The sequence below is a fragment of the Schistocerca cancellata genome, chromosome 12, assembly GCF_023864275.1.
Source record: "Schistocerca cancellata isolate TAMUIC-IGC-003103 chromosome 12, iqSchCanc2.1, whole genome shotgun sequence".
Lineage (NCBI taxonomy): Eukaryota > Metazoa > Arthropoda > Insecta > Orthoptera > Acrididae > Schistocerca > Schistocerca cancellata.
The window spans coordinates 63,713,630-63,785,718 of NC_064637.1; the positions used below are offsets into that span (position 1 = coordinate 63,713,630).

The 72,089-nt window shown below is 44.6% G+C and overlaps 1 protein-coding gene across 1 annotated transcript; it reads left to right on the plus strand.

Moving 5' to 3' along the window:
- Nucleotides 1-5,724: 5,724 nt before the first annotated feature.
- LOC126109844 (uncharacterized) lies at nt 5,725-35,431 on the plus strand. Its single transcript, XM_049914902.1, has 4 exons — nt 5,725-5,789; nt 15,914-16,266; nt 28,565-28,771; nt 35,185-35,431. The coding sequence occupies exons 1-4, from the start codon at nt 5,735-5,737 to the stop codon at nt 35,365-35,367; spliced, it is 798 nt and encodes a 265-aa protein (XP_049770859.1). The 5' UTR covers nt 5,725-5,734; the 3' UTR covers nt 35,368-35,431.
- Nucleotides 35,432-72,089: the final 36,658 nt, after the last annotated feature.

Genomic DNA, 72,089 nt, shown 5'->3' on the forward strand with positions numbered 1-72,089 from the left:
AGCTACACACATGGAAATTCCATTTTGAAAATCGTTAGGGAATTCAATAATTTGCGATCCACGTGTCAAGAGTGTGCCGACAACAACAAACTTCGGGCATTAGGTCTCACCACGGCCAACGTAGTGGCCGAAGGCCTTCACTTAACGACTGTGAGCAGCGGCGTTTACATAGAGTTGTCGGTGCTGACAAACAACACTACGTAAAATAACCGCAGAAATCAATGTGTGACGTACGATGAATGCATCCGTTAGGACAGTGTGGCAAAATTTGATGTTAAACTGCTATGTCAGCAGATGACCGATGCGAGTTCTTTGCTAACAGCACGACATCGTCTTCTGCGCCTTTCCTTGGCTTGTGACCATATCAGTTGGCCCTAGACAACTGGAAAACAGTGGCCTGGTCAGATGAGTCCACATTTCAGTTGGTACGAGCTGATTGTAGGATTCGAGTGTGACTCAGACCTCACAAAGCCATGGACGCAATTTGCCAACAAGACACTGTGCAAGCTGGTGGTGACTTCATAATGGTGTGGGCTGTGTTTACATGAATTGGGGTGGAGTCATCTGGTCCAACTGAACTGATCATTGACAGGAAATGGTTAGGTTCGGCTACTTGGAGACCATCTGCAGTCATTCATGGACTTCATGTTATGGCTGTGTTTATATGGATTGGAGTGCGTCACCTGGTCCAGCTGAACTGATCATTGACAGGAAATGGTTATGTTCGGCTGCTTGGAGACCATCTGCAGTCATTCATGGATTTAATGTTATGGCTGTGTTTACATGAATTGGAGTGGGTCACCTGGTCCAACTGAACTGATCATTGACAGGAAATGGTTATGTTCGGCTACTTGGAGACCATCTGCAGCCATTTATGGACTTCATGTCGCGGTTGTGTTTACATGAATTGGAGTGGGTCCTCTGGTCCAACAGAACTGATCATTGACGGGAAATGTTTGTTCGGCTACATGGAGACCATCCGAAGCCATTCCTGTACCTCATGTCGTGGCTGTGTTTACATGAATTGGTTTGGGTCCTATGGTCCAACAGAACTGATCATTGACCGGAAATTATGTTCGGCTATTTGGAGACCATCTGCAGCCAATCATGGACTGCATGACACAAACAACGACGGAATTTTTATTGATGACAGTGTGTCATGTCATCAGGCCACAGTTGTTCTTGATTGATTCGAAGAACATTCTGGACAGTTCGAGCGTATGATTTGGTCACCCAGATCACCTGACTTGAATCCCATAGAAGATTGATGGAGTATAATGGAGAGGTCAATTGGTGCACAAAATCCTGTACTGGCAATACTTTCGCGATTATGAGTTGTTGGGTCCATCCCATGTGGAGCTGTTCCACTACGCTGGGCAAAATGATTTCCAACACGATAGTAGAAGGTATCCTGCGACTTCTGCCACCCCGGTATATGGTCAATAGAGAAAGGAGATTCGTTACAAAACATCTGCACGTTCCATGTTATGATGTTGATCAAGTTTGTGGGACTGACACCAAATGGGACTCTCTCTTTCCCAGCATTTATCCCGACTGGCGGGATCTGCTGTTATGGTTAACCGGATCTGGCGTGTTCATGTTAAGGGCTGGCCGGATGACCTTCCTGTCGCCACCCAGTAACCCCGCCCCCCCCTCCCCGGGATGGAATGTGTCTACCCCAACTGTCTGCGTCCAGTGTAATCCATGTAATAGTGCAAACGTGTTTCAGATGTCTGTGAGGGGTGTAACTGAGGCGGAACGTGGGGACCAGCCCGGTATTCACCTAATCGTGATTAAATTGACCACTTCAGCGCAGCGGGAACGCTAGATGGAAAGCGTTGTCAGTGTACTGTTTTAATTCAGAGTGACCATCTCATGTTATTGCCTGTGGATTAGCTTTCCAGCCCACAAAGAAAACGAACCACTAATAGTGTATTTAAAATAATTAATTTTAAATTTATTTCGTACGGTGTAGCATGCCTGAAATTGGAAAAACAGTGAAAATCGCGTCGGTAAGTGACGAAAATGTCGAATTTGATGTCGATGGCGGCAGTGACGCCGAGCCGAGAATGCCGAACCTAAATCCACATGTTTCTGAGATGGAGTCCAATTTACAGCCTCAATCTGCGTGGAAGGTTTCACAAGTAGCTCAAAATTTGCCGAACTGCTTAACAAAATCTCGGCCATTTAAGTGCACGTGATTAAGACTTATAGTAGTCGCGCAATGAAATGTCACCCTCGCTGACAGATATAAAGAACTTGTAAGAGGTTCATGATTAAGGAATTTGTTGCTAGCGCACTCGAGCATATGTAATTTCGATGGATTGCTCACGCGCTGCCTGTGATATGTAAGCCATAAGAGAATCTCAGACCAGAGAGCAGTGTTGGCTGGAGTAGGAACTGTGTGGCAGTAGGAGTTGGTTGTAGCTTGCAGTCGTGTGTATCGAGTTGGCTGGGCCAGTCGTGGGGAACGATGGCGGTGCCTGAGCGATGTAGTGTAAGGTAAAAGCAGCCTCGCGCAGATGTAGTATTGTTATATCAAGTCCCATGTAAATGTTTTTTTTAATCTCTTAATAATAATCTTTCTTATAAAAATTAACTTTTGACAATCATTCATCTCAGTTAAAGAATTTACTGATTTCTCCAATCCATGGTCATACCGATTATTGTAAAGAAAAATCAGTTGTTTCTTTTTATACATGACAAATCTATCGGCCAGCATTGCACTGGGCTGTGCCAGAAAAATTTCTTATAGGAGCAGATATATACGCGTTATCCGGCGACCTTATTGAGGTAAGAATTTTCAATTTATTCAGTATGATCTTTCAGGGCCATGACGCAGCACTGCTGATGTACAAATTTATCAGTTTAAATTCACAGTCAATTATTGAAAGGTTGTAAGTGAGCCACAATTTTTATTACGAGGTTAGTCACATTATTTACTGGTAGGTTACGGAATTTATCTGTTCGTGGGTTATTATATTTTATATATTGGGAGGTTATTAAATTTTAACTGTTGGGAGGTTATTATATTTTAACTGTTGGGAGGTTAAACTAAATGTCAATGCTTTACATATTTTTATTATTGGTAGGTTATGAAATTTATCTGTTGGGATGTTACACCGAATGTGAATGCTACACTCCTGGAAATGGAAAAAAGAACACATTGACACCGGTGTGTCAGACCCACCATACTTGCTCCGGACACTGCGAGAGGGCTGTACAAGCAATGATCACACGCACGGCACAGCGGACACACCAGGAACCGCGGTGTTGGCCGTCGAATGGCGCTAGCTGCGCACCATTTGTGCACCGCTGCCGTCAGTGTCAGCCAGTTTGCCGTGGCATACGGAGCTCCATCGCAGTCTTTAACACTGGTAGCATGCCGCGACAGCGTGGACGTGAACCGTATGTGCAGTTGACGGACTTTGAGCGAGGGCGTATAGTGGGCATGCGGGAGGCCGGGTGGACGTACCGCCGAATTGCTCAACACGTGGGGCGTGAGGTCTCCACAGTACATCGATGTTGTCGCCAGTGGTCGGCGGAAGGTGCACGTGCCCGTCGACCTGGGACCGGACCGCAGCGACGCACGGATGCACGCCAAGACCGTAGGATCCTACGCAGTGCCGTAGGGGACCGCACCGCCACTTCCCAGCAAATTAGGGACACTGTTGCTCCTGGGGTATCGGCGAGGACCATTCGCAACCGTCTCCATGAAGCTGGGCTACGGTCCCGCACACCGTTAGGCCGTCTTCCGCTCACGCCCCAACATCGTGCAGCCCGCCTCCAGTGGTGTCGCGACAGGCGTGAATGGAGGGACGAATGGAGACGTGTCGTCTTCAGCGATGAGAGTCGCTTCTGCCTTGGTGCCAATGATGGTCGTATGCGTGTTTGGCGCCGTGCAGGTGAGCGCCACAATCAGGACTGCATACGACCGAGGCACACAGGGCCAACACCCGGCATCGTGGTGTGGAGAGCGATCTCCTACACTGGCCGTACACCACTGGTGATCGTCGAGGGGACACTGAATAGTGCACGGTACATCCAAACCGTCATCGAACCCATCGTTCTACCATTCCTAGACCGGCAAGGGAACTTGCTGTTCCAACAGGACAATGCACGTCCGCATGTATCCCGTGCCACCCAACGTGCTCTAGAAGGTGTAAGTCAACTACCCTGGCCAGCAAGATCTCCGGATCTGTCCCCCATTGAGCATGTTTGGGACTGGATGAAGCGTCGTCTCACGCGGTCTGCACGTCCAGCACGAACGCTGGTCCAACTGAGGCGCCAGGTGGAAATGGCATGGCAAGCCGTTCCACAGGACTACATCCAGCATCTCTACGATCGTCTCCATGGGAGAATAGCAGCCTGCATTGCTGCGAAAGGTGGATATACACTGTACTAGTGCCGACATTGTGCATGCTCTGTTGCCTGTGTCTATGTGCCTGTGGTTCTGTCAGTGTGATCATGTGATGTATCTGACCCCAGGAATGTGTCAATAAAGTTTCCTCTTCCTGGGACAATGAATTCACGGTGTTCTTATTTCAATTTCCAGGAGTGTATATGTAATTATATTTTTTACTGTTGGTAGGTTACACTTTTAGGAGGTTACAAGCTATCCTCGCAAATTTCAGCACAGGTAAATATCACACTAGTTAAAGAATTAACTGTCACTATGCGACGTTTATAACAGTAATTATAATAAGTCTTATCGACAACGACGTGTTTTCGTAAATCTCCGATGAGCGTGCACGCAGTCTTGTGAGAGGCTCGTATCGAACGCTAACGAAAGTCGTTTCTTTGGTCGTCGATATTGTGTGTGACGTGAAAATGACATCACGTTTTCATAAAGTCTGTAGCGCCATTTCCCCTTGTTTTACACCTCCTTGGAAGACACAAAAAGAGCAAAAGTGTATTTCCTGTACAATTAATATCTCTGTAAGTCGCACGACATTTTATCTGTGTTTGGGACGTTCTGTTATCACTTGGGGGGGGGGGGGGGGTTGGGGTTGGGGTTGGGTTCTTTGGGGAAAGAGACCAAACAGCGAGGTCTCATCGGATTAGGGAAGGACGGGGAAGGAAGTCGGCCTTGCCCTTTCAAAGGAACCATCCCGGCATTTGCCTGGAGCGATTTGGGGAAATGACGGAAAACCTAAATCAGGATGGCCGGACGCGGGGTTGAACCGTCGTCCTCCCGAATGCGAGTCCAGTGTGCTAACCAATACACCTATCACTTGACGATGGTCTAAGAAGCCGGAATTGGTTCATAAGCAAATATACGTTAAAATTAGGAAAATACTTCGTATTTAGTATTACTGTCATGTTCTGTGAAAGAATACCGAATCTACCGGCGTACACATTCAGTGCCACTGGACAAGGAAGTTGGCGGTGATGAAGCAGATGTGGGCACTTCAGGTCCTGCCGCCGGCTGATATCATCACACTGCCGGTGATTCCCTCTTGCCCGAGAGGCTCTGATCTTTAGACCCTATACAGATTCTGAGGTACAGGTAAATGATAATTCTCCAATTAACGATTTGATTTTTGTTGATCAGAGGTAACAACTCGTAACTCTCAAGTGGTATAATTCCACATTTAGTAACGTTATTCTCGTCCTCAGGCGTAATCAGAGGAGACTTCGAACTCATCCCGTTTGACAGGCCTGCTGGCAAATACGTATATATGGGGGATGCGAAGTCCGGTGGATGTCACAGTTGCAAGCTCGCAGCCTCAGCATGGAAACCGCGGTGCCAGTCTTGGTGGCGCTCGCCTGCTTCATCGCTTCCCCAGGTACGTCTGACAGATCGCAGCTGGGCTGCATTTTTAGGGTTCTGTACCTCCTTCACTAAAAACAAGATTACTCTATTATTGTCTGCCGGTCGGTCCGGTTGTTCGGAAACCTTTTTCGCAGGCACGAGTAGACGTCTCAAGTTGACATTTGTGTCACGTATTGAAGCCTACGGTCCGTTGCAATGCAGGCATTTACGCCTCATACTTTGATACTCGCACACTCACTGACCACAACATGTAGGGTACTTCCTCCGACGTAGAATCGTGACATTTGGCAAGAAGAAAGGTTTCACTGTACAAGTAAAGGAAAAACCTCTTAATTTGTAATTACACTACTGGCCATTAAAATTGCTACACCAAGAAGAAATGCAGATGATAAACGGGTATTCATTGGACAAATATATTATACTACAACTGACATGTGATTACATTTTCACACAATTTGGGTGCATAGATCCTGAGAAATCAGTACCCAGAACAACCACCTCTGGCCGTAGTAACGGCCTTGATACGCCTGGGCATTGAGTCAAACAGAGCTGGGATAGCGTGTACAAGTACAGCTGCCCATGCAGCTTCAACACGATACCACAGTTTATCAAGAATAGTGACTGGCGTATTGTCACGAGCCAGTTGCTCGGCCACCATTGACCAGACGTTTTCAATTGGTGAGAGATCTGGAGAATGTACTGGCCAGGGCAGCAGTCGAACATTTTCTGTATCCAGAAAGGCCCGTACAGGACCTACAACATGCGGTAGTGCATTATCCTGCTGACATGTAGGGTTTCGCAGGGATCGAATGAAGGGTAGAGCCACGGGTCGTAACACATCTGAAATGTAACGTCCACTGTTCAAAGTGCCGTCAATGCCAACAAGAGGTGACCGAGACGTGTAACCAATGGCACCCCATCCCATCACGCCGGGTGATACGCCAGTATGGCGATGACGAATACACGCTTCCAATGTGCGTTCACAGCGATGTCGCCAAACACGGATGCGACCATCATGACGCTGTAAACAGAACCTCGGTTCGTCCGAAAAAATGCCGTTTTGCCATTCGTGCGCCCAGGTTCGTCGTCGAGTACACCATCGCAGGTGCTCCTGTCTGTGACGCAGCGTCAAGGGTAACCGCAGCCACGGTCTCCGAGCTGATAGTCCGTGCTGCTGCAAACGTCGTCGAACTGTTCGTGCAGATGGTTATTGTCTTTCAAACGTCCCCATTTGTTGACTCAGGGATCGAGATGTGGCTGCACGATCCGTTACAGCCATGCGGATAAGATGCCTGTCATGTCGACTGCTAGTGATACGAGGCCGTTGGGATCCAGCACGGCGTTCCGTATTACCCTCCTGAACCCACCGATTCCATATTCCGCTAACAGTCATTGGATCTCACCAACGCTACATGCAATGTCGCGATACGATAAACTGCAATCGCGATAGGCTACAATCCGACCTTTATCAAAGTCGGAAACGTGATGGTACGCATTTCTCCTCCTTACACGAGGCATCACAACAACGTTTCACGAGGCAACGCCGGTCAACTGCTGTTTGTATATGAGAAATCGGTTGGAAACTTTCCTCATGTCAGCACGCCAACATTGTATGAATGCTCTGAAAAGCTAATCATTTGCATATCACAGCATCTTCTTCCTGTCGGTTAAATTTCGCGTCTGTGGCACGTTATCTCCGTGATGTAGCAATTTTAATGGCCAGTAGTGTATATCACACGAAAAAAGATATTTATCTTGTCATTTGTTATTCGACTTGTAAGTAGAATGTAAAACATGTTAGAAAGTCTCGGAATCCCCAGGACTGATATCTGGCCAGTGTCAGTGTCGATAACAGGCAAAGCTAGTCTTTTCCCGGAATGTATGACCTGTCTCTATTCGTAGTTAAGTTTGTACAGAGGCCTCAGTGCGCGAGTCATAAACTCAAGTGGTCAATTTTTGTGTCATGGAGTGGGAGGAACAAACATCCACATCTACGCGTTACATACACAGTCTGCATACCACTGCATATCAGACCGAACTTCACACCTCGCCTCGTAAAAGGATTCCTTCCAGGTCCATTCGCGTTTATAGCGCCGGAAGAATGTCTGTTTGAATGCCTCAGTACGTCCTGTAAGTATCTCACCCCCTCGTAGAGAGCTGTTGTGTATTCCTCATTTAATATTGGTTCTTGCAACTCTGTTCAGTAATGGATTTTATACTACACACACCAGAAAAAGTTTTCGGGAACCTGTACAGAAAATTTGGAATAGACATCAACGTAATAATTATTTCCGCTCTTTTTATTGCTCATGAAAACCACACATTACATGTTTTACCACAACCTTCAGATGTGGTGGTCCATATTGCTGTACACACCGGTACTTCTAATACCCAGTAGCACGTCCTCTTGCATTGATGCATGCCTGTATTCGTCGTGGCATACTATCCACAAGTTCATCAATCTATTGTTGGTGCAGATTGTGCCACTCCTCAACGGCGATTTTGCGTAGATCCCTCAGAGTGGTTGGTGGTTCACTTCGTCCATAAACAGCCCTTTTCAATCAATCCCAGGCATCTTCGATAGGGTGCATGTCTGGAGAATGTGCAGGCCACTCTAGTCGAGCGTTGTCGTTATCCTGTAGCGAGTCATTCACAAGACGTGCACGGTGGGGGGCGAGAATTGTCGTCCGTGAAGAAGAATGACTCGCCAGTATGCTGCCAATGTGGATGGCATTCACGTATCGTACAGCCGTTTGTTGTTGTTGTTGTTGTTGTGGTCTTCAGTCCTGAGACTGGTTTGATGCAGCTCTCCATGCTACTCTATCCTGTGCAAGCTTCTTCATCTCCCAGTACCTACTGCAACCTACATCCTTCTGAATCTGCTTAGTGTATTCATCTCTTGGTCTCCCTCTACGATTTTTACCCTCCACGCTGCCCTCCAATGCTAAATTGGTGATCCCTTGATGCCTCAGAACATGTCCTACCAACCGATCCCTTCTTCTGGTCAAGTTGTGCCACAAACTTCTCTTCTCCCCAATCCTATTCAATACTTCCTCATTAGTTATGTGATCTACCCATCTAATCTTCAGCATTCTTCTGTAGCACCAAATTTCAAAAGCTTCTATTCTCTTCTTGTCCAAACTATTTACCGTCCATGTTTCACTTCCATACATGGCTACACTCCATACAAATACTTTCAGAAATGACTTCCTGACACTTAAATCTATACTCGATGTTAACAAATTTCTCTTCTTCAGAAACGCTTTCCTTGCCATTGCCAGTCTACATTTTATATCCTCTCTACTTCGTCCATCATCAGTTATTTTGCTCCCCAAATAGCAAAACTCCTTTACTACTTTAAGTGTCTCATTTCCTAATCTAATACCCTCAGCATCACCCGACTTAATTCGACTACATTCCATTATCCTCGTTTTGCTTTTGTTGATGTTCATCTTATATCCTCCCTTCAAGACACCATCCATTCCGTTCAACTGCTCTTCCAAGTCCTTAGGGCGCCTTAAATAACCACTAGCAGCGTACGTCGGCCCCACATAATGCCACCCCAAAACATCAGGGAACCTCCACCTTGCTGCACTTGCTGGACTGGGTCTAAGGCGTTCAGCCTGACTGGGTTGCCTCCAAATGCGTCTCCGACGATTGTCTGCTTGAAGGCGTATGCGACACTCATCGGTGAAAACGTGATGCCAATCCTGAGCGGTCCATTCGGCATGTTGTTTGGCCCATCTATACCGCGCTGCATGGTGTCGGCGTTGCAAAGATGGACCTCGCCGTGGAAGTAGGGAATGAAGCTGCGGATCATGCAGCCTATGGCGCACAGTTTGAGTCGTAACACGACGTCCTGTGGCTGCACGAAAAGCATTATTCAACATAGTGGCATTGCTGTGACGTTTCCTCCGAGCCATAATCCGTAGGGAGCGGTCATCCACTGCAGTAATAGCCCTTGGGAAGCCTGAGCGAGGCATGTCATCGACCTTGTCTCTCTGTATCTCCTCCATGTCCGAACAGCATCGCTTTGGTTCACTCCGAGAAGCCTGGACGCTTCCCTTGTTGAGAGGCCTTCCTGGCACAAAGTAACAATGCGAAAGCGATCGAACAGCGTTATTTCCCGTCTCGCATGGTTGAACTACAGACAACCGTAGCCCCTTCCTGGTGGAATGACGAACTGATTGGCTGTAGGACTCTCCGTGTAATAGGTGCTGCGTGATTGAACTACAGACTACACCAGCCGTATTCCTCCTTTCTGAATTGGATGAAGATTACACAGAGTCTGTATCATCATCGAAGACGATCTACGTTTGGATTAATGAATTTATACGTGGTCGGACAAGCAGAGAAGCCGAAGTGCGCTCCGGACATCCCATTGAAGTCGTGACACGGGAAGACATTGCCAAACTCCATGATACGGCGATCCAAGATTGCCGAAAAAACTTCGTGGGTTGCCGAGACTGTAGGTATCTCAACGTAGCGAATCCATAATATCCTGCACGGAGAAATGTCTATGAAGAAGCTGTGTGTGAGGTGGGTACCGCGATTGCTCACAGTCGACCAAAAGCACTTGCAGCACAAAATTTCACCACAATTTCTGGCGATGTTTAATCCCAATCCGAAAGACTTTCTGCGCCGATTTTTGACTGCTGGTCAGAACAATGGGCAAAGTCTGTCTAAAGTGCGCCGAAGGAGGTGAAGACCATTTTTTCAGCTAACTTGAAACTTTGATTTGCTGGGAAGAAATATTTATCAAAGGAAGGAGTGCTAATTGCAGTCAATCAGTATTTTGCAGTCTGACAGACCTTATCTTTCCGATTTGTTGAGAATGCTGGAGAATACCTGGACCAAGTGTACACCCCTCGAAGGAGAGTATTTCGAGAAGTTTGGTGAGGTGTCTAAGAAAAAAACATTTTTCCTTCCTTTTTAGCAGGATTACCATACCATCCTCGTGCATGAAATGCTTTTTGATGTACGCAACTTTTTGATCACCATGCATATTTCCAGATTCCTCATTTAATACTGGTTGGACGCTGATGACCACGCTGTTTAGCGCCCGAAAACCTCAAACCACACACACATTTAATACTGGTTACTGAATCTTTGTAACTAGGCTATTGTGGGCTAGTTGGTGCGCTGTCTACACCTTTTGTGTACTCTTTAATCTTAGCCATATTTGGCATGGATCACAGACACTTGGGAATATTAGAGGATGAGACGCCGCAGTCTCTGGCGGATAGAGGCTGCATTTTTTCAGTAACCTGCCAATCTTGACACCTACATTATCAGCTATTGAGCCTACAAAGTGGAGACGAATAGTTCGAGAATCGTGATTCGTCACTCCACACAACGTTTTTCCACTGTTCAATCGTCCAATGTTTACGCTCCTTACACGAAGCGAGACGTCGTTTGGCATTTACCGCCGTGACGTGTGGCTTTTGAGCAGCCGCTCGACCACGAAATCCAAGTTTTCTCACCTCCCGCCTAACTGTCGTAGTACTTGCAGTGGATCGTTATGCAGTTTGGAACTCCTGCGTGATGGTCTGGATAGATATCTGCCTATTGTACATTACGACCTTCTTCAACTGTCGGCGGTCTCTGTCAATCAAGAGACGAGGTCGGCCTGTACGCTTTTGTGCTGTACATTTTTCTTCACGTTTCCACTTCACTATCACATCGGAAGCAGTGGACCTAGGGATGTTTAGGAGCGTGGAAATCTCACGTACAGACGTGTGACACAGGTGACACCCATTCACCTGACCATGTTCGAAGTCTGAGTTCCGCGGAGCGCCCCGTTCTGCTCTCTCACGGTGTCTAGTGACTACTGAGGTCGCTGATACGGAGTGCCTGGCAATAGGTGGCAGCACAATGCACATGATATGAGAAACTTATGTTGTTGGGGGTTTTGTATTATAGCGAAATATGGGAGAAAGTGTCACTGAAATGATACAGGATTTGGGCTGGAAATCATTACAAGAAAGGCGTTTTTTGTTGCGATGGAATCTTCTCACGAAATTCCAATCACCATCTTTCTCCTCCGAATGCGAATGCCTTTGGTTAGCCTTCCTCACAACATTTTCTATGTGTTCTTTCCAATTTAAGTTGTTCGTAATTGTAATACCTAGGTATTTAGTCGAATTTACGGCTTTTAGATTAACTGATTTATCGTGTAACCGAAGTTTATTGAGTTCCTTTTAGCATGTGGATGAGCTCACACTTTTCGTTATTTAGGGTCAACTGCCACTTTTCGCACCATTCAGATATTTTTTCTAAATCGTTTTGCAGTTTGTTTTGATCTTCTGATGGCTCTATTAGTCGATAAAGAACAGCGTCATCCGCAAACAAACGAAGACGGCTGCTCAGATTGTCTGCCAAATCGTTTATATAGATAAGGCACAGCAAAGGGCCTATAACACTACCTATGGGAAGGCCAGAAATCACTTCTGTTATACTCGATGACTTTCCGTCAATTACTACGAACTGTAACCTTTCTGACAGGAAATCGCAAATCCAGTCACATAACTGAGACGATATTCCATAATCACGCATTTTCACTAAGAGCCGCTTGTGTGGTACAGTGTCAAAAGCCTTCCGGAAATCCAGAAATACGGAATCGATCTGAAATCCCTTGTCAATAGCGCTCAGGACTTCATGTGAATAAAGAGCTAGTTGTGTTCCACAAGAACGATGTTTTCTAAACCCATGTTGACTGTGTGTTAATAGACAGTTTGCTTCGAGGTAATTCATAATGTTCGAACACAATATATGTTCTATAATCCTGCTGCATATCGACGTTAACGATATGGGCTTGTAATTTAGTGTATTACTCCTACTACCTTTCTTGAATATTGGTGTGACCTGTGCAACTTTCCAGTCTTTGGGTACGGATCCTTCGTCGAGCGAACAGTGTTGCATGTCTGCACTTTGTGCTCACTGCAGCGCTGGAACGCTCAGTGTTTGACCGGTCAGGGCTCGCCTGTTGACGGGGGGACCGAGCAGCTCGTGTCCGGCCCCACACCACTCGGCTCGGTCACGTACTCGCCCCACGTCTGTTGTCCGGATTCCGGACACGCGGATAACCGAGCATGACCGGTCACCGCTGACGTCTCACCTCCCTGCTCTGTACTGGACAAATCCAACGCCTCTCTCTCTCTCTCTCTCTCTCTCTCTCTCTCTCTCTCTCTCTCTCTCTCTCTCTCTCTCTCTCTTTTAATACAAAAGTAACATTTCCAAGAACGGGTACGTGACACAGCTAACTTCATAAGGCACCTGGAAAGTAAAATGATATTTCAATACAATCGCGGATAGAAGACGAGTCTCATTTCCAGACAAAAGAGATATTTTTCCTTTCATTTATAGGAAACATTAAATAAGTGCTTTCCCTGTAATCTAGAAGACAACCGTCTTCATAAAGAAAGCATACAAAGAACATTAAACATTTACAGACGTAACTTGTCATACGTTTCAATTGTTTGCAAAAGAAACAAAATTATAGTTATTGTTGATCAGCAGTAAATCACTAACGCGTTCCGGATTTAATTGGCTGCGGCAATTTGTTAGTAACATGCCGGCTTTACTAAAGCACCTTTCACTAGGTGTGCTCGTTGCTGGGATACATAAAATACGTCTTGCAACTGCAGCCAAACCTGGCAGATCTGTTTCGTGTCTGCTCCACCACTTTAAGATGTCATCGTCATCTCCGGGGTGCATTAAAATGTACAGATCTACTTCATCTGCCGCGGATGATCTGTTCTTCCTCCGTTCCTTGAAACGAGCTCTCTTTCTGCGTGGCGATGACACAGTACTTGAAGGATCTATGATAATAAACAAAAGAGACAAGTAATACAGAACTGATATGGAAATCATCGAAACATTCCCGTAAGAGAACGATGACCTCGCTGTTTGGTCTCTCCCCGCAAACAACCCGACCCCCGTTCCCATAAAAACGAGATGTTTTGCGTTAATGAAATATTATACGAGTCACAACATTCCCGTTTCTCTATAATACACTTTCCACTAACTATGCAAAAACGATTATGTTATTGATTGAATGTTGTACCTGCGTACGTAGCACACATTTGTCGCACATTGTTAAGAATTTCCTGTTTTTCACTTATTTCAAGCATATTAAGATAACGGAAGGACGGCCAAAGAAACGATCTTTGTGAGGTTTCTTGCAGCTCTGTTTCTTTTGTAACAGTTGTGTTACTAAATGTGACACTTCTGTCACTCAGTGTAACTGGGTTTTCTCTTTTGATGCTGTCAATTGTCAGGATGAGCATTCTAAAGCATTCTGTCAGGGTGAAAATATTAAATAACTTAACTTTTCTCTCTTAACAACATGTGGGCAGGGTGGGTTCTTCCTTGGCTCGGCTATGAGGTCGAATGAAACATCATTTTTACATAAGATAACTTTTATTGAAGATTTGTACAACTGTATCTTACGGGATGTTCTGGTTCGGAGAGCGGCAGCTGTGTCGTTTGTGAAGTCTTCTGCTGCGGCAGCGGCGGCGGCGGCGGCGGCGGCGGCGTCTGATTACGCGTAGCGGTGTGTATCTCGTGTCGCCGTCTCGCCCAGCTGACTGGAGACGCGCAGCGCGAGGTGGCCCGTTTAATTATTGCGAGCGAAGTCGTGCATCGGATGGTGATACCTTGGATGTGGCGTCCCAGTGTTTCTCTTCTCTAAGCGGCCGCGTGTGTTGTGCGTCGGCCAGCGGAGCGGCGCGGCGGGGGAAGGCCAGTGTCCCGAACTCGAACCACGGACTCCCGCTTGCCAGTCTTCGGCTGTCAGGTCTTCATCCCAGCTCACAGGTGACTGCGGAGGTGAGGCCGTCTCCTTCCCGTCCTCACGAGTCACCCGGGTACGTAAAAATCAGGTTTCAAATACCTTTTAACTTCTGTCTTCTGGCGCCGCGGCTGCTGCTTGCTATTCCATTACAGCGGCGGACTTGTTGCGTCTGTGCATGATGCAGTCTCTTCTTGCATGACGGTCTTCAGCACCGAAACTGACTGAAAACTACTGCTACTCTTCTCTTCTTCCTTCGTCTTCTTCGTCTCCGTCTCCGTCTGTCTGGCCCACTGCGTCTCGCGTATTTATTCACTTCAGTTTACTGGAGGTGAACGACTTTACGGTCATTGCCTCTTCTGTCACGTTGAGAAGCTCCTCGAAGAATCTTCTTAACGTCGGTCATTGGCTCTTGGAATGTAGGCGAGGGCCTTTGATCCCATGTGACGACTGAGAAACACGTGAGCCGGTCATTGCCTCTTCTGTCACGTTGAAAAGCTTCTCGAAGAGTCTTCTTAACGTCAGTCATTGGCTCTTGGGATGTAGGCGAGGGCATTTGCTCACATGCGACAACTGAGAAGCACGTGAGCCGGTCGGGCGATGCCCTGACGGCTGAATCGACAGCGTCCGCATATGTGGAACTTGCTGACTTCACGGTCATCGTCTCTTCTGCTCTGCTGTTCTGCCCGCTGTTTGCCAGTATGTAACTCTCTAAACTAAACCAAGTCTTTCATTTATATTCTAATTTCTAGTTCACTTTGATTTCACTAATTTATTTGGTTAAGTACCACTCAACACTTTAAATGAGTGGTTCCCGACTGAAAAAACAATAAAGTGGAGCAGTTTATGCACGATACGTACCAAGTAGACGCAATGTTTTCATCTACAACCAACAGAAATGTACTCCACACTTGGCTTTTTAGACCTTCCCGTTTCTTTAATGTGTAAACATTGGTTTCAATCTTACGTCTTACTACACTGGCTTCCTCACGCCGCATGATTACAGAGAGAGACACACCACAAATAAGAAGCCCGTACTGGCTGCAGTGTCACACGGATAATGACACGTGTAATGTGTTTGAAGTTATGTGCTACGTATTCGGTCACGGCATCTATGCTCGGTCACAAGAACTAGCGCGGGTGGCCTGTCCAGTCAGGGTGTGCTCGCCCCACCTCGTATTTTGTGCTCGCTTACTCGGTCATGCAGGACACTAGTGCACACCGTTCCTCAGTGGGACAAAACCGATACTCTGTCGATGTGTACTACTTTGCCGTTGCCAAAGGGAGGCTCACCGACCAGCTGATGGCCATACACTGAACAGAGTGTTGTTTGGTTCTCTTCACAGTGCTGGGAGTCTCCTACCTGGACGGGGCATTCTTGAACGCGACGCGGCCCATCCCGCCTCTGGATCAGCTGTACTACTACCCCGTCGCCAATGGGACGGCCACCAAGCAGCTGATTACCGATGGTGTGGTATCTTACTTGGCCACCATGGACGAGGGCACCGGGTACCAGGGAGGAAACTCGGGCAATGGAGTCCTCCTAACCATGGAACACCTGCAGCAGGGCATCGACCGCGCAGCCTGGGAAATAAGCACCGGCGTCAACACCTCGTTCGACTTTGTGCTCCCAGGAATGACTATGTGTTACTGGAACTTCACGAATGCTGTGCTGGCCGGGCTGAATTCCACAGAAGAGGTAAGCTTCCAACCGAGAAACACTTGCCGGTTTCCACAGCTAACAACAACCACAAGAACAACACTGAAAAATAAGGGATAAACATTCAAAATAATCTGTTAATCTTAAAAACGCAATTATGTCACGCAGTGAATTACAAGTAAAAATAGCCTACACAAAAAATATCGACAGAGCAAGGCTGTTAATTCTAATTAGACAATTTACGGTAGAATTTGGCGTGTCGGAGAGTCCCTCGTAATTCTTGTACAGGTTTGACATACTTCGGAATAAATGATGCTGAGACTATTACTATTAAATCTGCTAGGAAGTTTCACTTCTCAAACTGTACCTGTGGTGTCACCGCCAGACACCACACTTGCTAGGTGGTAGCCTTTAAATCGGCCGCGGTCCGTTAGTATACGTCGGACCCGCGTGTCGCCACTATCAGTGATTGCAGACCGAGCGCCGCCACACGGCAGGTCTAGAGAGACTTCCTAGCACTCGCCCAGTTGTACAGACGACTTTGCTAGCGATGGTTCACTGACAAATTACGCTCTCATTTGCCGAGACGATAGCTAGCATAGCCTTCAGCTATGTCATTTGCTACGACCTAGCAAGGCGCCATTACCAGTTACTATTGATGCTGTAAAACATGTACCGTCAAGAGCGATGTTCACCATTTATGGATTAAAGTTAAGTATTCCACAGCTACGTCCTTTTTTGACCTGTTCCAGACCTCACGCCAGCCTGCGTGAGCTAAAACGCGTGCCTTTCGGCTTCCTCTCATAGTGGGTTGGCTCTCTTGCCAATACACAACAGTACCATCACTTATTTTTCTATATTATTACTACGTGTACGGTTAAATAGCTGCTGGCTGAATTCATGTGGCGAGATGCACTCATGAGCCAAAATATTACAACCGGTGGCCACCGCAACACTGAGTGCCATCTGGTGTCGTTGTGGGGGAACTGAAGGCCACAGATGGGGAACCCCACTGACATAATGTGCTTTGTTCAAAATGTTCGAATGTGTGTGAAATCTTATGGTTAACTGCTAAGGTCATCAGTCCCTAAGCTTACACACTACTTAACCTACATTATCCTAAGGACAAACACACACACTCATGCCCGAGGGAGGACTCGAACCTCCGCTGGGACCAGCCGCACAGTCCATGACTGCAGCGCCTCAGACCACTCGGCTAATCCCGCGCGGCTATGTGCTTTGACAAGGGGCAAATTGTTCCGGGCTGACATCTGGGAACGACATTCCCGCAAATGGCGAACCTGGTCAGCTGTTCTCATTCTGCCATCTTGCGACTGTGTGGAAAGCGGGTTATGGATGGGGAAACTGTAGGTGGGCGACAAGGTGTTGAACGTCAACTATCCCTCAAAGAATTTGGGGGTCTGCAGCCTGCCCACAATGTGAAACAGAATAGGAGGCCATCTGTGGCAGATCTGGTGGCAGAGTGCAGTACTGGTGTTGGCGCAGGTGTTTCAACATTGTTGAAAATGGGGATCTGCGAGCAGACAACTCATCTCTTCATCATGAATGTTGGTTCGGCCATTTTTAAACCCAATGCACCATTTCCATTTGGATGTCAGCTTTGATGACGGCGCGGAACTCCAGGTGGGCGTGACCCACTGGCTGAAGTCTCAGGCGACAGAATTTTACGACGAAGGTCTTTCAGAGCTTGTCCACCGCTATGATAAGTGCCTCAATGTGTTTGCTGACTACGTGGAAAAGTAGTATGTCAGTCGCTTTTTGTTCCCAAGTCGACCAAATGGCATTGCCAGTTTACCGAGGGCACGGTATCATTGAGACTGGAATGTAATGTGATCAGTGTAAGTGTTTCATCTGACCGAATGGATCATGTTTCTTGTTAAACCAGGTCGATTTTCTTGTCCGAATTGCTGGCTGACACAAGAACCCATGTCACGGGCGGAGGTTAGTGAGGGCTGTACTATGATGTGTCATCTGTTGTAGTAATCAATGCCACCTTGACAGCTCTGCACTACATGGACATTACTGCACCCTCTACTGCTTGATGTCTTCTTCAATGGTACTGTCTGTGCCAAAATATCAGAGTCGTGCTATGGAGCTCGAGTCGGATGATAGAGAACTCATGTTGATATCTTCATCATCAAATTTCCCTGATCTGAATGTAATAGTACATGTCTGGGATGCTATGGAGTGCCTGTTCTGTGCCCATCAGTCCATAATTTACAGGAACTTTGTGTCCTGCACACTGACAACTGGTGCTACATATTCATATTCCAGAATCCCTACAAGGACTTGTGAAATGTACGTCATGCAGAATGGCTGTAGCATTTTTTTTTTTTTTTTTTTTGTCATCAGTCTACTGACTGGTTTGATGCGGCCCGCCACGAATTCCTTTCCTGTGCTAACCTCTTCATCTCAGAGAAGCACTTGCAACCTACGTCCTCAATTATTTGCTTGACATATTCCAATCTCTGTCTTCCTCTACAGTTTTTGCCCTCTACAGCTCCCTCTAGTACCATGGAAGTCATTCCCTCATGTCTTAGCAGATGTCCTAACATCCTGTCCCTTCTCCTTATCAGTGTTTTCCACATATTCCTTTCCTCTCCGATTCTGCGTAGAACCTCCTCATTCCTTACCTTATCTGTCCACCTAATTTTCAACATTCGTCTACAGCACCACATCTCAAATGCTTCGATTCTCTTCTGTTCCGGTTTTCGCACAGTCCATGTTTCACTACCGTACAATGCTGTACTCCAGACGTACATCCTCAGAAATTTCTTCCTCAAGTTAAGGCCGGTATTTGATATTAGTAGACTTCTCTTGGCCAGAAATGCCTTTTTTGCCATAGCGAGTCTGCTTTTGATGTCCTCCTTGCTCCGTCCGTCATTATTTTACTGCCTAGGTAGCAGAATTCCCTAACTTCATTGACTTCGTGACCATCAATCCTGATGTTAAGTTTCTCGCTGTTCTCATTTCTACTACTTCTCATTACCTTCGTCTTTCTCCGATTTACTCTCAAACCATACTGTGTACTCATTAGACTGTTCATTCCGTTCAGCAGATCATTTAATTCTTCTTCACTTTCACTCACGATAGCAATGTCATCAGCGAATCGTATCATTGATATCCTTTCACCTTGTATTTTAATTCCACTCCTGAACCTTTCTTTTATTTCCATCATTGCTTCCTCGATGTACAGATTGAAGAGTAGGGGCGAAAGGCTACAGCCTTGTCTTACACCCTTCTTAATACGAGCACTTCGTTCTTGACCGTCCACTCTTATTATTCCCTCTTGGTTGTTGTACATATTGTATATGACCCGTCTCTCCCTATAGCTTACCCCTACTTTTTTCAGTATCTCGAACAGCTTGCACCATTTTATATTGTCGAACGCTTTTTCCAGGTCGACAAATCCTATGAAAGTGTCTTGATTTTTCTTTAGCCTTGCTTCCATTATTAGCCGTAACGTCAGAATTGCCTCTCTCGTCCCTTTACTTTTCCTAAAGCCAAACTGATCGTCACCTAGCGCATTCTCAATTTTCTTTTCCATTCTTCTGTATATTATTCTTGTAAGCAGCTTCGATGCATGAGCTGTTAAGCTGATTGTGCGATAATTCTCGCACTTGTCAGCTCTTGCCGTCTTCGGAATTGTGTGGATGATGCTTTTCCGAAAGTCAGATGGTATGTCGCCAGACTCATATATTCTACACGGCAACTTGAATAGTCGTTTTGTTGCCACTTCCCCCAATGATTTTAGAAATTCTGATGGAATGTTATCTATCCCTTCTGCCTTATTTGACCGTAAGTCCTCCAAAGCTCTTTTAAATTCCGATTCTAATACTGGATCCCCTATCTCTTCTAAATCGACTCCTGTTTCTTCTTCTATCACATCAGACAAATCTTCACCCTCATAGAGGCTTTGAATGTATTCATTTCACCTATCTGCTCTCTCCTCTGCATTTAACAGTGGAATTCCCGTTGCACTCTTAATGTTACCACCGTTGCTTTTAATGTCACCAAAGGTTGTTTTGACTTTCCTGTAGTACTGCATGGCAAATGATCAACATAATGTTCCATCTAATCACAGTGTATTAAGTCGAAACGCAAATTATTTAATTACTGTACAGTGTAGAGTTTCTGGCGGTAGGTTATTATCTGGATGGTGACCGATAGTGGCTCAAGAATACATCATTCACAGTCACCCCCTTAATTAGGAAACAAGGTACAGCACTTATAGCTTCATTCTCTAGTAGCAGTGCCTCTTCAACGTGTGATGACAACATCGACATCAGTCATGCTGAGCGGATGGGCAGTCAGCAGCCAGCTGGCGCCTGTGCTGTATTGAGAACGTGTGACGTCTGTTGTGTAACTTGCAGAGAAAAACATCCCCCAGTGGTGGTGTCTGCCCTTGTGAACAGAGGTGTACAATGTCAGCTCGCCTGCACAGTCTCAGGTGCTTGGACCACTGCACCACCTCAAACGGGTGCAGAAGTCCAGTCGTGGCTACGGGAGCCTGAAAGCTGCCCAGCAGCTCGATGACGCTAATTCCAGAGGAGTGGACACAGGACCAAGAGTCATCGATAGTGGAGCTCGATTCTCATGGTCGTTTCTTGCAAATCCATGTCACCCCTGGTATGGACTTCCATACATGGCAGCCGTTTGCAGACTGGAAAGCCTTCGAGTACAGATGATGGGTATTTACACTACTGGCCACTAAAATTGCTACACCAAGAAGAAATGCAGATGATAAACGGGTATTCATTGGAGAAATATATTATACTAGAACTGATATGTATTGCATTTTCACGCAATTTGGGTGCATAGATCCTGAGAAATCAGTACCCAGAACAACCACCTCTGGCCCTAACAACGGCCTTGGTACGCCAGGGCATTGAGTTAAACAGAGCTGGGATAGCGTGTATAGGTACAGCTGCCCATGCAGCTTCAACACGATACCACAGTTCATGAAGAGTAGTGACTGGCGTATTGTGACGAGCCAGTTGCTCGTCCACCATTGACCAGACGTTTTCAGTTCGTAAGAGATCTGGAGAATGTGCTGGCCAGGGCAGCTGTCGAACATTTTCGGTATCCAGAAAGGCACGTACACGACCTGTAACATGCGGTCGTACATTGGCCTGCTGAAATGTAGGGTTTCGCAGGGATCGAATGAAGGGTAGAGCCACGGGTCGTAACACATCTGAAATGTAACGTCCACTGTTCAAAGTGCCGTCAATGCGAACAAGAAGTGACCGAGACGTGTAACCAATGGCACCCCATACCATCACGCCGGGGAATACGTCATTATGACGATGACGAATTCACGCTACCAATGTGCGTTTACCGCGATGTCGACAAACACGGATGCGACCATCACGTTGCTGTAAACAGAACCTGGATTCATCCGAAAAAATGCCGTTTTGCCATTCGTGCACCCAGGTTCGTCGTCGAGTGCACCATCGCAGGCGCTCCTGTCTGTGGTGCAGCGTCAAGGGTAACCGCAGCCACGGTCTCCTAGCTGATAGTCCATGCTGCTGCAAACGTCGTTGAACTGTTCGTGCAGATGGTTGTTGTCTTGCAAACGTCCCCATCTGTTGACGCAGGGTTCGAGACGTGGCTGCACGATCCGTTACAGCCGTGCGGATAAGATGCCTGTCATCTCGACTGCTAGTGATATGAGGCCGTCGGGATCCAGCACGGCGTTCCGTATTATCCTCCTGAACCCACTGATTCCATATTCTGCTAACAGTCATTGGATCTCGACCAACGCGAGCAGCAAGGTCGCGATACGATGAACCGCAGTCGCGATAGGCTACAATCCGACCTTTATCAAAGTCGGAAACGTGATGGTACGCATTTCTCCTCCTTACACGAGGCATCACGACAACGTTTCACCAGGCAACGCAGGTCAACTGCTGTTTGTGTATGAGAAATCGGTTGGAAACTTTCCTCATGTCAGCACGTTGTAGGTGTCACAACCGGCGCCAACCTTGTGTGAATGCTCTGAAAAGCTAATAATTTGCATATCACGGCATCTTCTTCCTGTCGGTTAAATTTCGCGTCTGTAGCACGTCAGCTTCGTGGTGTAGCTATTTTAATGGTCAGTAGTGCTACTTGTGCTCATTCATCACTTCCGACCATGTACGTGATAACAGGTGTGCAGCTGGAAGGTGTAGCAACTGACCTGCTCTTATCGTGTTTGACACACCTTTCTCCTATGTCACTTGTACTGTGAGACCTGGCCTGCAATGCGGAAACATGCTGGTGGATTTGCTGCATCTGGTGCAATGGTGTTTTGGTCAGCTCTGCATTCTCTGGTTTCCACAGCCCTACTGCAGCAGCTGTGGCTACACTGCTTTTTTATTCCGTAGTGCCGAAAAAGGCCAATGTTACACACAGAAAGTTTGAGGCCTTCGTGCAAAAAATGGTTCAAATGGCTCTGAGCATTATGGGACTTAATATCTGAGGTCATCAGTCCCCTAGAACTTAGAACTACTTAAACCTAACCAACCTAAGGACATCACACACATCCATGCCCGAGGCAGGATTCGAACCTGCGACTGTAGCGGTCGCACGGTTCCAGACTGAAGTGCTTAGAACCGCTCATCCACAGCGGCCGGCTGAGGCCTTCGTGGTGAAGCTTGTTTGATGGTCATTGTGCCGAGTACCAAGGAATATTTATGCACGAGGGCTATTCAGAAAGTAGGGAACGTTTCCGTCTGACGCCGCTAGGCGCGCGCCTATCGCGTGTATTTTGGTATGTGCGTGCTCGGCAGCTCAGTCGGCATCCATCCGTGCACCGGAAACGTCTCTGCGCCTGTTTTTTTCCGATATTCGATTTTTAAATGTGTGCTGCAATCGAAAACCTGTCAGTTGTGAGGTGCGGTCTGTGATAAGGTTTTTGTTGGCAAAAAAACCTAAAACCTATAGAAATTTATAGTGAACTGTGCGAAGTGTACGGAGACGAAGTAATGAGTGAATGCTCCGACCGGAAATGGTGGATTAGGTTTAAAAATGGCCGAACCAACATTCATGATGAAGAGAAGAGTGGAGGCCCGAGCATTGTGTCTGACAATCTTGTCGCTAAAGTTGATAAAACGATTCGTGAAAACCGTCGCTTCACAATAACGGAGGTTTCGCTTTCTTTTCCACAAGTTTCACGGACTTTACTGTTTGAAATTGTCACTCAAAAGCTAGGCTACCACAAATTGTGTGCAAGGTGGGTGCCCAAAATGCTTACAGAGCACCATAAAGAACAGTGAATGGGGGTAACGTTGACTTTTCTGCAGGCCTACCACAAACCTGGTGATTCATTACGGGATCGAATCGTAACTGGTGCGAGACTTGTGTGAAACACGTCAACTGCGAGACAGACTTACAGTCCATGGAGTGGGGGCACAAAAGGTGCCCCCCCCCCCCCAAAAACCAAGAAAATGTTTGCAAATCTTGTCAGCAAGGAAGTTGACGGCGACAGTGTTTTGGGATAGGCAAGGGGTGCTTCTTATTGATTTTCTCGAACGTGGAGCAACCATAAATTCTGCCCGGTACTGTCAAACTTTGCACAGACTTAGAAGAGCAGTTCAAAATAAACGCCGAGGAAAGCTGACATCCAAAATTTTGTTTCTCCACGACAATGCCCGACCTCACACGGCAAACCGCACTAAAGAACTCCTTAATTCGTTCAAATGGGAAATTTTCGCTCATCCGCCCTACAGCCCTGATCTTGCACCGCCGGCCGCGGTGGTCTAGCGGTTCAGGAACCGCGCGACTGTTACGGTCGGAGGTTCGAATCCTGCCTCGGGCATGGCTGTGTGTGATGTCCTTAGGTTAGTTAGGTTTAAGTAGTTCTAAGTTCTAGGGGACTGATGACCACAGATGTTAAGTCCCATAGTGCTCAGAACCATTTGAACCATTTCTTTGATCTTGCACCAAGGGACTTCTACTTGTTTCCTGAGATGAAGAATTGGCTTGCAACCCTGCGCTTTGATGACGATGCGGAACTCCAGGTGGGCGTGACCCACTGGCTGAAGTCTCAGGCGGCAGAATTTTACGACGAAGGTCTTTCAGAGCTTGTCCACCGCTGTGATAAGTGCCTCACTGTGTTTTCTGACTATGTGGAAAAGTAGTATGTCAGTCGCTTTTTCAGATGTATATAATAAAATGTACTTCTTGTACTTAGTTTTTTTTAATGTCAACGTTCCCTACTTTCTGAATAGCCCTCGTACCAACATTTCGTGTTTTAATGTTGGAAACATCACACAGACTATAAAAAGTGCAAACCTTGCGTTCCAATAAGGCCTATAGCTAGCACTGTTGTTTATCAGACGTATGAAATCATCGAATACTTGGTCACTCTCCTACAGCTGTTTTCGGCGAAACCGACACTAATATTAAGGGTTCTGATTATTTTGCAGAAAAATTAAAACGCTTCATATTGTGACCACAAGCTGTAATGGTCCATTTATTGTTGCATCGCTGTGTACTATGGTTCCTCTTAATGCTATGTCACATTCGGAGGATATTTTTGCAAAGGATATGCCAGATCTCTGTACTCATTGTGTCACATCAAGTTACTTTCTATGGGCAACAAATGCTTAGACTAAACTAATGGCATGGCTATGGGGATTCCTCTCTTTCTAATTGTAGCAAATGTCTATAGAATACAGTTTGAAGAAACAGCCTTTCAGCATCAAGTGCAAATAATGGGTAGTTAATAGTTGTCACTTAAGTTAATTATTCATATAGATCGATAAAGCAGTCTTACTAATTGCTCATTGCTCATTGAACTCTGTGTAGTTGGAACTTACTCAGAACGCAAGCAAGGGTATTTGAGTTTCTTATTGTTAGCTGAAATATATCCACCTTCTAAATAAACGTGCAAAACGGGGTTTAGCCTAAAGGATAATTAATTTGGGAAGTTTAGTAGTATTAATTAAGTGCACATAGAACAATAAGAACTTAATGACATTTGCAAGTTGATATAAAATTTAAAAGTTTTCACACGCAGTCATAAAATTACTCCAAGTTTCCACTACCTCAAAACTTTACCATGGAAGACCTCAGATGACAGACTGAAGACAAAAGACTTGGGATGAAGAACCAAGGCTTATGCTCTGCTTGCCATGCTTATTTAAAGGCTTGCCCACATAACCCCTTATTGACTCAATATAGTTACTTTCACCATTCAGAATTTATACAATAATTTTGCATAAATATATATGATAAAACATTCAATAACTCGTTGCAGTCAGTTTATGACCTCTCAATAACACATCTATCTAGTGCTCCAGTCAAACCACTAACTATACATGCTTTATAACCCGTATAAACATATGTCAAAAATTGTTGGATTATTAAGAGATACTCACGCAGGTAATATCATTTATCTGTCTGTGAAGAATCTAATAGTTGCGGCACTATTTTCAGAAAATTAACTAAATTGTTTATAGCATTTTCTATATTGATTTAATTAGAAACGGGATGTGTTCACATGAGTGCATTATGCATTTTTATTTGGTGTACCATAAGTGCAAATTATGTAATGGGCTTAGTAGTTACAATTTAGAAAAATAATAATAGTGATGTTGTTGTTGTGGTCTTCAGTCCACAGACTCGTTTGATGCAGCTCTATCCTGCTACTTTACCCTGTGTGAGCCTCTTCGTCTCCAAATAACAACTACAACTTACAAACCTTCTGAATATGCTTACTGTATTCATCTCTTGGTCTCCCTCTATGGCTTTTACCCCCATGCTTCCCTCCAATACTTAACTGGTGATCCCTTAATGTCTCAGAATGCGTCATCCTATCAGTCAATCCCTTCTTTTGGTCAAGTTGTGCCAGAAATTTCTTTTCTCGCTGATTCCGTTCAGTACCTCCTCATCAATTATATGATCTACCCATGTAATCTTCAACATTCTTCTGCAGCACCACATTTCAAAAACTTCTGTTCTCTTCGTGTCTAAACTGTGTATTGTCCATGACTGCACACCATACTAATACTTTCTGAAAAGACTTCCTATGCTTAAATCTATATTTGATGTTAATAAATTTCTCTTCTTCAGACATGCTTTACTTTCCTTTCCGAGTCTACTTTTTATATCCTGGCTAATGCAGCCATCATCAGTTATTTTGCTGCCTAACTAGCAAAACTCATCTACCACTTTAAGTGTCTCATTTTCTAATCTAATTCCCCCAACATCAACAGATGAAAGTTAACTATGTTCCATTATTCTCGTTTTGCTCTTGTTGATGCTCATCTCATATCCTTCTTTCAAGGCAATGCCCATTCCATTCAGCTGCTCTTCCAAGTAATTTGCTATCTCCGACAGAATAAAGAATAACAAGGTCATCTGTAAACATCAAAGTTTTTATTTCTTCTCCCAGAACTTTAATTGCTATTCCAAATTTTTCCTTTGTTTCCTTACTGCTTGTTCAATGTAAAGATTGAATAACATCGGGATAGGCTACAAACCTGTAAAGTAAATACAAACAAGTATCTCATTTCCTTGTGTGTCTCGATGTTGTTTGATTTAATTCGACTACATTCCATTCCACTTGTTTTCCTTTTGTTGATTTCCGTCTTATAACCGTATATCACGACACTGTTGTCTGTTCAGCTCGTCTTCAGAGTCCGACAATGCCTCTGACAGTATTACAAAGCCAATGAGAAACCACAAAGACTTTATTCCTTCTCCTTGAACTTTGTCTCTTCCCAAGCGCAGTTTTGGTTTGCTCTCGTGCTTGTTCAATATACAGATAATATTAATGATAGGCTAAAATCCTGTATTACTCCCTTCTCAGCAACCGTTTCTGAATCATGAAAGTGATGTTTAGTAACTAATCATTGCTCACCATAATTCAGTGAACTGCTATATTCTTCTGTGATTTACAGTTCACATGTCAGCTCCTGTATGCTTATGAATCACTCGCAGAACCGTAACAACGTTAAAGACTTGGAATCACCCTTTCTTAACTCCTCCTTGATAATATCCTTTCCACTGACTGTTGGTCCTTGAATTGTTCAGATCCTCATTTTCATATATTTTGTGTTCAGACAGTCTTACATGTATCCTATTTTTCTTCTCTCTTCCACTGTTTCTGTTCCTCATATTGTATACATTTTAATCTAGTTGTGAATAGCGCCCAGTCTACAGAAAGTATACCTGTGTTTTATAGATACCTTTTCACATGTAACATAATGTAGGTGGTACAAACTCCGGAAAGGCTCAAAATCATGAAAAGTTCAATTTTTACTTTTTTGCGTTTTCTGAATCTGCAGACTATTACCTTTTAATAGAAATATAATTTATTCAATTACGAAGACTACAACTATTTTTAATTTTTTTAAAAATGTGTTCTACATGGGCGTGACCCACTGTGGCGCTGTTAAACTGCTGTCAAATGGTGTTATTATTAACGTCCGTGTTCATCAGGTACATTTTAGTGATGTGAGATAAAGTATGTGTTGTGGCTAATGTGTGATGGTTCAATATATATCGCTGGTGTGATTGTCGGTTGTTTCATGTTTATTTACTCTGTCGTTATCTCGAAAATATTCGTAATTAATTCTGTTTCTTGAGTCTCTGTTTTGTTGAAGTATAATAATGAGTAAAAGTAAAGTTGCTGTTGCGACTTTCAATGATGGCAACATTGTAAGGTGCAAGGTATTTAGAAATATGGGAATGAAAATAGGTTCTAACATGGTACGAGCGATGCTTGCTTTAGACAAGGAACGCCTGCGGGCTGCAGACAGGGCTGTAAAGAGTCTAGAAATACAAGCAAGAGTAAACAGGAGGAGGAACAAGAGGAAGCTGGAGGAGGAGTTTGCAGAGGATGAAGATAATCCATCCTATCGACCTGGAATGCACTAAAAAGTTAATCCAATCTTTGTCGCTCGATTCCCAAAACTTTTATTTTCTCATACTAATTACATGTTTTCTAAGGATCTTCCAAACATATTTGTTTCAAACTTTCAGTAAATGTTACACAGTACCTTCTGCATAATTTAACACAGCCTTTTTCCAAAAACTGTATATTTTTGAATATATAAATAAAAAATTGCAAAAAAATGTTGTGAATTTTCATTACAATTGAAAAAAAAAATCATCTTTAATAACTGAACTAAAATTTTGCAAAATCCCTGCGTTAAGTTGTAGCCCATATTCCAATAAATAATCTGTAAAAAGTTCAACTTCCTACCTCAAATACTTTGTGAGGAAAGATGTAATTTATAAGCGTTATTTTAACATTGCAAGTATAGGGCGTTCCGGAGCCCCTTAAGGGAAAAAAACAAATAACCAATCAAAGAAAATTACGTCACAGGGCAACGTCGCGCTTGAGGCTGAATCACCTGCAGGCTGGGACAGGGACTTCCCCATATGGTCTATGGACGAGGTGTTCGTCCACCTGCCAGAGATGGTGACTCCAGAGCTGGAGAGGGTGCGCAGCTGGGCCATCGACTTCATCAACGCCGGCATCGACGCCGCCATCAAGGAGCTGCCCAGCCTCATGGAGAGAGGCCGCCAGGAGGTGAGCAGCACCACAGTTCCTTCCGCGCTGTCTGTGTCGTCCCAGGCACTTGGCCGCTGTGTTGCATGTGAATGAACTGTCTCGACGTTGTTTAAAGCCTTGCCATTTCGGATCAGTGGGTCAGTCTATTGTGGGGATACTGCAATGCGAGAAGAATCTTCTGCCGAAGTAATGTCCAAATGACGTGTTACTTAATGCGACCGCGAAAGTCGATAGTAGTCGACCCAAGACGCTGCCAGTGAGACTGGCTTATTCTGTGTCAAAGTGCACCCTCCGAGATGACGATGGAGAAAACAGCTGCATATTTTTGACTGGTAGGAATATATCTGTCGTCGCTGCTCATTTCACCAAGTAGGTTCACCTCCTGCTGTCTGCTAATATTTGTTTCCCTTTTTAGTCTTTTAACACATACTAGGACATTCTCATGAATGGAATACAAGCCGGCCGCGGTGGTCTAGCGGTTCTGGCGCTGCAGTCCGGAACCGCGGGACTGCTACGGTCGCAGGTTCGAATCCTGCCTCGGGCATGGGTGTGTGTGATGTCCTTCGGTTAGTTAGGTTTAAGTAGTTCTAAGTTCTGGGGGACTTATGACCTAAGATGTTGAGTCCCATAGTGCTCAGAGCCATTTTTTTGGAATACAAGTTTTTTTTTTACGAATATGACGTTGTTTCGTACGGTGTGGTTCGGCAGGAACCTAACAGGACGGCTTAAATAGCCGCGAGGGAAAGATTTAGCTGTTATTTCCACGATCGCCGAGGTTCCACTCAGCCACGAGACAAGCTCGCGTCTTTGCCACGTTCGGCGTACTCGAGATACGCTGCTGGGAACTTACACGCTATTCTGGCGTCACCTCCGAGTAAGCCGGCCTGGGTGGTCGAGCGGTACTAGGCGCTACAGTCTGGAACCGCGCGACCGCTACGGTCGCAGGTTCGAATCCTGCCCGGGCATGGATGTGTGTGATGTCCTTAGGTTAGCTATAAGTGGTTCTAAGTTCTAGGGAACTGATGACCATAGATGTTAAGTCCCATGGTGCTCAGACCCATTTGAATTCTTGGACCTCCGAGTAAACAGAGCGTTTGAACACCTGCTCCCGTCATAATACTCATGCTATAATGCAAAAAACATCTGTGTACGACCGAATCGACTGCGGCGTCACCAATGTTGTTGGCTCGTCCACTGCTATCGACTTTGGTATCCGCATCAAGTGACGCGCCATTTCGACATCATTCTTGCACAAGATTCGAATGTTACTAGCTTCTCGTCTTTAATCAGCCAGTACACGATCAACGTGTTTTCCGAATTCACTCTTTCCTAAAAATGGTTCAAATGGCTCTGAGCACTATGAGACTTGACATCTGGGGTCATTAGTCCCCTAGAACTTAGAACTACTTAAACCTAACTAACCTAAGAACGTCACACACATCCACGCCCGAGGCAAGATCCGAATCTGCGACCGTAGCGGTCGCGCGGTTCCAGACTGAAGCGCCTATAACCGCTCGGTCACAGAGGCCGTCCCACTCTTTCCTACCCATGGCTCTGTCAAACAAGTCCGTACGCGTCCCAACAAAGTTTGTCAATTGCACCTCACTTCTGAAGCAGACGCTGTTTGCGATGCGACGTATTTTGACCAAGTATTTCTTACATTTACCACAGCATTGTGTATAAAGATGGAAAACAAAGCAAGACAGAATGGTTGAAGTTGAGAAAAAAATGCACCACTGAAAATCTGCTAAAGGAAATATTAAATTCAGAACCTGATGGTTACATCAACATTATCCAAATGGACAGTGAAACTTTTAATAATTCGTCAGTTACCTCACCCTGACAGCTACATTACTAAAATTCTATCCTGGAACCCGAAAGCCGGAACCAGCTAAAGTACAGCAGCAACAAAAAATCAGTTTTAAGTATTTCGTTTAATTATTGACAGATTTTTAAAATTTAAGATTCTCTAATTAAGTACCTAGAAAGATATATAATCTCATGTTAAAAGTTTAACACAATAAGACAAGTACTAGAGTTGGAAAGTGTATATTTGTCTTGAGGGACTGTAACTGAAGATACACAAATACACAAAGTTCGTTCTTCTGGAATTTGGGAATGACAGTACCAGGCGAGTTCCAACAAAGATTAAACACAGTTTCAAACCTTTAAGAAACTATTTCTTTCCGACACGCCAGAAAATGATGAAAGGAAAAATGTTTGTCACTTGCTACATTTTCATAGTTTAACTTCAACATCAGACATGACATTTTAATTTATTATTCATTTTCTACTAACTCTATTCGCAACACACTTTGTAGACAATATCTGCATATATCATTGTGGGACACGAAGTAGAGTAGATCTTCATCTTTTGCTGCTGCCTTCGTCCCACATTGTGCGCACGGTCAGCAAGGTTAAGTACGGATTTGGCATGGTTAATTTTAAGGGATGGTCGGATGCTCTTCTCGCCGTTACCCCATAGCCACCAGGATGGAAGAAGTGCACCTCAGCTGTCTGCATCTAGTGTAAATCATGAAATAGTGCGAATGTGTTTCAAGTACCTGCTAGTCGTGTAACTGCGGTGGTACGTGGGGACCAGCCTGGTATTCACCTAGTGGGATGTGGAAAACTGCCTAAAAACCACATCCAGACTGGCCAACTCACTGGCCCTCGTCATTAATCCGCCAGGCGATCCGGAGCCGGCGCGCCTACCCGAGTCCAGGAAGCAGCGCGTTAGCGCTCTCGGATAAACTGGCGGGTGCACAGTGCTTAGAACGGAACACAGATTACCCACACAATATTCATCCAGTGTTTCATAATAAGACCAGCTTCCGACAAACCTTAACAATAATTTAAAACCACTGCTAAACATTTCTTACTTACATGCTGAAGGCAGATACTCAACACATTAACTCATCTGTAAAGTAATCAGGCGTTTGGAGCTGTTCTATTCATGAGACTTCAATCCTTTAAAGAATTCTGGTTTTACTGGCACAAAAGGAAGACACAAGCTTCCGAAAATTTATTCTCTTGTTCTTTGTTCTCCAATCATATTTCATAAAAATACCATAACGAGGGCCGGCCGCAGTGGACGAGCGGTTATACGCGATTCACTCTGGAACCGTGCGACCGCTACGGTCGAAGGTTCAAATGGTTCAAATGGCTCTGAGCACTATGGGACTCAACTGCTGAGGTCATTAGTCCCCTAGAACTTAGAACTAGTTAAACCTAACTAACCTAAGGACATCACAAACATCCATGCCCGAGGCAGGATTCGAACCTGCGACCGTAGCGGTCTTGCGGTTCCAGACTGCAGCGCCTTTAACCGCACGGCCACTTCGGCCGGCGGTCGAAGGTTCGAATCCTGCTTCGGGCATGGATGTGTGTGATGTCCTTAGGTTAGCTATAAGTGGTTCTAAGTTCTAGGGAACTGATGACCTCAGATGTTAAGTCTCATAGTGCTCAGAGCAATTTGAACCATAACGAGGGAACGTGTACATCACCCGTGGAAAAACTGGACAACTTCGATTTTTTAATTTTATTCCTCACTCGCTTATATGTTGTAAGAGAGTATAAATTGTTTCTTAACCTCTTCCCCGAGTAATATATGACTGGTAAATGCGCCGCTACACTCCATTATCATGTTGGTAATTGCCAGTGCTATTAGGTTATTAACCTTCATTATTGTTTTCACAGTTGTGGAAACGTGATTGTTGTTGTTGTGGTCTTCAGTCCTGAGACTGGTTTGATGCAGCTCTCCACGCTACTCTATCCTGTGCAAGCTTCTTCATCTCCGAGTACCTACTGCAACCTACATCCCTCTGAATCTGCTTAGTGTATTCATCTCTTGGTCTCTCTCTATGATTTTTACCCTCCACACTGCCCTCCAATACTAAATTGGTGACCTCTTGATGCCTCAGAACATGTCCTACCAACCGATCCCTTCTTCTAGTCAAGTTGTGCCACAAACTCCTCTTCTCCCCAATCCTATTCAGTACCTCCTCATTAGTTATGTGATCTACCCATCTAATCTTCAGCATTCTTCTGTAGCACCACATTTCGAAAGTTTCTATTCTCTTTTTGTCAAAACTAGTTATCGTCCATGTTTCACTTCCATACATGGCTACACTCCATACATATACTTTCAGAAACGACTTCCTGACACTTAAATCTATACTCGATGTTAACAAATTTCTCTTCTTCAGAAACGCTTTCCTTGCCATTGCCAGTCTACATTTTATATCATCTGTACTTCGACCACCATCAGTTATTTTGCTGCCCAAATAGCAAAACTCCCTTACTACTTTAAGTGTATCATTTCCCAATTTAATTCTCTCAGCATCACCCGACTTAATTCGACTACATTCCATTATCGTCGTTTTGCTTTTGTTAATGTTCATCTTATATCCTCCTTTCAAAACCTGTCCATTCAACTGCTCTTCCAAGTCCTTTGCTGTCTCTGACAGAATTACTATGTCATCGGCGAACCTCAAAGTTTTTATTTCTTCTCCATGGATTTTAATACCTACTCCGAATTTTTCTTTTGTTTCCTTTACTGCTTGCTCAATATACAGATTGAACAACATCGGGGAGAGGCTACAACCCTGTCTCACTCCCTTCCCAACCACTGCTTCCCTTTCATGTCCCTCGACTCGTATAACTGCCATCTGGTTTCTGTACAAATTGTAACTAGCCTTTCGCTCCCTGTATTTTACCCCCGCCACCTCCAGAATTTGAAAGAGAGTATTCCAGTCAACATTGTCAAAAGCTTTCTCTAAGTCTACAAATGCTAGAAACGTAGGTTTGCCTTTTCTTAATCTAGCTTCATGATAGTGGGATAAATTGTAATAAATCGTTTTTTTTTTTTTTGCTAAATAAGTGCAGTGAAATACGAACACAAAAAACGTGCACCATCTTGTCAAATCTGCTCCCTTTCAAAATTTTTCGCAAAACACCTGATACATTCCTTTTTGACAAACATGTCAGTGACGTTCTAATTCTCACAAACACGTCAGACAGCGCTGCACAAGGTCAAATATTTGACAAACCAAGTATGGTTTGACAGATTGTTTGATCTTGTGTAGGCCCTTTTAGTGTAGCAGTTTTAGGTGGTATTTTGAACTACTGCTACGACTTTGATAAAGATCGGACTGTAGCCTATCGCGCTTGCGGTTTATCGTATCGCAACATTGCTGCTCGCGTTGGTCGAGATCCAATGACTGATAGCAGAATATGGAATCGGTGGGTTCAGGAGGGTAATACGGAACGCCGTGCTGGATCCCAACGGCCTCGTATCACTAGCAGTCGATATGACAGGCATCTTATCCGCACGGCTGTAACGGATCGTGCAGCCACGTCCCAATCCCTGAGTCAACAGATGGGGACGTTTGCAAGACAACAACCATCTGCACGAACAGTTCGACGACATTTGCAGCAGCACGGACTATCAGCTCGGAGACCATGGCTGCGGTTACCCTTGACGCTGCATCACAGACGGGAGCGCTGCGATGGTGTACTCAACGACGAACCTGGGTGCGCGAATGGCAAAACGTCATTTTTTCGGAGGAATCCAGGTTGTGTTTACAGCATTATGATGGTCGCATCAGTGTCTGGCGACATCGCGGTGAACGCACATTGGAAGCATGTATTCGTCATCGCCATACTGGCGTATCACCCGGCGTGATGGTATGGGGTGCCTTTGGTTACACGTCTCGGTCATCTCTTGTTCGCATTGACGGCACGTTGAACAGTGGACGTTACATTTCAGATGTGTTACGACCCGTGGCTCTACCCTTGATTAGATCCCTGCGAAACCCTACATTTCAGCAGGATAATGCACCTTGCAAGTCCTGTAGGGGCCTTTCTGGATACAGAAAATGTTCGACTGCCGCCCTGGCCAGCACATTCTCCAGATCTCACCAATTGAAAACGTCTAGTCAATGGTGGCTTAGCATCTGGCTCGTCACAATACGCCAGTAACTACTCTCGATGAACTGTGATATCGTGTTGAACCTGCATGGGCATCTGTACCTGTACACGTCATGCAAGCTCTGTTTGACTCATTGCCAGGCGTATCAAGGCAGTTATTACGGCCAGAAGTGGTTGTTCTGGGTACTGATTTCTCAGGATCTATGCACCCAAACTGCGTGTAAATGTAATCACATGTCAGTTCTAGTATAATATATTTGACCAATGAGTACCCGTTTATCATCTGCATTTCTTCTTGTTGTAGCAACTTTAATGTCCAGTAGTGTAGAATGTGGTTTGTCTACTTTGTTATGAAGTAGGTGAATTACTGTACACCTGCATTCTTTTTTCTCACTATACCAGGCACTTTGTAACATTTGTTGAAGAATCTGAGCGAGTCTGCTGCCACTTTTTAGTGTTCGTATAAAGTGTCGAGGCGTCCCTGTTGCGGCGTGTTGCAGGCGCTGTACCCGATGGCGTACTCCGCCCAGCTGCAGGCGTACAGCAACCGCCGGCAGTACGGCGCCCTGTTCCAGCAGCACTCCAGCCCGGACGTCTACAGCGACTACGCAGAGGCCGAGGCACAGCTGCTCTCCCTGGATGTAATCTCACTCATTGAGAAAAAGAAAGCGAGAAACGTGTAGACGGAGCCCTCTTTCCGTAAATTACTGTGACTTGGCTAATAAACATCATTTGTTCAGTGAAAAATAGTTGTACTTCAATCTTAACTGTATTGTCACCTCAGTGCAATCCTTCTTGTTAGGTACAACATTGTAATTTAACAAAACTTTTGCAACCAAAGCGGCACATAGCGGAGCATTTACTCTTTCACGGCTGAAGGCCTCCAAACAAGAAATCTTAACAAAGCAACAAGATAAAAATCCAATTAAGATAGCAATAAAATAATTGAGAAAAAAAACAATCACAGAAAGTAGATAGAATAAACATATGCAAAGTGCAATTCAAATGGATGAGGCCAGAATTAAGTTTCAAAATTTTACAGTGTATTATTATCATTTTTTTAAAGGCAGAAGGCCGCAATGTTTAGGCTTGAAAGATAAATTAAAGAATTAATTTTGCAAATTTTTTAAGAAAAAGTAAAAAAAATAGCCATAAGCTTTAAATTTTAAGCAGCTGACAACAGATAATTAAACACCTGTGGCACTCAGAAGCCTGCAGGTAGATCGGTCTCCCCTCGTTCACATAGGCGAGACAGGTGGCGAGCCCGACTACACTTGATCCGTCGGAACCCAACCAGGCGACAGCCACGGACCGACCGACACAACGACTTGCTTCCCGTCAATCAGTACATGGGAACTCAACATTACTCAACTTCGGCGTCCTGGGGCGGTGGACCACGAAGCTCGTAGCGATCGAACAGCTCCACAGCCGCTCCGACACTGTGCAGGGCCCGGCAGCGGACCCAGCCGACTGCACCCCGCGGAGATAACTTCCCTGGTCCGCAGCAACCGACCTACTCCTGCTGGTCCGTCCGCGACTGCAGCTCCGTCGCGACTGCACTGCTGGTGTACCTCCCACTCACTTCCAGACACTTGATGTAGGAAATACTGGCTCGGACCCAACCGTGCAGAGGAAACACGGCCATTGGCTACCCGACATCCCTGCCCCGGGAAGAGACCGAGCTAAATTCCACAGGATGGTAACTGAAGGGGCCAGAAGCGCTCAGAGAACCAGTTACACGTCACCCGATGAAACGACCGACCTCTCAGAGCCAATACGCCGCCGACATTTAAAATAACTTGTCAATTAAAATCACACAAACTACGCACACAACCTGACAAACACTTGCACGAAGACTTGAACGATACCCAACAGTAACTAAGCCCATACAAAGACAAATCGGGAGTCGATGCACACACAAACACACATACACACACACACACACACACACACACACACACACACACACACAGCCGACACATGAACGGTCGGCGAGCCAAAACGCGTCGTCCGGTAGGACGACCGACCGGCGATTCACCAAGACCGTAGCCCGGCTCAAGTGATGCGTGGCGGCAACGGTCGGGCGAGCCATTGTAGTGTAACGACGTAAGTTTTGTATGAATGATTTTCTTTCGACGTATCTACATCTACATCTACATCCTTACTCCGCAAGCCACCTGACGGTGTGTGGCGGAGGGTACCTTGAGTACCTCTATCGGTTCTCCCTTCTATTCCAGTCTCGTATTGTTCGTGGAAAGAAGGATTGTCGGTATGCCTCTGTGTGGGCTCTAATCTCTCCGATTTTATTCTCATGGTCTATTCGCGAGATATACGTAGGAGGGAGCAATATACTGCTTGACTCTTCGGTGAAGGTATGTTCTCGAAACTTTGACAAAAGCCCGTACCGAGCTACTGAGCGTCTCTCCTGCAGAGTCTTCCACTGGAGTTTATCTATCATCTCTGTAACGCTTTCGCGATTACTAAATGATCCTATAACGAAGCGCGCTGCTCTCCGTTGGATCTTCTCTATATCTTCTATCCCTATCTGGTACGGATCCTACACCGCTGAGCAGTATTCAAGCAGTGGGCGAACAAGCGTACTGTAACCTACTTCCTTCGTTTTCGGATTGCATTTCCTTAGGATTCTTCCAATCAATCTCAGTCTGACATCTGCTTTACCGACGATCAACGTTATATGATCATTTCATTTTAAATCACTCCTAATGCGTACTCCCAGATAATTTATGGTATTAACTGCTTCCAGTTGCTGACCTGCTATTTTGTAGCTAAATGATAAAGGATCTATCTTTCTGTGTATTCGCAGCACATTACACTTGTCTACATTGAGATTCAGTTGCCATTCCCTGCACCATGCGTCAATTCGCTGCAGATCCTCCTGCATTTCAGTACAATTTTCCATTGTTACAACCTCTCGATACACCACAGCATCATCTGCAAAAAGCCTCAGTGAACTTCCGATGTCATCCACCAGGTCATTTATGTATATTGTGAATAGCAACGGTCCTATGACACTCCCCTGCGGCACACCTGAAATCACTCTTACTTTGGAAGACTTCTCTCCATTGAGAATGACATGCTGCGTCCTGTTATCTAGGAACTCCTCAATCCAATCACACAATTGGTCTGATAGTCCATATGCTCTTACTTTGTACATTAAACGACTGTGGGGAACAGTATCGAACGCCTTGCGGAAGTCAAGAAACACGGCATCTACCTGTGAACCCGTGTCTATGGCTCTCTGAGTCTCGTGGACGAATAGCGCGAGCTGGGTTCCACATGATCGTCTTTTTCGAAACCCGTGCTGATTCCTACAGAGTAGATTTCTAGTCTCCAGAAAAGTCATTATACTCGAACACAATACGTGTTCCAAAATTCTACAACTGATCGACGTTAGAGATATAGGTCTATAGTTTTGCACATCTGTTCGACGTCCCTTCTTGAAAACGGGGATGACCTGTGCCCTTTTCCAATCCTTTGGAACGCTATGCTCTTCTAGAGACCTACGGTACACCGCTGCAAGAAGGGGGGCAAGTTCCTTCGCGTACTCTGTGTAAAATTGAACTGGTATCCCATCAGGTCCAGAAGCCTTTCCTCTTTTGAGCGATTTTAATTGTTTCTCTATCCCTCTGTCGTCTATTTCGATATCTACCATTTTGTCATCTGTGCGACATTCTAGAGAAGGAACTACAGTGCAATCTTCCTCTGTGAAACAACTTTGGAAAAAGACATTTAGTATTTCGGCACATATGACCATGTGCAGACTTCGTCACCTACGTCAGTTACAACACACTTCAAAATTATTTAAATCCTTTTTTAAATTTGTCTCTGAATGGTTCTTGAACGAAACTGTAATTAAAACATCATCATTTGAGTCGTATGCGCAGCATCTCGTCTCTCAGGCCAATTGGTTTGCGCAAACTTTTTTCAATTTAGATGTCGTTTGTTTCTCCTCAGAAATTATATTAATGCAAGTGATCTGCTTTAATAAATATTAGAACCACACTGAATAAACTTTCGAGATTGAAACTCGCGATGGACGTTGTCAAAAATTAATAATCTTGTCAAATAAATTACGTAACATAATTCTTCATAAATAAATTCTCGGAACACGTATTTAAACTTTAGTAGCATCCGCTAGTTTATTATCTCCCTACATATAGACGTGAACCTGAGCCTTGACAAGGCAGAACTGAACATTTACAACATGATTAAACTTTCTATGACGTCATTGTTGTAGAAACATCACAAATTCTTAATTTTCAATTTTTAGATGCAGGACGCAACAACTCGGTTTCAGGATCTTCTGTTGCTCTTTGGCTGTCGACCCGCGACGTATAGTGGCCAGCAATTTTCTCTCTGGTCCCGGCAGCGAAGATGCCGTCTCCGTTCGTTGCGGCGCCCTCTCCGTACATGAAACATAAAAAATAAATACAAAACTTTAGACAATTCACAACCATTACAGATATTACAAAAATACGTAAACAAAAAACTAAATTAAACTTATATTCACCTGCAAACTGGGCCGACACTGGTGGATGGGTGACGCTTCAATTTCGCGTCCCACTACACCATGTCGACGCAGACGTCACTGCTGCTCCAACCCGACTGCACCAGTGCCGCATTGCAACTCCCCGACTGGCAGGTCCGGACTGCGCTCCAGACGCGTTCCAACTGACTGGCAGACCCGAACTCGCCGAACCCTGCAATCCGAACTGCTTTCCTGGCACCTTCTAGCTGATTGCCCGACCAGGCCCCCACAACCGCACGAATGGTCGACTGTGAAGAGCGGACAAATTGAATAGCTGGCCGGCGGCCATTAGAGTGGTAAACTGACGCGCGGATTTCGAATGTTTATACATCGCTTTTGGTTATAAAATGCTTTCCCTAGAGTTAGATCACAAACATAATGCCTCATTTAAATACGTTACTACAATATAGTTTTTAATTTATGAACAAACAGCAACTAGTCACTGTTTATGAATTTATGTTACGTAGTACATGGAATCTGCCGTAGCTAAAAGGTATGCACTGGACCCCTAGCATTTTTCGTAGTTCATTTACGATAGATGTACGCAAAATGCATCAAAATACTCGAAGATTTGCCCAGTATGTTAACAGATATTTTCTGACTCTACTTTGCTTTAGATTTTATGACGAAAAGTGCGTTATATATGGCGTAGTGCTTTGGCAACTCACGACCAAATTATCAAGTTTCAACCTAACCTAGACCATGAAAACACTACCGATCAGCCAATTACAAGAAACAAGACTTCAGGCAGGCATCCAGTATCGCATTAGTCACAATATTTACTTTCGAAGATGTACACTTCAGTTTATATATGTGGTTTTTTCATATAATAAATAAAACTCAACAACTGTTCCATCGAGAGAAGTTGTGAAATCAGATTACAATTACACACATTCAGTTGCATTTTATAACGATAAAAAGCCTGCTAATTCAAATTTCGTGTTACTTGCAACTCAACTTTTATAGTTAAAATAAAAAGTGGTTCACAAAGAAAAATTTATCTTCTGCTGTATATGGCCTGGAAAACGAAAGATGGATGGAACAGCATCATCTTTCAACTTTCTGCGATTTACGTAATTTTCAAGGAAACAACTTTCTTCAAAGTGATCGGAACATAAAATGGTATTCTGTCGGTCGGAAATCTTGCCTCCTGACAGCGTGTAACCATTTTTATAACAGCTGTGGTTTTGAGAAAGGAAACCTACAAATATATGGACAGACATTATGCTAATACCGTGTTACAAAAACATTTACTAAGCAAGTGCACTGACATACAAAACAACTTAAAATATCCACATACCTGTGAAATGTAATATTCGTTGCTTTCTCGAATTTATTTGCACAATTCATCGCTGCACAACTCTTCACCATCGTACCTCTTTTGATTGGAACGTACAGACAGTAGACTTACGAGTAACAAATACTGTATGTACGCCCCAACAAATATACAACGTTGAATCAGGGTCTTCATAAACAACAGTACTACACAACACATCAGACTACAACCACTATAATGGCGTCCAGCCGAAGGTTCAAATTATCCCGCGACTGCAGCGCCATCAGTGAGTCTAGTTATTTTTTACAGGGTCTTTGTGCCAGACAGACGACAACCGCGAAGTAATAGCAGCCAAGCAAAGATACTACGAGAGGGCAGAGATCCATACGCGCTGTTAACACCGGTCACTGTCAGGCAAAGCAGCAACTCAGTGACACCAGTCAGTTAACGAAGTGAGGTGAAAGTACGTTAAAAATAGGGTGGAAAATACGTGATGGCGGTGTAAGTAGGCTGTTTAGGTTTTCTTATCGGCAACGTTACGTAGCGCTCTGTATGAAAATCACTGGCTGTGCTGTGAGCAGTCTGTGGCTAGTTTGCATTGTTGTCTGCCATTGTAGTGTTGGGCAGCTGGATGTTAAAGCGCGTAGCGTGGCGCAGTTGGAGGTGAGCCGCCAGCAGTGGTGGATGTGGGGAGAGAAATGGCGGAGTTTTGAAATTTGTAAGACTGGATGTCATGAACTGCTACGTATAATATGATTTTTCAACACTATTAAGGTAAATACATTGTTTGTTCTCTATTAAAATCTTTCATTTCCTAACTATGCCTATTAGTAGTTAGTGCCTTCAGTAGTTTGAATCTTTTATTTAGCTGGCAGTAGTGGCGCTCGCTGTGTTGCAGTAGTTCGAGTAACGAAGATTTTTGGTGAGGTAAGTGATTAGTGAAAGGTATAGGTTAATGTTAGTCAGGGCCATTCTTTTGTAGGGATTTTTGAAAGTCAGATTGCGTTGCGCTAAAAATATTGTGTGCCAGTTTAAGCACAGTCTTGTATAATATTTAAAAGGGGACGTTTCATAGCGGGAACACGAGCCACGCACGGCTCAAGAGAATTCCTCTGCGGAATGGAATTCTTATCGGAAAGAATTTACAGAGCACATCGAAAAATTTCAGTGAAAGACAGCGCTCGTTTTGTATTACCACGAAATAGGGGAGAGAATCTGACGGATAAGTGTCTTGGGATGGCATCACTAAAACAAAGGCGCTTCTCCTTGAGGCGATACCTTTCCGCGAAATGCAGTCAGCAACTTTCTTTTCTGAATACCAAAATATTTTGTAAACTTTCACCTACATAGTGAGAAATGGCCATCGTTTTCAAATAAGAGAAACCGCGCTCGCACGAACAGCTGTAAGTGTTCATTCGTCCAACGTGCCGTTCGAAAGTGGAAAGGAAGTTTCTTGAAGGCAGTTCGATAGGGAGTGGAAATGGTGAAAATCTAAAGGCGTAAGATGAGGTGAATAAGGTGAATGCTGAATGATTTCCCACCCCAACTGCTGTGTAGTGTCTTTTGAGAGTCTAACAGGATGCAGGTGGGCCTTATCGCGAAGTACGAGGTGCATTCAAGTTCTAACGCCTCCGATTTTTTTTCTCCGGACTGGAAAGAGATAGAAACATCTGCATTGTTTTAAAATGAGGCCGCGTTCATTGTCAATACGTTCCAGACATGGCAGCACCGTACGGCAGATGGAATTTTATCGCCAGCGGCGAGAATGAGAACTGTTTTAAATACTTAAAATGGCGACGTTTTCCTTACTTGAACAGCGTGCAATCATTCGTTTTCTGAATTTGCGTGGTGTGAAACCAATTGAAATTCATCGAAAGTTGAAGGAGACATGTGGTGATGGAGTTATGGATGTGTCGAAAGTGCATTCGTGGGTGCGACAGTTTAATGAAAGCAGAACATCGTGTGACAACAAACCGAAACAACCTCGGGCTCGCACAAGCCGGTCTGACGACACGATCGAGAAAGTGGAGAGAATTGTTTTGTGGGATCACCGAATGATTGTTGAACAGATCGCATCCAGAGTGGGTTCTGTGCACACAATCCTGCATGACGACCTGAAAATGCGAAAAGTGTCATCCAGGTGGGTGCCACGAATGCTGACGGACGACCACGCGGCTGCCCGTGTGGCACGTTGCCGAGCAATGTTGACGCGCAATGACAGCACGAATGGGACTTTCTTTTCGTCGGTTGTGACAATGGATGAGACGTGGATGCCATTTTTCAATCCAGTAACAAAGCGCCAGTCAGCTCAATGGAAGCACACAGATTCACCGCCACCAAAAAAATTTCGGGTAACCGCCAGTGCTGAAAAAATGATGGTGTCCATGTTCTGGGACAGCGAGGGCGTAATCCTTACCCATTGCGTTTCAAAGGGCACTACGGTAACAGGTGCGTCCTACGAAAATGTTTTGAAGAACAAATTCCTTCCTGCACTGCAACAAAAACGTCCGGATGGGCTGCGCGTGTGCTGTTTCACCAAGACGACGCACCCGCACATCGAGCTAACGTTACACAACAGTTTCTTCGTGATAACAACTTTGAAGTGATTCCTCATGCTCCCTACTCACCTGACCTGACTCCTAGTGACTTTTGGCTTTTTCCAACAATGAAAGACACTCTCCGTGGCCGCACATTCACCAGCCGTGCTGCTATTGCCTCAGCGATTTTCCAGTGGTCAAAACAGACTCCTAAAGAAGCCTTCACCGCTGCCATGGAATCATGGCGTCAGCGTTGTGAAAAATGTGTACGTCTGCAGGGCGATTACGTCGAGAAGTAACGCCAGTTTCATCGATTTCGGGTGAGTAGTTGTTTAGAAAAAAAGTCAGAGGCCTTAGAACTTGAATGCACCTCGTAGCATCACTTCACGTAATCTTCCTGGTCGTTGTTCTGGGACCGCGTCTGCAAGACGTCTCAGCTATTTCCGATAAATGTCACCAGTGATAGTTACACCTCGGGGAAGCAATTCGTAGTACACCGCACCATCGCTGATCCACCAGACGCAAAACATTATCTTTTGTAGATGTGCGCTAGTCTTTGTACGCTAAGTTGCTGCTTTGTTTGGGCTCAACCACGCCTTCTTTTCCTTATGTTAGCATAAAGACACCATTCCTCTTCACCAATAATGATACAAAATCAGAATGATTGGTGTTGTCCACGAGTCAATTGATGACGAGCAAGCAGAGATGGACATATTTGCACCCGCTGATTTCTTGTGATTTTGGCTTAGAGCTTGCGGTTCCCGTACACCCGATCTTTGAACTTTCCCCACTATAGGCAACTGTCGCACGATGGTTCATCACATTTGCCGTTCTCGACTACAGTGAAGTGGCTCATTGTGGATTAATGCGTTTAAACGATCTTCATCAAACTTAGAGGGTTTTCCTGAACGTCGAGAATCACTAATGTCAAAACGATCCTCGTTAAAACGAGGAAACGATTTGCTTGTCGTGTTCTGTCCAGTGCTATTATCCCCCTTCACGGCGCAAATGTTTCTGGCTGCCTCTCCTGTCCTCACTCCTCTATTGAACTCAAGCGGAAGAACACGTCGGAAATGTTCCGCCTTGTCTACCTGACACTAGCGTCCACAGCTCCACACAGTATCTCCAAATGAAAAATGACAATATGTAAATTCAGACTGTTGTGGGTTGGCAGGAGAGCCAACACCGGTTTACTAGGGGAAGCCGAAAGGCACGCGTTTTAGCTCACGCAGGCTGGCGTGAGGTTTGGAACAGGACAAGGAAATTAGACTTTTGAAAAAACGGACGTAGCTGGTGGAATACTTAACTTTAATCCATAAATGGTGAACATCGCTCTTGACGGTACATGTTTTACAGTATCAATAGTAACTGGTAATGGCGCCTTGCTAGGTCGTAGCAAATGACGTAGCTGAAGGCTATGCTAACTATCGTCTCGGCAAATGAGAGCGTAATTTGTCAGTGAACCATCGCCAGCAAAGTCGGCTGTACAACTGGGCGAGTGCTAGGACGTCTCTCTAGACCTGCCGTGTGGCGGCGCTCGGTCTTCAATCACTGATAGTGGCGACACGCGGGTCCGACGTATACTAACGGACCGCGGCCGATTTAAAGGCTACCACCTAGCAAGTGTGGTGTCTGGCGGTGACACCACACAGACAACAATAGTGAACTAAAAATAAAAAGTGACAACCGATAAATAAGCTGATTGCAATCGGAATACCAACGCGCGGAATAAAAACGCTTCCTACTTATGCACCAAACTAACAGTTTGAAAGTAGTCCTTTGAATCCCTGCTAGCATATGTATGAATGGCAGAGTAATTACGTAGATGCCTTCGTGCTCTGGTAGCGTCGAAGTTGTGTAGCGCTGTCGCTCACCCATCCCTAGGGACAGGTATCGAATGAAATGTATCAATACTGTACTCATGAGTAGTATCGGTCACATAGTATCGTGCTCATAAAAGTATCGACACAAAAGTATCCATGCCCCAAGGTGTCGATACATTTGGTATCGATCGATTTTTTGAACAAAATACGGACGTTTACAAAATATCATCGTAGAAAAATTGAAAGTACCAATAATGCGGGGTGTGTTTTCAAATTTTTTATGACGTTTTTTTGTATAATTTGTACTTCATCTTATACAAATTCAACATCTATCCATATTTTGAGATCTGAGAAATTTGAATGAACTTTACAACTTCCAGTCTAGTCGTAAGATACAATTGGTAAGCAATAATCTAGTGCCGGCCGGTGTGGCCGAGAGGTTCTACGCGCTTCAGTCTAGAACCGCGTGACCGCTACGGTCGCAGGTTCGAATCCTGCCTCGGGCATGGATGTGTGTGATGTCCTTAGGTTAGTTAGGTTTAAGTAGTTCTAAGTTCTAGGGGACTGATGACCTCAGGTGTCAAGTCCCGTAGTGCTCAGAGCCATTTGAACCTTTTGAACCAATAATCTAATGCACAAGACACAGTACAGTCTGCTCCGTACACCATAATACATACCTACGTAGAAGATACACTGCAAGCCCTATGAATGTTTTAACATTGAAAATAATAAGCAATATTTCAAGTAATAAAACACTTTATTTAGTATCAATATTTTACAATATGAAATCCAAATTATGGTTATATATTTCAAACCTCTCACTCTTCCTTTCTGCAATCACTTTTAAATTGAAGTTTGCCCAACCGTTTTGGTGATAGCCTACTTCGCGTTTTAGACACAGCACTGCCTGCCTTCGAAAACAATCTTTCTGAAGGCACGGACGTAGCTGGGATTGCCAGGTATTCTTTAGACAGCTTATATAATTGTGGTAGTACACTTTTCATGTCTTCCCACTGTTCAAATGAGTTCGTAGATAGTGACGACACGGATGTTGCTAAATATAGCGTCATTTCATCCTTCAGATTTACTGAAGATTGCGGGTTCATGAAAGAGGAAGTGGCTTCGCTTTTTTTTTGTTTTTGTTTTGTTTTGTGCGGGCCAACGTTTTGTGATGGTTCCAGAAGTCATAAGATGTGTCAGCCGACGAATCACTGTCTGTCTCGCTACTAGTGTTGGTGTTGATAGGATTCGTTGCTATCAATCGCCTTATCATAGATATTGTTCGGGCAGAAGCTCTGGCGTCTTCAAAATGGATGTGTTTGAATCTGGGATCGAGTAAGCAAGACATGGCTACTAAATGACTATCTTCCACTTGTCCAAACCTGTTTCATGACTTCGCTTCACTAGACAGATTCAGAGCATCTATTTGTGCTTTTAAACAGTTGATCATCGGTATAACTTTACTGACAGTCACATACTGCTCTCAAGATACTTCTTTAGAAATAAACGTGAAGCAGATCTTTAATATTCTGCATTTCTATGACCGATGGAGTAGGCGGTGCTTTCGCATGAAGCATCAAAATTTGATGCACGAATGGAGCCAGTTCGATATACCTCTCAAGCATGTAATATACAGAATTCCAACGAGTCTTTACATCTAAGATCAAAGTAGTTCCAGTTTGTTTTTGCCTTAATAAATCACTTTGAATCACGCTTGACTTGAAATATTTATCAACTTCTCTTACTTTATTACACAATAAATTAAAATCGCTGATCGACATTGTTGATTCAGCAATAAGATTAATGGTATGGGCAAAGCAAGATAAATGTTTCCCTCTACCTATAAATTTCGTAATATCGTCTACCATATTTGCACCATTATCAGTAACAATAGCGGTGAGTTTCTCAGATTTGATGTTCATCCCGCGACAAATTTCTTGCATCTGTTTAGAAATGTAGTCACCAGTATGCCGTTGATCCAGGTCAGCAGTAACAATGCAGCGTGAAGTAAGTTTAATGTTATCGGAATAGTGGGAAGTGACACCTAAATAACTACTGGTAGTCATCATCTCGGTCCATACATCACAGGTTAGCGAGATATGATTTAAAGTTTCGACTTTCAGTTGAATTTTCGATCGCATAACGCTGTCGAAACTGTCTAGATTTTCTTTAAGAGTATCTACTCTCAGAATTTTAAAAGATGGACAAACCTGACGCATCAATTTCCGAAACCACGACCTTTAACAATGTCGAATGGTCGTTTGTCCACAGAAATAAAATAAAGCAACAATTTGCATAACAGAGAGTTTGCTCTCCCTCCCTCCACATACGAAAGCTTTCTCTGTAGTGTTTCTCCGATGGAAAGTTGCTTCTTTTTGTTAGACGGTCTGCTTTCTGCGTCCGGTGAATTCTCTGATGCTTTTACAGGGTTGAAAACCTTATCCCCAGAAGTGACGTCGATGTCTATAGGCTCACTGAGCGATGGCGATGATTCGTTGTTGCTCTTTATCTTCGGCCATTTTGGTGGTAACTCGATTGTCATTTGTCCCTGTGCCAGATTACCTTGTTCACTGAAAAATACAGAATGAGTGATTTTTTTATGAAACAAAAGATAAAAACCTCCAGTGCAGAGCACCTCAGACATGTGCTTTTTCCTGTATTCTCAGATAGACGATGATTTAGTTTTTTTCTAAATAAAAATGAACCGCTTTCAGAAAAAGTAAAAATTGAAAAAGTATAATATTCTAAGAATATTAGTAAATTTACCTTGATATTATGCTTGTGGGATGCTTATGCAAATGTTTCTTCATATTGGACGTATTTCCCGATGATTTTAAGGTTCCGAAGCAAATTTTGCATTTCACTTCATTGGTGTTTGATCGAGTGTAATACACTACTGGCTACACCACGAAGCTGACGTGCTACAGACGCGAAATTTAACCGACAGCAAGAAGATGCTGTGATATGCAAATGATTAACTTTCCAGAATATTCACACAAGATTGGTGCCGGTGGCGACACCTACAACGTGCTGACATGAGGAAAGTTTCCAACCGATTTCTCATACACAGACAGCAGTTGACCGGCGTTGCATGATGAAACGTTATTGTGATGCCTCGTGTAAGGAGGAGAAATGCGTGCCATCACGTTTCCGACTTTGATAAAGGTCGGATTGTAGCCTATCGCGATTGAGGTTCATCGTATCGCGACATTACTGCTCGCGTTGGCCGAGATCCAATGACTGTTAGCAGGATATGGAATCGGTGAGCTCAGGAGAGTAATACGGAACGCCGTGCTGGATCCCAACGGCCTCGTATCACTAGCAGTCGAGATGACAGGCATCTTATCCGCACGGCTGTAGCGGATCGTCCAGTCACGTCTCGATCCCTGAGCCAACAGATGGGGACGTTTGCAAGACAACAACCATCTGCACGAACAGTTCGACGACATTTGCAGCAGCACGGACTATCAGCTCGGAGACCATGGCTGCGGTTACCCTTGACGCTGCATCACAGACGGGAGCGCTGCGATGGTGTACTCAACGACGAACCTGGGTGCGCGAATGGCAAAACGTCATTTTTTCGGATGAATCCAGGTTCTGTTTACAGCATTATGATGGTCGCATCCGTGTTTGGCGACATCGCGGTGAACGCACATTGGAAGCGTGTATTCGTCAGTGGACGTTACATTTCAGATGCGTTAAGACCCGTGGCTCTACCCTTCATTCGATCCCTGCGAAACCCTACATTTCAGCAGGATGATGCACGACCGTATGTTGCGGGTCCAGTACGGGCGTTTCTGGATACAGAAAATGTTCGACTGCTGCCCTGGCCAGCACATTCTCCAGATCTCTCACCGACTGAACACGTCTGGTCAATGGTGGCCGAGCAACTGGCTCGTCACAATACGCCAGTCACTACTCTTGATGAACTGTGGTATCGTGTTGAAGCTGCATGGGCAGCTGTACCTGTACACGCCATCCAAGCTCTGTTTGACTCAATGCCCAGCCGTATCAAGGCCGTTATTACGGCCAGGGATAGTTGTTCTGGGTACTGATTTCTCAGGATCTATGCACCCAAACTGCGTGAAAATGTAATCACATGTCAGTTGTAGTATAATATATTTGTCCAATGAATACCCGTTTATCATCTGCATTTCTTCTTGGTGCAGCAATTTTAATGGCGAGTAGTGTACTTCCACAGCTCACTTCTCACAGGGCCCTCCTAGGCGTGCTTACATACCAGTTACTGACAACTGACAAACCAATTTTTATTATCAAGAAAGCCAAATTGTTCGTTTAACGTTTCTAACACAAAGTACCACGTGCGGACATATAGTATTTTGTTTGCGTTTCGATTAGCCGGTAGCCGGTAGCGTCGCGACAATGTTGCCAGCCTAATCTTTGTGGCGCCGCAGTCGCATCGCGCCATTGTAACAGTCGGAGCTCTAAAAAGTACTCGATACCTACGATGAAGTGCTCATTGAGTAAAACAATCGATTGCAAAGTATCGAGCAGAAGAGTATCGATATAAATGTACTTCATATTCTAAAGTGTCAATACTTTTTCGGTGTCCCTGCCCATCCCACTTATCTTCATAAGAACATCGCTGAAGCTTCCTGCCAGATTTTAGCTGTGTGATTATAGCTCTGTGCTGCACCTGGAGTCGAACCCCGAACGCCGACGGCATCTCCACGTAAGGCCAGTAGAGCAAACAAAACGTTTCTTATGTTTCTGTGACAATCTCACACTATGTACGATCAGAAAACTATAAGAGGTTGTTATCAGCGAATTCTGTACCGATAAGCCTCGCTGAAGCTATCAGTCGCGTTCAGTGACTCCCTGGTTACACGAGGTCGATATCTCACGTGTCTCTAGCTGCACGGCTTTCCAGATAGCCCCTGTGAAGTCCCGATAACTGAAAACCATTTAAGTCGGGAATCATTGTCAGTTCTACAAATTACCCCCAAATACGTTCGAGATATTAATCTGTATTAATTATTTAACGTAAACAGTTTCAGAAAATGTGACGCACATGGATGGAGTGTTTTCAACTTTTTCTTTTCATTTAAGCATCAGGTGTGAAAATTAAATCTATTCGCAGAAGGAATACTGTTGTGGATTGGCAAGACAGCCAACCCATTATGACAGGAAGCCGAAAGGCACGCGTTTAATCTCACGCAGGCTGGCGTGAGGTCTGGAACTGGACAAGGAAGTTAGACTTTAGCAGAAAAAGGTCGTAGCTGTTGGAATACTTAACTTTAATCCATAATTGGTGAACATTGCTCGGGACGGTACATGTTTTACAGCATCAATAGTAACTGGTAATGGCGCCTTGCTAGGTCGTAGCAAATGACGTAGCTGAAGGCTATGCTAACTATCGTCTCGGGAAATGAGAGCGTAATTTGTCAGTGAACCATCGCTAGCAAAGTCGGCTGTACAACTGGGGCGAGTGCTAGGAAGTCTCTCTAGACCTGCCGTGTGGCAGCGCTCGGTCTGCAATCACTGATAGTGGCGACACGCGGGTCCGACGTATACTAGCGGACCGCGGCCGATTTAAATGCTACCACCTAGCAAGTGTGGTGTCTGGCGGTGACACCACAAATCGTCGATTATACGGTACGGGTGGATCCAATTATCTCTTTCTTGTTGGTATATCAGGCGAAATTTGTGACTTGTTTGAGGATTTTTAGGTAGGTAGGACGCAGCATGTTATCTAGGATTGGGTTGATTTGGGGGGAAGAGACCAAACAGCGAGAGCATCGGTCTCATCGGATTAGGGAAGGATGGGGAAGGAAATCGGCCGTGCCCTGTCAAAGGAACCATTGCGGTATTTGCACGAAGCGATTTCGGGAAATCACGGAAAACGTAAATCAGGATGGTCGGACGTGGGACTGAACCGTCGTCCGCCCGAATGCGAGTCCAGTGTGCTAACCGCTGCCCCACCTCGCTCGGTTGTTATCTCGGATGGAGAGCCGTGGACACAGACAAGAGATTGAGGCACGCCCAAGGAAAATGTGACGGGGCTGTTGTTCACTTTGTATGGGAGACTTGCCTGTATTGTACCGGCCCCTAATTTGTAGCACTCATATAAAATTTGACAGTACAAGAGGTGGGAACTACTCGCTTCTTTGAGCCATATTGTCAACTATGAGCACTGTGTGTCGCGAAACAGCTCGTCTCAAGACAGCGTAGATTTTGTTGTGGTTTTCGTTTTCATCTGTTGGATTGGTGCACAACTTCGTAGTGTTTTTTTCCCATAAGTTTGATAGATAACACAAATACACATAACAAGGTCTTTAGTCATGTATAATACACTCCTGGAAATTGAAATAAGAACACCGTGAATTCATTGTCCCAGGAAGGGGAAACTTTATTGACACATTCCTGGGGTCAGATACATCACATGATCACACTGACAGAACCACAGGCACATAGACACAGGCAACAGAGCATGCACAATGTCGGCACTAGTACAGTGTATATCCACCTTTCGCAGCAATGCAGGCTGCTACTCTCCCATGGAGACGATCGTAGAGATGCTGGATGTAGTCCTGTGGAACGGCTTGCCATGCCATTTCCACCTGGCGCCTCAGTTGGACCAGCGTTCGTGCTGGACGTGCAGACCGCGTGAGACGACGCTTCATCCAGTCCCAAACATGCTCAATGGGGGACAGATCCGGAGATCTTGCTGGCCAGGGTAGCAGCAAGTTCCCTTGCCGGTCTAGGAATGGTAGAACGATGGGTTCGATGACGGTTTGGATGTCCCCTCGACGATCACCAGTGGTGTACGGCCAGTGTAGGAGATCGCTCCCCACACCATGATGCCGGGTGTTGGCCCTGTGTGCCTCGGTCGTATGCAGTCCTGATTGTGGCGCTCACCTGCACGGCGCCAAACACGCATACGACCATCATTGGCACCAAGGCAGAAGCGACTCTCATCGCTGAAGGCGACACGTCTCCATTCGTCCCTCCATTCACGCCTGTCGCGACACCACTGGAGGCGGGCTGCACGATGTTGGGGCGTGAGCGGAAGACGGCCTAACGGTGTGCGGGACCGTAGCCCAGCTTCATGGAGACGGTTGCGAATGGTCCTCGCCGATACCCCAGGAGCAACAGTGTCCCTAATTTGCTGGGAAGTGGCGGTGCGGTCCCCTACGGCACTGCGTAGGATCCTACGGTCTTGACGTGCATCCGTGCGTCGCTGCGGTCCGGTCCCAGGTCGACGGGCACGTGCACCTTCCGCCGACCACTGGCGACAACATCGATGTACTGTGGAGACCTCACGCCCCACGTGTTGAGCAATTCGGCGGTACGTCCACCCGGCCTCCCGCATGCCCACTATACGCCCTCGCTCAAAGTCCGTCAACTGCACATACGGTTCACGTCCACGCTGTCGTGGCATGCTACCAGTCTTAAAGACTGCGATGGAGCTCCGTATGCCACGGCAAACTGGCTGACACTGACGGCGGCGGTGCACAAATGCTGCGCAGCTAGCGCCATTCGACGGCCAACACCGCGGTTCCTGGTGTGTCCGCTGTGCCGTGCGTGTGATCATTGCTTGTACAGCCCTCTCGCAGTGTCCGGAGCAAGTATGGTGGGTCTGACACACCGGTGTCAATGTGTTCTTTTTTCCATTTCCAGGAGTGTATATTCTCCTTCGGTATTTACAACAGCCCATTCTGCGGCTCTAAAAATCACGTGGTTTTGAGGCGAAAAACACGTAGAGCCTTGTTAAATGTAGATGACACCTCTATAAACTGTAAAAATTGCAGAATTTCTAGGAATGAATATTGATTCTCAGTTGAAGTGGTGTGAACACACAGAGGTACTTGCAAACAGAATGTGATCAGCATGTTATGCCCTTAGAATACTATCATCAGTGTGTAACATGCTGTGTGTTTTAGTTACATATTATTCATATGAACACTCAATTCTTAGCTATGGCATTACTTTTTTGGGGAACAAATGCACAAAATATGAACACAATTTTCAAACTCCAGAAAAGAACCATAAGAATAATAACCAAAAATACTAGTCGGGCTTATTGTATAAATCTGTCCAGAACACTGGGGATTTTAACTGCTCCATGTGAATGCATTTACCAGTCAGTTGTACACATCAAAAATAACATTGGTATTACTGCACAAACAGCTCTGTCCATCACCATACAATAAGAGATAGAGTCAACTTACGTTTACCAAGAAAAAATAAACATAAAGCTCAAAACAGCATTTTCTACCAAGGAATAAAACTGTGCAATAAATTACCAGAAGAGATGAAAGAAGTTGCCAAAATACATGTATTTAAAAAGGCAGCTCAAAAGTAGGCCTACCTGTTATGCAATACATTTTATACAATGAAGGATTACTTAGCTAAAACAGAGTAGGGGTTTGACAAAAACTGTTATACAAACAAATAATAATAATAATGATTATAAAATATCCAACATTCCACATAACACCTTCACTTAATTTTTTTTTCATTTCTAGAAATACTTACCCCCAAACTATGAATGGCACAATACTAACACCTATTCCTCTTTCTGAGCTCAACTTCTCACTCATTATGGAGGGATGCTGAATCAGTTTTTCAGGATAGCAAATGGGAAGTTGTGGTACAAAAAATGGTCCAGAGATCTACATCTACATTTACATTCTACATTTATACTCCGCAAGCCACCCAACGGCGTGTGGCGGAGGGCACTTTATGCGCCACTGTCGTTACCTCCCTTTCCTGTTCCAGTCGCGTATGGTTAACGGGAATAACGACTGCCGGAAAGCCTCCGTGCGCGCTCGAATCTCTCTAATTTTACATTCGTGATCTCCTCGGGAGGTATAAGTAGGGGGAAGCAATATAGGGGTATTACAAATGATTGAAGCGATTTCATAAATTCATTGTAGCTCCATTCATTGACATATGGTCACGACGTAGAAAAACTCATAAAGTTTTGTTCGGCTGAAGCCGCACTTCAGGTTTCTGCCGCCAGAGCGCTCGAGAGCGCAGTGAGACAAAATGGCGACAGGAGCCGAGAAAGCGTATGTCGTGCTTGAAATGCACTCACATCAGTCAGTCATAACAGTGCAACGACACTTCAGGACGAAGTCAAACAAAGATCCACCAACTGCTAACTCCATTCGGCGATGGTATGCGCAGTTTAAAGCTTCTGGATGCCTCTGTAAGGGGAAATCAACGGGTCGGCCTGCAGTGAGCGAAGAAACGGTTGAACGCATGCGGGCAAGTTTCACGCGTAGCCCGCGGAAGTCGACGAATAAAGCAAGCAGGGAGCTAAACGTACCACAGCCGACGGTTTGGAAAGTATTACGGAAAAGGCTAAAGCAGAAGCCTTACCGTTTATAACTGCTACAAGCCCTGACACCCGATGACAAAGTCAAACGCTTTGAATTTTCGGCGCGGTTGCAACAGCTCATGGAAGAGGATTCGTTCAGTGCGAAACTTGTTTTCAGTGATGAAGCAACATTTTTTCTTAATGGTGAAGTGAACAGACACAATGTGCGAATCTGGGCGGTAGAGAATCCTCACGCATTCGTGCAGCAAATTCGCAATTCACCAAAAGTTAGCGTGTTTTGTGCAATCTCACGGTTTAAAGTTTACGGCCCCTTTTTCTTCTGCGAAAAAAACGTTACAGTACACGTGTATCTGGACATGCTGGAAAACTGGCTAATGCCACAACTGGAAACCGACAGCGCCGACTTCATTTTTCAACAGGATGGTGCTCCACCGCACTTCCATCATGATGTTCGGCATTTCTTAAACAGGAGATTGGAAAACCGATGGATCGGTCGTGGTTGAGATTGCGATCAGCAATTCATGTCATGGCCTCCACGCTCTCCCGACTTAACCCCATGCGATTTCTCTCTGCGGGGTTACGTGAAAGATTCAGTGTTTAAACCTCCTCTACCAAGAAACGTGCCAGAACTGCGAGCTCGCATCAACGATGCTTTCGAACTCATTGATGGGGACATGCTGCGCCGAGTGTGGGAGGAACTTGATTATCGGCTTGATGTCTGCCGAATCACTAAAGGGGCAGGTACCGAACATTTGTGAATGCCTAAAAAAACTTTTTGAGTTTTTGTATGTGTGTGCAAAGCATTGTGAAAATATCTCAAATAATAAAGTTATTGTAGAGCTGTGAAATCGCTTCAATCATTTGTAATAACCCTGTATATCCGATACCTCGTCCAGAAACGCACCCTCTCGAAAACTGGACAGCAAGCTACACTGCGATGCAGAGCGCCTCTCTTGCAGAGTCTGCCACTTGAGTTTGCTAAACATCTCCGTAACGCTATCACGCGTACCAGATAACCCTGTGACGAAACGCGCGCACCAGTGTGTGTGTGTGTGTGTGAGTGTGTGTGTGTGTGTGTGTGTAGTGAGTGCAGTGTTACGAAACAATGTGTGTATAGTGTGTACAGTGACTGATAGTGAGATATGTGTGAACAGTGTGGCATTACATTATTTAATAGTTATTTGTAAAATAAATATTGTATACCAGGAATAAATCTAATGATTGTCTCTAACTAGAAGTCTGTAAATGTGTATACAAATCAGCTTATTTTAAATTGAACTAAATTTGTAAATACTTTGACATGTTCTATATCCTTGTAAAAAGAGATCTAGGGATGAATAAAGCTACTACTACTACTAACTGCATTTTCATCCGGAAAGGAAGTTCCTTGAAACTTGTCCGATTGAGAACGATAAAGGTGAAAATCTGAGGGCCGACGGTAAGGTGAATAAGGCTGGGTGCGGAACGACTTCCCACCGCAACTCCTGTACACCGTTTTTTGTCAGTCTAGCAGAATACGGGCGGTTCATACCATGGAGTACATCACGTCACGCGGTCTTCCGGGCCGATGTTCTTGGACTGCGTCTGCAAGACTTCTCGGTTGTTGACAATAAATGTCAGCGGTGATGGTTACACCTCGCGGAGGCAGTTGGTAGTACATCACACCGTCGATGTTCCACCAAATGCATAACATTATCTTTTACGGGTGCACGCACATACTTCTACATCTACATCTACATCCATACTCCGCAAGCCACCTGACGGTGTGTGGTGGAGGGTACCCTGAGTACCTCTATCGGTTCTCCCTTCTATTCCAGTCTCGTATTGTTCGTGGAAAGAAGGATTGTCTGTATGCTTCTGTGTGGGCTCTAATCTCTCTGATTTTATCCTCATGGTCTCTTCGCGAGATATACGTAGGAGGGAGCAATATACTGCTGGACTCTTCGGTGAAGCTATGTTCTCGAAACTTTAACAAAAGCCCGTACCGAGCTACTGAGCGTCTCTCCTGTAGAGTCTTCCACTGGAGTTTATCTATCATCTCCGTAACGCTTTCGCGATTACTAAATGATCCTGTAACGAAGCGCGCTGCTCTCCGTTGGATCTTCTCTATCTCATCTATCAACCCTATCTGGTACGGATTCCACACCGCTGAGCAGTATTCAAGCAGTGGGCGAACGAGTGTACTGTAACCTACTTCCTTTGTTTTCGGATTGCATTTCCTTAGGATTCTTCCAATGAATCTCAGTCTGGCATCTGCTTTACCGACGATCAACTTTATATGATCATTCCATTTTAAATCACTCCTAATGTGTATTCCCGGATAATTTATGGAATTAACTGCTTCCAGTTGCTGACCTGCTATTTTGTAGCTAAATGATAAGGGATCTATCTTTCTATGTATTCGCAACACATTACACTTGTCTACATTGAGATTCAATTGCCATTCCCTGCACCATGCGTCAATTCGTTGCAGATCCTCTTGCATTTCAGTACAATTTTCCATTGTTACAACCTCTCGATACACCACAGCATCATCTGCAAAAAGCCTCAGTGAACTTCCGATGTCATCCACCAGGTCATTTATGTATATTGTGAACAGCAACGGTCCCATGACACTCCCCTGTGGCACCCCTGAAATCACACTTACTTCGGAAGACTTCTCTCCATTGAGAATGACATGCTGCGTTCTGTTATCTAGGAACTCCTCAATCCAATCACACAATTGGTTTGATTGTCCATATGCTCTTACTTTGTTGATTAAACGACTGTGGGGAACTGTATCGAACGCCTTGCGGAAGTCAAGAAACACGGCATCTACCTGGGAACCCGTGTCTATGGCCCTCTGAGTCTCGTGGACGAATAGCGCGAGCTGGGTTTCACACGACCGTCTTTTTCGAAACCCATGCTGATTCCTACAGAGTAGATTTCTAGTCTCCAGAAAAGTCATTATACTCGAACATAATACGTGTTCCAAAATTCTACAACTGTGCGGCGAATTGATGCTTTTATGAGCTCACCAACTCGTTTCTTTTCTTTATGTTAGCATAGAGACACAATTTCTCGGCACCAGTAACGACGCGAGATGGGAATGGTCGGTGTTGTTCGCGAGCCAATTGATGACAAGCAAACTGAGATGCACATATGACCACCCGCTGATTTCTGAGATTTCGGCTTACAACATGCGGTACCGTGAACTCGATTTGGAACCTTCCCCATCGGATGCAAATGTCACACGACGGTGCAATCATCACAGGTCATTACATATCCCAGTTCTCGAGTACACTGACGTGGAACATTTAGGATTAATGCGTATAAACGATCTCTGTCAAACCCTGAAGGTCTTCGTAAAGTTGTAAAGTCACTAATGTCAAAACGGTCCTTCTTAAAACACGAGAAAAGCGTTTTCTTGCCGTGCTCTGTCCACTGTCATTTCCGCATGTTGTTGTTGTTGTTGTTGTTGTTGTGGTCTTCAGTCCTGAGACTGGTTTGATGCAGCTCTCCATGCTACTCTATCCTGTGCAAGCTTCTTCATCTCAAAGTACCTACTGCAACCTAAATCCTTCTGAATCTGCTTACTGTATTCATCTCTTGGTCTCCCTCTACGATTTTTACCCTCCACGCTGCCCTCCAATACTAAATTGGTGATCCCTTGATGCCTCAGAACATGTCCTACCAACCGATCCCTTCTTCTGGTCAAGTTGTGCCACAAACGTCTCTTCTCCCCAATCCTGTTCAATACTTCCTCATTAGTCATGTGATCTACCCATCTAATCTTCAGCATTCTTCTGTAGCACCACGTTTCGAAAGCTTCTATTCTCTTCTTGTCCAAACTATTTATCATTCATGTTTCACTTCCATACATGGCTACACTCCATACAAATACTTTCAGAAATGACTTCCTGACACTTAAATCTTTATTCGATGTTAACAAATTTCTCTTCTTCAGAAACGCTTTCCTTACCATTGCCAGTCTACATTTTATATCCTCTCTACTTCGACCATCATCAGTTATTTTGCTTCCCAAATAGCAAAACTCCTTTACTACTTTAAGTGTCTCATTTCCTAAACTAATTCCCTCAGCATCACCCGACTTAATTCGACTACGTTCCATTATCCTCGTTTTTCTTTTGTTGATGTTCATCTTATATCCTCCTTTCAAGACACTATCCATTCCGTTCAACTGCTCTTCCAAGTCCTTTGCTGTCTCTGACAGAATTACAATGTCATCAGCAAACCTCACAGTTTTTATTACTTCTCCATGGATTTTAATACCTACTCCGAATTTTTCTTTTGTTTCCTTCACTGCTTGCTCAATATAAAGATTGAATAACATCGGGGAAAGGCTACAACCCTGTCTCACTCCCTTCCCAACCACTGCTTCACTTTCGTTCCTCTCGACTCTTAAATTCAATATTTTTTCTGTTACTCAAGGATTTCTACTAGCCCTCGTCTTTTTACCTCCTTGATCCTCTGCTGCTTTCACTACTTCATCCCTCAAAGCTACCCATTCTTCTTCTACTGTATTCTTTTCCCCCATTCCTGTCAATTGTTCCCTTATGCTCTCCCTGAAACTCTGTACAACCTCTGGTTTAGTCAGTTTGTCCAGGTCCCATCTCCTTAAATTCCCACCTTTTTGCAGTTTCTTCAGTTTTAATCTACATAATCAATAGGTTGTGGTCAGAATCCACATCAGCCCCTGGAAATGTCTTATTATCCCCATACACGGCGCAAAAGTTTGTTTCTGCCTCCGCTTCTCGCTCTACTAACTCAAATATGAGAATATGTCGGAAATGTTCCGGTTTCTCCACTTGGTACTCCATTTTCTAGCCTGCACAGCTCCATTCCCTATCTGAAAACGACAAAATGACAACATGTAAACTGAAACAGCAACAACGAACTACAAACAAAAAATGACATTAGCTAAATAAACCCATAGCAACTGTAATACCAAAATGCCAACGAACTAATGCACCAAACTGAAAAGCTTTTTTGTTTAAGTGGCAAACAAAATTATTTGAAGAAAAATGATGCTGTGGTTATTAAATGTTAATGTAACTATGAAATTGAAATAATTTGTTAATCTGACACTCAGCCATTATTGATACCTATGTCATTGTCATTATCATTGTCGTTCCCTATTATTGGTTTCTGAAGCTTTGAATAGACTTAATTTATGAGTTGTCTTGTGACAGCCAGAGCGAGAGCACCAGCAGCAGCGAGTACTGTTTGTATAAAGCGTTTATTTTGCATTTTGTTTACGACCTTCCACTAAGGAAGGGATTCTATTTGTGTTTATCTGCTCTGCATAGTAACTAACAGTTCTTGATAAAACTTTACGTAGTTTTCGTGTTAGATTTCTTAGTGTTTTCTTGATCGTTTAGAACAGAAAGCGCCCTAAAACCGTCTTTGTTTGTTTCGCGGCCGTTAGCCACTAGTCACTTGAATCAGCAGTTGTCTTGTGACAGCCAGAGCGAGAGCACCAGCAGCAGCGAGTACTGTTTGTATAAAGCGTTTTTGTACTTATTTGCTGCGCTTAGCTTTTAAATAGTTTTTCTGGGAAAACCTAGCGTAGTTTTCGCGTCTCGTATTTCAGTGAGTGTTTCTTGATTATCAGAGTAGCTCATCAGAAGATTATCTTGGGAATTTGTCACCGTATAGGGTAGGGTAAACATAGTCATGTGTAGGGACTGTGGTTGTTGTGAGCGGACGCAAGGAGAATTGGCCACTCTTCGGGGGCAGGTGGAGGCTTTGTCTGTTAGGCTCATCGAGCTCGAGGCGCAGGCGTCGGCTCGTAGTGACGTTGGGGCAACTGTGGTGAGACCTATGACTACTTCGGTGGCCTTGGAATCACATGGAACCCCTGATGTTGCTGCGTCTTCCGGCAGTGAGCATCTTACCGGTCAGCCATCACTCCAGGGTGAATGGCGGACAGTGGTGGGCTCGCGCGTGCCTGGCCGAAAGGCGAAGGTGGGATCTGGCCGCGTGGCAGCTGCCTTACCCTTTCCAACAGGTACGGGGTGCTTCCTAGTGGTGATGACATCGTTTCCGAGCCACCACAGGATGCCTCGCCTGTTGGGCCAGTGGCCGATTCTCCGGCAAGGTCCCGACAGTCACAGAGGGCGGGCCTATTAGTTATAGGGAGCTCCAACGTTAGGCGGGTTATGGAGCCCCTCAGGAAAATAGCGGGTAGGTCGGGGAAGAATGCCAGTGTGCACTCGGTGTGCTTGCCGGGGGGTCTCGTCCGTAATGTGGAGGAGGCCCTTCCGGCAGCTATTGAACGCACTGGGTGTGACCGGCTGCAGATAGTAGCACATGTCGGAACGAATGACGCCTGCCGCTTGGGTTCTGAGGCCATCCTTGGTTCCTTCCGGCGGCTGGCTGATTTGGTGAAGACAACCAGCATCGCACGCGGAGTGCAAGCTGAGCTTAATATCTGCAGCATAGTGCCCAGAGTCGATCGCGGTCCTCTGGTTTGGAGCCGTGTGGAGGGTCTAAACCAGAGGCTCAGACGACTCTGCGACTATAATGGTTGCAAATTCATCGACCTCCGTTATTGGGTGGAGAACTGTAGGGCCCCCCTAGACAGGTCAGGCGTGCACTACACACCGGAAGCAGCTACTAGGGTAGCAGAGTACGTGTGGCGTGCACACGGGGGTTTTTTAGGTTAGAGGGACCCCCCCCTTGGGCGAAACGATAAAATACCTGACGGCTTACCAGAGAGGACATTATCATCGTTGATAAAGAACGTCCGTCCTCAGAGACCAAAAACAGGAAAAGTTAACGTAATATTGGTAAACTGCAGGAGTATCCAGGGCAAGGTTCCTGAATTAGTATCTCTTATTGAAGGAAATAGTGCGCATATAGTATTAGGAACGGAAAGTTGGTTAAAACCGGAAGTGAACAGTAACGAAATCCTAGACACAGAATGGAATATATACCGCAAGGATAGGATAAACGCCAATGGTGGAGGAGTATTTATAGCAGTAAAGAATTCAATAATATCCAGTGAAGTTATTAGCGAATGCGAATGTGAAATAATCTGGGTTAAGCTAAGTATCAAAGGTGGGTCAGATATGATAGTCGGATGCTTCTATAGACCACCTGCATCAGCAACCGTAGTAGTTGAGCGCCTCAGAGAGAACCTGCAGAACGTCGTGAAGAAGTTTCGTGATCATACTATTGTAATAGGGGGAGACTTCAATCTACCAGGTATAGAATGGGATAGTCACACAATCAGAACTGGAGCCAGGGACAGAGACTCTTGTGACATTATCCTGACTGCCTTGTCCGAGAATTACTTCGAGCAGATAGTTAGAGAACCAACTCGTGAAGCTAACGTTTAAGACCTCATAGCAACAAATAGACCGGAACTTTTCGACTCCGTGAATGTAGAAGAGGGTATCAGTGATCATAAGTCAGTGGTTGCATCAATGACTACAAGTGTAATAAGAAATGCCAAGAAAGGAAGGAAAATATATTTGCTTAACAAGAGTGATAGGGCACAAATCGCAGAATATCTGAGTGACCACCATCAAACGTTCATTTCTGAGGAAGAGGATGTGGAACAAAAATGGAAAAAATTCAGAAACATCGTCCAGTACGCCTTAGATAAGTTCGTACCGACTAAGGTCCAAAGCGAGGGGAAAGATCCACCGTGGTATAACAATCATGTACGAAAGGTACTACGGAAACAAAGAAAGCTTCATCATAGGTTTAAGAGTAGTCGAATCATAGCTGATAAGGAAAAGCTGAACGAAGCGAAAAAGAGCGTAAAGAGAGCAATGAGAGAAGCATTCAACGAATTCGAACATAAAACATTGGCAAACAATCTAAACAAGAACCCTAAAAAGTTTTGGTCATATGTAAAATCGGTAAGCGGATCTAAATCCCCTATTCAGTCACTCGTTGACCACGATGGCACCGAAACAGAGGACGACCGAAGAAAGGCAGAAATACTGAATTCAGTGTTCCGAAACTGTTTCACTGCGGAAAATCGTAACACGGTCCCTGACTTCAGCCGTCGCACGGACGCCAAAATGGAAAATATTGAAATAAACGATATCGGAATTGAAAAACAACTGCTATCACTTAGTAGCGGAAAAGCATCCGGACCAGACGAGATACCCTTAAGATTCTACAGTGATTATGCTAAAGAACTTGCCCCCTTTCTATCAGCAATTTATCGTAGATCGCTGGAAGAACGTAAAGTACCTAGCGACTGGAAGAAAGCGCAGGTCGTTCCCATTTTCAAGAAGGGTCATAAATCAGATGCGAATAATTATAGGCCTATTTCGCTTACGTCAATCTGTTGTAGAATAATGGAACATGTTTTGTGTTCTCGTATTATGACGTTCTTAGATAATACAAATCTCCTTCATCATAACCAACATGGATTCCGCAAACAGAGATCATGTGAAACTCAGCTCGCCCTATTTGCCCAAGAAATTCACAGTGCCGTAGACACTGGCGAGCAGATTGATGCCGTATTCCTGGACTTCAGGAAGGCATTTGATACGGTTCCGCACTTACGTTTAGTGAAAAAAATACGAGCTTACGGAATATCGGACCAGGTTTGTGATTGGATTCAGGATTTCCTAGAAGAAAGAACACAACATGTCATTCTTAACGGTTCAAAATCTGCAGATGTAGAGGTAATTTCGGGAGTACCGCAAGGAAGCGTGATAGGACCTTTATTGTTTACAATATACATAAATGACTTAGTTGACAACATCGGTAGCTCCGTGAGGCTATTTGCTGATGACACGGTTGTCTACAAGAAAGTAGCAACATCAGAAGACTCGTACGTACTCCAGGAAGACCTGCAGAGGATTAATGCATGGTGCGACAGCTGGCAGCTTTCCCTAAACGTAGATAAATGTAATATAATGCGCATACATAGGGGCAGAAATCCATTCCAGTACGATTATGCCATAGGTGGTAAATCATTGGAAGCGGTAACGACCGTAAAATACTTAGGAGTTACTATCCGGAGCGATCTGAAGTGGAATGATCACATAAAACAAATAGTGGGAAAAGCAGGCGCCAGGTTGAGATTCATAGGAAGAATTCTAAGAAAATGTGACTCATCGACGAAAGAAGTAGCTTACAAAACGCTTGTTCGTCCGATTCTTGAGTATTACTCATCAGTATGGGACCCTTACCAGGTTGGATTAATAGAAGAGATAGACATGATCCAGCGAAAAGCAGCGCGATTCGTCATGGGGACATTTAGTCAGCGCGAGAGCGTTACGGAGATACTGAACAAGCTCCAGTGGCGGACACTTCAAGAAAGGCGTTACGCAATACGGAGAGGTTTATTATCGAAATTACGAGAGAGCACATTCCGGGAAGAGATGGGCAACATATTACTACCGCCCACATATATCTCGCGTAATGATCACAACGAAAAGATCCGAGAAATTAGAGCAAATACGGAGACTTACAAGCAGTCGTTCTTCCCACGCACAATTCGTGAATGGAACAGGGAAGGGGGGATCAGATAGTGGTACAATAAGTACCCTCCGCCACACACCGTAAGGTGGCTCGCGGAGTATAGATGTAGATGTAGATGTAGATGTATGAAATCCCTTCTCACAAGTTATTTAGCAGTCAACAGCACTCAAGCAAACTCCTTTTTATTAAATTCATTCTTAGTAACAATAAGGTTTAGCCGCTGCTGCGAATTGCTGTAAACCACTTGGAAACAGGCAGTCATCTAAATAGGTGAGTGCAAAACTTAGGGCCAAAACAGAGACACTGACACACAGCAAAATGTCATCTACTCTAATCCATCAAATTCCTATTGCACAGGTCATATTCTGTATCAAAATTCTTGCTCAAAAACGCAGTCAAGTAGCTTAGGTATTCACTGTTACAGGTTCATTTGTTCCTCTAGTTTTTCATATTCAAATACGCAGTCAGATAGCTTATCCAATTGTTAGTTTGAAGTTTTTCGTGTAACGAACTGTTGAGTGCTTAAATGACAGTCAAACTGACACTCAGACAACACGCACCCAGTGTTATGCAGGTTAGATTGCGTTAACTGATAGCACAGATTGCTTATCGGGTCCATTTCCACAGACGAACATAGGCATATTTGTTGCAGCACCGTTACAAATACTGGTTGCACATACACGGTGCAAATTTTAAGTTAATAAACCAGAATAACTCGAAAAATAAGCATCACACGAAAAAATGTGTAGAATCCAAAGCTGATTATTTTCGAGGAGGACATTTACTGGTGCTTACAATTAGCCCGCCACACCAGCAACCTGGGGTGGGGCGGGAGGCAACTTTAAGATTTCAAATGGGAACCCCCATTTTTTATTGCAGAATCAGATTCTACATAAAAAACTACTACATTTTGTCCTAAACATTTGTTTTGATTCTTGGTAGTTGGCGCTATAATTCAAAAAAATCCGTTCTCATTTTTTTCGTGAAAAATGGTTGCGTATAGGTAAAAAATATTTATTTCATTCGTAAATTTTGATTCGCTAAAAGTAAAACTCTCCCTCTTACTCTCCATACGGTGGGGTTTGATAATTAAAACTTGTGCGGCATCATGACTACGAATCAAACAAAACTTATACGAATCTGCGGAAAAAAATTAATACAGTATTTGGGTCAACATTTGTAAAACTTATTCCTCTCTCGCAAACTCCATCCTATGGGGAGAGAGGGAGAGTTTTAGTTTTAGCTAATCAAAATTTACGAAGTAAATAAGTACTTTTTATTTGTTCGTAACCATTTTCGATGCAAAAACGAGAACATGGATTTTGTTGAATTACAGCGCCAACTTCCAAGAACCAAACAAATCTTTAAGACAAAATTTGCGTAGTTTTTTATTTAGAATCTGATTTTGCAATAAAAGCTTCACGCACGTCTTCCTGGTCGTCGTTCTTGGACGTCGTCTGCAAGACGTCCCAGTTGTTCACAATAGTGTGTTGGTTACACCACGGGGAAGCAATTCCTAGTACATCACATCGTCGTTGTTCCAACAGATGCGTAACATTATCTCTTGCAGATACGCGCAGATTTTTTGTACGGGCAGTAGCTGCTTTGTTTGGCGTATACAGCTCAACTCGCTATCTCTAAATAACAAAATGACAACATGTAAACTCAGATTGCAACTATGAACTACAAACAAAAATGACAACCGATACATAAACCCACAACATCCGGAATACCAACATGCAAAACAAAAACGAACTTATGCACGAACTAATAATTTTAATAATTTTTTCATAATGCGGGGCCACAGTCATAATATATTTCCTTAAAGTCAGTACCGCCATTAGACTCTTGTTTGCTTACAGTATTACATTTACACTTACGCAATCATGATTTCGGCTTCAAAGCGCACTTTATCAAATGTTTTAAGTGTTATACAGTGCCTAAGATGGCTTCTTAGGCACTGTATAACACTTAAAACACTTGATAATGGCACTTTGAAGCCGAAATCATGATTGCGTAAGTGTAAATGTAACACTGTAAATAAAAAAGTCTAATGGCAGTACTGACTTTAAAGACTAATAATTTTGTTGGGTCCCTTCGGGCATTGGTAACACCTACATTATATACCGCTGTAGCTCGCGCATCCACATTATCTTCATAACAAAATTATCGTTAGAACATCCTGGCAGGCTATGGCTGTCTAACGGATCAGAAATCAAACGCGTAACATCAACGGTATAACCAAAAGCAGCAGAATAAGTACGGCGTTGCTTGTGTAGATAATTCTGTGGGCCATCACGCTATCACGACGAAAATTGTACCAGGTGATTATCACTGAATTCTGTATGGATTAGCCCAGATGACGCTATCTTTAGCGCACAAGTGATTCCCTGGTGGTACAAAGCCGATAACTGACGTATCTTTAACCGCATCGCTTTGCAGATATCGCTTGTGAAGTGCCATAACTTGAGTGGTCCTTAAGTGGAGAATCGTTGTCCGTTGTAAGAATTACTCTTATTACGTGTGATTGCTCGGCGTAAACAGGTTCAGAAACTGCCACAGACATGCTCCACGTGTGATCAGTTCTTCACTTTTAATTAAGTATCAGATCAGCTGAGGTCACTGAATTAGCAGCACTAGGAGATTCACTTTCCCATTTCTTGTCTTCTAACATCATTAGACTCGTTAGTGAAGGAGTGCTTATTAACAAAAGTAGGATTATATCGGGCACCAAGTGAAATCTGTGACTGGGTAGAGGATTTCTTGGCATGGAGGACGAAGCATGTTACAGTGGATGGAGGGGGGCGGGGGGAGGGGTCATGTCTGTTGATGACATACGTAGAAGTAACGCCAGGTGTGCCCAGGGAAGCATGTCGAGACTTCACTGTTCAAGTTGTATATTAATTACCTTGTACAGCATCTGTTAAATTGTATGTATGTATAAAAGAAGTAGTGGGTATAAGTGCAGATACTTTTAAACGTGGTACCTTAATATGTACACACATGTCCTCCCCCGGTAGCTGAGTGGTCAGCGCGACAGACTGTCAATCCTAAGGGCCCGGGTTCGATTCCCAGCCGGGTCGGAGATTCTTCTCCGCTCAGGGACTGGGTGTTGTGTTGTCCTAATCATCATCATTTCATTCCCATCGACACGCAAGTCGCCGAAGTGACGTCAAATCGAAAGTCTTGCACCCGGCGAACGATCTACCCCATGGGAGGCCATAGTCACACGACATTTATTTTGAGACCTTAACTTTTCCCGGCGAATTGAATGTTCATATAACTTACGGGTTTGCTGGCGGGTGACGTCGACCACCGCCGATATTTCGACAGGAACACACCATGCCATTCCCAAGGCACAAATGCAAGGAGGAAGCAAAGTGCAAGGGAATTTAATACCTCGGTTCACATAGGAGAAACAAAGAAGATACCACACACAGAACAAGTGTCAACACAAACAAAGAAAACCGTCATCAGAAATATCAATAGTGACTATTAATCAACAGGCGAGGTAGCACTAATTCTGTCTCTCTGTTTTTTGATGAGAGACAGAGCCGGATTTCAAGCAGCATTTAAACAAAATCCACCATCTCTGTTTATAAGGTTGCTCGATAACACTATCCCAATAGCTGGATGTGCAAGCCAGAATCTCCATGTTGTCTCTAAGTCACCTTTCGCCAGAATGGTTATAGTGAGAGGCAGATCAAACGTGCGTTGCGCCATCAGCCCTCTGTGCAACGGGTGAGTGACGATAGCAACGAAGTGGCACCTAAGTCTACGGCCTTACGCAGGAAGCATTTCCAATAGGATTGGCCGTATTTTGCGGAAATATGATGTGGAATGTGTTTTTCGACCACCTTCTAAGATTAAGGCCCTGTTGGCGTCCGTAAAAGATGATCTCGGTTTGCGTAAGACTGGTGTCTATCGTATTCTTTGCAGTTGTGGCATGTCATATATTGATCAGACAATCAGGACTGTCGAAGACCGGTGCATTGAACATAATCGTCACACACGCTTACAACAGCCAAGCAAATCCGCTATTGCAGAACATTGCCTTGACACCGGTCATCCTATAGAATACAACATCACGGAGATTCTGGCTTGCACATCCGGCTATTGGGATAGTGTTATTAAGGAAGCTGTTGAAATCGAACTATCCAGCAACCTTATAAACAGAGATGGTGGATTTTGTTTAAATGATGCTTGGAATCCGGCTCTGTCTCTCATCAAAAAACAGAGGGACAGAATTAGTGCTACCTCACCGGTTGATTAATAGTAACTATCGATATTTCTGATGTTGGTTATCTTTGTTTGTGTTGACGATTGTTCTGTGTGTGGTACCTTCCTTGTTTCTCCTCTGTGAACCGGGGTATTAAAGTCCCTTGCACAATTTTTCCTCCTTGCATTTGTGTCTTGAGAATGGCAGGGTGTGCTCCTGTCGAAATATCGGCGGTGGTCGACGACGTCAACCGGCAGCAAACCCGTAAGTTATTTGGACATTTATTTTATGTACACACATCAGTGTCTCGGCTGTTTTTCCTCTGTGTCTACAGTCTTCCCGCGAGCACGCCACGTAATTTACTACCTGATGTTTTCTGCACAGTTGTAACTGAACCACTAAGTGGTCTACCCCGGTTATATAGGCTAACCTTTATGTGTCCACACATCAACAATTCAACTGATGTTTGGAGAACATGGATGTGGACTAACAGCGATTGAAACAAAATTAACTTAGTATTAAGAAAACAGTGTTAATCGTTTTTTTCTTTATTTAGTGTAGACGGGTTTCAGCAAATAACGTCTACCAAGGTCTGGCTCTAAATAAATAGAAAAAAACGCGATTAGGACTGTTTTCTTAATACTAACACAATTGAACACCTGACCTGATGCACAGGGAAAAACAAACATTAACCGTTTGCGCCCTCCACATGTACTATCCAACCTAAAAATGGGTGACTTGCATAGCTATAATTATGTCTGCAAACGACGCAAATACTGATGTTATGTTCTCCAGTACACCGTCCCTAGTAACCAATAAAATTGTCTACACTTGTATCCGTTACACCCTGTATATATAAAAATTCCTTCAAAAACGAATAAGGCCCAAATTAACAAAATGAAGTCAGCCTATTCTCACTTGAGATTACAGAATCATACACTAATGGCCATTAAAATTGCTACACCAAGAACAAATATAGATGATAAACGGATATACATTGTACAAATATATTATACTAGAATTGACATGTGATAACATTTTCACGCAATTTGGGTGCATAGATCCTGAGAAATCAGTACCCAGAACAACCACCTCTGGCCGTAACAACGGCCTTGATACGCCAGGGCATTGAGTCAAACAGAGCGTGGATGGCGTGTACAGGTACAGCTGCCCATGCAGCTTCAACACGATATCACAGTTCATTAAGAGTAGTTACTGCCGTATTGTGACGAGCCAGTTGCTCGGCCACCATTGACCAGACGTTTTCAGTTGGTGAGAGATCTGGAGAATGTGCTGGCCAGGGCAGCAGTCGAACATTTTCTGTATCCAGAAAGGCACGTACAGGACCTGCAACATGTGGTCGTGCATTATCCTGCTGAAATGTAGGGTTTCGCAGGGATCGAATCAAGGGTAGAGCCACGGGTCGTAACACATCTGAAATGTAACGTCCACTGTTCAAAGTGCCGTCAATGCGAACAAGAGGTGACCGAGACGTGTAACCAATGGCACCCCATACCATCACACCGGGTGATACACCACTATGCCGATGACGAGTACACGCTTCCAATGTGCGTCCACCGCGATGTCGCAAACACAGATGCGACCATCGTGATTCTGTAAACAGAACCTGGATTCATCCGAAAAAATGCCGTTTTGCCATTCGTGCACTCAGGTTCGTCGTTGTGTACACCATCGAGGGCGCTCCTGTCTGTGATGCAGCGTCAAGGGTAACCGCAGCCATGGTCTCTGAGCTGATAGTCCGTGCTGCTGCAAACATCATAGAACTGTTCGTGCAGATGGTTGTTGTCCCCATCTGTTGACTCAGGGATCGAGACGTGGCTCCACGATCCGTTACAGCCATGCGGATAAGATGCCTGTCATCTCGACTGCTAGTGATACGAGGCCGTCGGGATCCAGCACTGCGTTCCGTATTACCCTCCTGAACCCACCGATTCCATATTCTGCTACCAGTCATTGGATCTCGACCAATGCGAGCAGCAATGTCGCGATACCATAAACTGCAATCGCGATAGGCTACAATCCGACCGTTATCAAAGTCGGAAACGTGAAGGTAAGCATTTCTCCTCCTTACACGAGACATCACAACAACGTTTCACCAGGCAACGCCGGTCAACTGCTGTTTGTGTCTGAGAAATCGGTTGGAAACTTTCCTCATGTCAGCACGTTGTAGGTGTCACCTCCGGCGCCAACCTTGTGTGAATGCTCTGAAAAGCTAATCATTTGCATATTACAGCATCTTCTTCCTTGTCGGTTAAATATCGCGTCTGTAGCACGCCATATTCGTGGTGTAGCAATTTTAATGACCAGTAGTGTACTTACACAGTGCAACGGAACATTTGCTTTTCATTTAATATCACTTTTATACTTTGATTTATTAAACAGTTGTATTTCGTCGAAAACGACGTCGCAGCGGCACATCACAAAACGGGTAAATGAAATATTGAGTAGTCACCGTATTGAAGTGACTTAGCTTTTCTGCTCGCATCTCGTGATCGTGCGGTAGCGTTCTCGCTTCCCACGCCCGTGTTCCCGGGTTCGATTCCCGGCGGGGTTAGGAATTTTCTCTGCCTCGTGATGGCTGCGTGTTGTGTGCTGTACTTAGATTAGTTAGGTTTAAGTAGTTCTCAGTTCTAGGGGACTGATGACCATAGATGTTGTCCCATAGTGCTCAGAGCCATTTGAACCATTTTTTTTTAGCTTTTCTGACTTGAAAATTATTTACTGATCCGCAAGCCTGTCCTCCGTGAGCACCTACTACGAGCAGAAATTCCTTGTTGATCGGAAGAACTGACTAGAATTATGTACAAAAATATTTACACTGAGGTGTCAAGTGTCATGGGATAGCGTCATGCACATATACAGACGGCAGCAGCGTCGCGTACACAAGGTATAAAAGGGCAGTGCATGGGCGGAGCTGTCATTTGTACTGAAAGTCAGTTTGCGTTGCGCTAAAAATATTGTGTGTCAGTTTAAGCACAGTCATGTATAATTGTTCCTAATGGGACGTTTCATATGACTTTCAGAAATCCCTACAAAAGAATGGCCCTGACTAACATTAACCTATGCGTTTCACAAATCGCTTACCTCACAAAAATCTTGGTTACTCGAACTACTGCAATACAGCGAGCGCCACTACTGCCAGCTAAATAAAAGATTCAAACTACGGGCCTAGTTAGCAAATGAAAGATTTTGATAGAGAACAAACAATGTATTTACCTTAATAGTGTTGAAAAATCATAATATACATAGCAGTTCATAATATCCAGTATTACAAATTTCAGAACTCCGCCATCTCTCTCCCCACATCCACCACTGCTGGCGGCTCACCTCCAACTGCGCAGTGCGCAACGCTACGCGCTGTTCACATCCAGCTGCCGCTGCCCAACACTACAATGGCAGACAACAATGCTAACTAGCCACAGACTGCACACAGCACAGCCAGTGATTTTCATACAGAGCGCTGCGTAACGTTGCCAATAAGAAAATATAAACAGCCTACTTACAGAGTCCATACCACGTTACATTGCTGCACTACGCCGTACAAAAGGAGGTCCGACACGATTTTAGGAGGTACACCATCACTTTTGTTGTCACATTGTATGCAGCAATGTACGCAAATCGTATCAAAATTCTTGAGATCAGCCTTCACGTACAGACTGAAAAACGCGAAAAGAGACTTTATACACACATCAAAAAAAGTTTTGCATCAACCTGGTTCCCAGAACTCCTAAAGATAGACGTTGACTGTGGATATTGTATCAAAGACACAGTACCTTCGACTGTTCAGAGATGTCACTAAACCCGCTCAAAGATGTAAACAACCATGCATGAGCAGCGCCTATTAGACGGAGGGGGTCCGACAGCCGATCAGTTCCAGTCATTCCACCTGGAAGAAGGTACACGGCTCGTGTTGTCTGTAGTTCAACCATGCCTAGACGGTCAATACTGCGGTTCGATCGCATCTGCATTGTTACTTCGTGCCAGGAAGGGCTCTCAATAAGGCGTCTCCGAATGAACCAAAGCGATGTTCTTCGGACATGGAGGAGATTCAGGGAAACAGAAACTGTCGATGACATGCCTCGCTCAGACCGCCTAAGGGCTACTACTGCAGTGGATGACAGCTACCGACGGATTATGGCTCGGAGGAACCCTGACAGAAAAAGCCACCATGTTGAATAATGCTTTTCGTGCAGCCACAGGACGTCTTGTTACGACTCAAA

Bases quoted from the DNA above. Each gene is read 5' to 3' on its own strand.
- LOC126109844 (XM_049914902.1), top strand. From the start codon at position 5,735: ATGGAAACCGCGGTGCCAGTCTTGGTGGCGCTCGCCTGCTTCATCGCT. The intron at 16,267-28,564 runs GTAAGCTTCCAA...ATTACGTCACAG, and splicing joins GGCTGAATTCCACAGAAGAG to GGCAACGTCGCGCTTGAGGC. The intron at 28,772-35,184 runs GTGAGCAGCACC...GGCGTGTTGCAG, and splicing joins TGGAGAGAGGCCGCCAGGAG to GCGCTGTACCCGATGGCGTA.